Consider the following 72,089-nt stretch of genomic DNA (forward strand, 5'->3'; position numbering starts at 1 on the left):
CCATTGCTTTTAGGCCTCTGATGGGGTACTAGGTGGCCCTTGCAGGGAGTGTGGCAGAGGAAAACTGTTCCCCGGAAGATGAGGAAACAAAGGAGAGGAAAAAGAGAGGACCAAGTCCTAAGGTTCCCTTCAGGGAATGACCTCCAAGACTTTAAGACCTCCCATGAGACCCCACTGATTAGAGATTTTATCATTGCAAAATAGCACCATGGTATGGAGACCAAGACTTTCACACGTGGACTTTTGGGAGACATTTACCCAAATTATAGCACATGGTACGTGTTCCATATGTATTAAATGTTGAATTGTTATGTGAATTGGCTTTTCATTATGTGAATCTACTGTTTTTTAAATTTGGTAGTTAATATAAAGAAGCTCTTCAAAACTAAAAGAAAAATTATTAGGTATATTAACCCTTTTCTATGCTGACTCTATGTAATTGATTTTGTCAGGTTTTGATTTAAAATGTAATTTTTATTTACAGTTATATATCCAGCACCCTGAATGGTGTCTGGAAAATAGGGAACACTTAATACATTTTTTTAATGAGTGTATTATACTTTTCTAAAATTTCCTTAGCTTCTTGAATATTTCTCTGCATGCAAATCTTAGAATCAAATTAACAAATCCTCTAAAACATCCTGGTGGGATTTTAATTGCAAAGCATTGAATTGATTTGGGGGAAGAAATGACATATTCCTGCCATTAGAGCTTCCCACACAGAAACACAATACGTATTTCCGTGGAGGTGGGCCTTCTTTTAAATCATTCCATCACATTTTATACTTTTCTTTATGTAGAACTTGACCATTTCTTGTTAGATTCATTTGAAGGTTTATTGTTGTTTTTGTTCTGTGAATTAGGTTTTATACTTTCAATTACATTTGCTAATTGTCTGTTGTTCTAAAGGGAACTGCTAATGTTTGTATGCTGATATTTTATTCCTTCAACATAGTGACTCTAATATTTGTAGCAGTTGTTTAGTTCTCTTAACTATTTGCACAACTTATCAAAGATGATTTTCTTTTTCCATGTTTATTTATATTTATTTTATTTTATTGGCTCCACTGTAAGAATAATATTGGATAATGATAGTGACAGTAGAATTTCTTGCACTAGAATCTGTCCTTAATGGGAATGTCTCAATTCATGATTAGGTGCACTACTTGCTGTGAGTTTCTGCATAATAACCTAATATTTTAAGGCAATTTTGTTTAAATTCTTCTTTATAAGAGCTTTTCTCAGGACAGGGTATTCAATTTTATCAAAAAATTTCAATACCTATTAAAGAGATCATTTTCTTTCTTTCTTAAGCAGTAATATATTGAATCGCATCAAAAGATTTCATGACATCTAGGCAATCTTATACTCCAAAGATAAATCCTTCTGGGTCATGTTGTAGTCTTTTTACTGTGATGGTAGATTCAGTTCATTAAATGTACTACTTAGGATTTTTATATCGATGTCAAGTGAAACTGGCTGATAGTTTGTTCTTTCATCATAATATTCTTTGCTGGTAACTTATTTACACACATTGACAAAACGCCCCACTACAGGAACTTATACAAATATTCTTTTCTTGGGCCTAAATGGAATCTTCTTGCATTGGTTCAGCTGTTGGATGCACCAGGTATAATGTTTCCTGAATACTCTTGGTCTTTCTTCATGATTATTAAATCATGATGATAAGATCTTGCATCTCCAGTGGTGTGACAATGTTAAAGAAAAATGACTGAAAAGGGCTTTGTTGGAAGTTGTAAAAAAATGAAAGAAAATTATATGAACAAAATATATTCTGAAACCAATCGGCAGAGTGAGAACATGCACACAAACACATGCTAACACAGAGAATGGAAAAAATATAAATAAATAAATAAATAAATAAATAAGAATTCTTAATGAAAACTGAAGGACTTATTGTTGCTGAAGTGTTCAAAACTGTCAACAAGAATGAATGTTCACTCCCTATGCTGTTGAGCTCTTATCTGCATTTCTTTTTGGCCTATGCACTCTTTGAATTAAGGTCCAGGTGTTGTCCTACAATTTGACATTTTTTGTTTTTCTTACTGAATTACCAGCTGGTGTGGCCTGGGACCAAAGCTGGTGGTAGCATCTCTCACTGTCCCATCTCACAGTATGGGGCAGGACAGACTGGGGAGTGCTGACAACTAGAGTTTTGTCTGGACAGACTAGGCCCATGCATTCCTATACCAGGCCTGGTGCAGAGTTTTAGGTGGGAAGTTCCAGCAGCTGGGGTTTAGTTCTGACCATCCTTTGAAATTTTGTTGGGGAGCATGTACTCCAGAGAGATCTAGATCTATAACCTTTGTTGCTGGATAGTTGCTAATCTCGGCTGGACATCTGAGTCTCAGGGACCTCCTAAAAATTGTACTTGTAAAGTAGAAATTTTTTCACTTCCCAAGTCTTTCATATCTACTACTTTTATTAAGATTACCTGAGATTAGATTTATTACATTTTTAACTATAAAAACATTTATTTCTTCTTAACTGTTTCTTTTTTCTTACATCTTCATTCTCTGAACGTTTATATGCTTTCCAATTGTTATTTTTTTCCCAGCTGTTTTGAACTATAATTGACCCCATTAAAAATATATATCTAAGGTACATGGTATTTTATATACATGTATTACGAAATGACTGCCACAATCAAGTTAATTAACACATCATCATTTCACATGAATATAATTGTGCATGTGTGTGTGCATGTATGTGTGTGTGTGAGAGTGTGTATGTGATGAAAACACTTAAGATTAACATTCTTAGAAAATTGAAAGTAAACAATAAAGTATTGTGAACTATATTCACCATGCTGTACATGAGATCCCCAGAAAAATAAGGAGTTCCTGCTATTCTACCCAAACTTTATAAGTAAACGTTTATACACTTTGACCAAAATCTCCCCATTTCTCCCACCTCACGGTGTCTGGTAACCATCATTCTAACCTCTGTTTCTAAGATATCAACTATCGTAGATCCCACATAAGTGATATCCATATAGAATTTGTCCTCTGCATCTGGCTCATTTTTATTTAGCATAGTATTCTCCAGGTTCATCTTCATTGTTGTACATAGAATAATTTCCTTCTTTTTAAATGTCTAAATAATATTCCATTGCATATGTGTGCATGTGTATTTATGTGTATATACATATGTATGTTTATATAAAACATTTTCTTTATTCATTCATCCATTAACACACATCTAAGTTACTTCATATCTTGGCTATAGTCAACAGTGCTGCAGTGAACATGGAATGTAGATACCTCTTCAAGAGGCTGACTTCTTGTTGTCCTTTAGATATCTGCCCTGAAGTTGGATTGCTGGATCATATGGTGTTTTATTTCTAATAGTTTGAGGAAAATCCATATTGTTTTCCATAATGGCTATACCAGTTTAAATTCCATCACTAGTGCAAGTGGTCTCTTCTCCCCACAACCCTGCCAACGCTCATTTTTTAAAATTTTTTACCTTTTTGATAGTAGCCATGGTAATAGTCTTGAGGAAGTATCTCATATTCCTGACTATGGCTGAGAGAGATTATAACCAACTTACAGAGCCACTTCAGGATCTGAAGTTGGACCAATTCTAGCAGGTCTGCCTCTAAGGGCATGGGCAGGCATGTCCCCTGGAAACTGGGTACCTGCTATTCTATACAACAATTCCTTGTTTGTGAGACATAAGTCATGTATAGTTTCAACAATGTTTTTTTTTTTTTTATGGTAGTAGGTATTGAACCCAGGGGCCTGCATGTGTTGAGCAAGTGCCTTATTACTGAGCTATATACCCTCAGCCTGAAGTATTTTATTTGAGATATAGTCTGTTGTCCAGGCTCTTATAGAACATGCAATTACCCAATTACCCTGCCTCAGCCTCCCCAGTAGCTGGGATTACTGGCATGAGCCACCACACTTACCTTCAGAGATATTTATAGCTCAGCAAGACATCTATTTCAACAGGATACATACTAGTAAATCTATAATAATTCTGCTCTTTCAGGCCTTTAGATGACTGTCTTTTTTTGGTGTCATGGTCTGAGCATCAATCATAAAATTAATCTTCAATGTCCGAATCATGCATATTTGAAAAAAATCTTCCCTTCCCTGGGCAACTGATGAGTCTTTTCAATTTGAATAATTTCACCTTTATTTTAAATACTTTTTGTAACTTATACTTTTGGAAAACACCTTTTATAATTTTATTGTTCATTTCTCCTTTTTTCTCCCATCTTTCTGTGGTTTTTAATTAGATAATATTGCAATTCTGTATCTATCCTCCATGTCACTTAACTTTTTATTTTATTTTCTATTAGCAGCTTGTGCTGTTAATGACCCACCCAGATTCCAAGTACCACTTTTACCTTTTTTTGTGCCCCCCCACTCACATTGCTACCTGAATACAGACAATAGTTTATACCTGTAACCTTCTTTGAACAATTTCCTTGGGCACTTGGAGCTACATTGTTGGGGGATGGCGAGCAGTCAATGATGAACCAATATAGGCAAGAATATAAAAATTCAGCTATTTTGCCTCAAGGTAAAGCAAACTCTCTAGTGTAATTTGCTTTTCAAAGTGCTCCATGAAATAGAATGATGCTAGACATTCATATTCCTGCTTGACTTTTTGCTTTTTTTTCCTTTACAGGTTATGTTAAGAATACTCTCTTAATAAATTACTTTCATGTGAATCCTTGTTTCAGGTTCTGTTTTTATATAATCCCATGGTCTCTTTATCTTTTTACTTTCTGGTCCTGGGAAACTTCTTGGCTGCATCTCTTGGGTTATTAGATTTTATCTTTTGCTGAGTTTATTTGGTAATGTAGTATATCTATGATTTGTTCCTATTTTTCTAATTAAACTTTAATGAATAAAAATTTCCCTGAAATATGCATGGCTGAAATGGTATTATATGAGTTTTCCTTAAAGTTACCTGAGGTGGAAGGATAATTGGGAATAGAGATGAAATATGATGTGACATGGGAATTAATTATACCACAGTTTCTTCTTTTGCCTATGTTTAACATCTTTCATAACAAAACCTTGTTTTAAAGGTATCTGTTGGTTGCTTGTATTTTTCATAGATACAGTCCTTAAATTTTATAAAATTGTGAAAGATAATTATACATTGTTTAACTTCTGTGTTTTTAAAAGTATTATTTTTCTTAGTTTGCTCTTTGTTTTTTTTTTTTTTAGAGAGAGAGAGAGAGAGAGAGAGAGAATTTTTTAATATTTATTTTTTAGTTTTCGGTGGACACAACATCTTTATTTTTTATTTTTTATTTTTATGTGGTGCTGAGGATCGAACCCAGTGCCCCGTGCATGCCAGCCAAGTGTGCTACCTCTTGAGCCACATCCCCAGCCCCTGCTCTTTGTTTTATTTTGACCTTTTCCTTATCTCTTTCCTGGTGTTAATTTTCCTCAAATAGGAATATTGAATATCTATCATTTACTCAAGTTTTGGATCACCTTTAAATGTGAAAGTTGTCATTGACTGACCTGTTTTGCTTATAGCAGGTTGCCTTAGATGGCTAAAAAGGAGGCATAATTGATAGTCATACACAGTGATCCAAGAGTTCATGGGCAGTACAGTGATATTCCCCATATCCTCTCTGGCTCTTGTGTCTCTATCCTCTTCTATATTTTGAATGGAAAAGTGTGAATATGGGGTGGTGTTGGAGAGTGGTTTTGGATAGGGGTGGGTATCAACCTATTTAGCTTCTCTAAATGCAAACTCCTCCTTAAGGAAAATTGTAGGAGTCATATCCACAGACTCTTGCTTTTGAAGCTGCTTCTTCATGAACAACCTTTATTCCATAATGGTTTAATTCTGTATATTTTTAGAGCTATAATTTTCTTCAGCTTTAATTTTTCATAAGTCTCATACTGTCTCCTTTCTGTCTTATGTGGCCTTTCCCTGCACTGTTATAAATCAATTATTTGAAAAGAACATTTTTGTATGAGTTGTGTCATGGCATTAGTGACAGGAGGAGAGTCATGTGAGCAGAGTTCATCATTCTGGCTCACCTCCCACCGTGGCTTGTGATTCTACTGTTTGCAATTCATTTATTTGTCATTTAGTTATTGCTTTTGCATCACATCCTGTTTTCCTTTTGTCTCAGCTTTGCTGTTTCCTCCTGACTTTCTGTTCCTGTGCCATGTACCTCTGCATGCTATTGAAGATGCTAGATTCCTTGTTTTAAGTTTGTTCTGGTTGCTATATTAGATAATTTTGACAAGAAAGCTTATCTAGGGCTTAAGCTTAACCTTTTTTTCTCCGAGGTAGAGCAGGGGAGTCAGTTGATGTAGCAGCTCAGAGCACAGTTCCCAATGTCCAGTGTCTGTTGGTTGTTTCTGTCCTGGGGCTTCTTGCACCAGTTCAGGAAGATACCCCTCGGTGCCCATGACTGTTTCTCTAGTACTCACTGTCCCTCTCCTATCCTCAGACTTTAAAAGTCTTATTAGATGGGTCAAATCTCACAGAAACATTATGCCCAAACCAGTACTTTTCCAACCTCTGAGTTTCTATGTGTAAATCAAAGTAGAAAGATTAACCTGGTCAAATACTCAACAGTTGCGGGTTGCTTTCTGCAGCCTTCCTTCCCTGAGGACTGAGGTTTGGCCTACACAGATGAAAATATGCCTTGTCTCTCAAAAAAGCAATGTAGATTAACTAAAGGAAGTAATTCTCAATCTCACAGATCATCTGTACCACAAGGTAGTGCTAAAGGAAGGCTTCTCATATATTCTTTATTCACATTGAGTGATTTCCCCCCTATTTTGCCCATTGTATATCTAAGGTAAATTCCTCTATATGCTGAAAATTGATCCCCTCTTGGGGTTTGATTTGCATGTTGGTATGAGGTGTTTTGTTTTTCTTCCTTATCATCATTTCTCCTCTTGTTGATTTCTCCTCTTCTATTTGCTTCGTTTTCTCTGTAAATTTCATAGTTTCTATTATTGCTTCTATTTCTCTTTGTGCATCTTATTTTCTTGATCTGCTTCTAGTATTCCCTATCTAGCAGAGGGTAATCAGAGCAGCAACCAACCAAAAAGAAACTGTGGGTAATGCACTGGTCAATTTTAGCATATTTTTAGTACAAAGGTTATTCTCATTAACCTCCTGGTAACCCTCCAGCCTAGGTTACTGAGTTTCTGAAAAAATAAGATAAAACCACAGCCCACTATTAACTTTTTCTTTATTCTTTCAACTGGACCTAAAAGGTAAGGTAAAAAACATTTTCATATTTTATGAGACAAAATCCACCTAATATTCAAACAACATAGACTTTCCTAGGTAACAACAGCAATACAAAAATCAAAACAAAACAATAAAAGCCACAGAAAACATAATTTTAAATATAAAAATTGGCTGATGTTAAAGTGGCTTGATATGAAGGAGTAGAATCTATGTCATTGTTTAAGACTAGCAGTTGCAAGTGATAGGAGGAGCGACAAAGGACTTGGAGGCCATTTCTCAATTCACGAAAGCTCCCCTGAGCTAGCTGTGGTAGTGCTCTGATTCTTACTAGGGTGCAGCAGGAGGAAAAGCCCTGCCAGGTAACCTCTGTTCATTGTGGTCTGTGGTCCATGTCTTAAATCTTCCAGCGGTCCTCACCTGATCAAAGTAAAAGGTGTTTGTTGATTTCTGCTGGATTTCAGTTCATTCACTTTACAGGGGCTGTGCAGTGGTTATGGTCTTCTTTCCCTGTTTTAATATGTCTAGTACCCAATAACTTGGCAATTCTCTTGTGTGATGTCCCCAGGGACAGTTTCCAGTTCTGAGATAGGCTTTTTTTTTTCTACTTTATACAAGGGTAGTCATTTCAATGACAATTTGGAAATCTGACTGGAAGGAGTTAGTTGTGTTTAAGCTACTATTTTTCTGCAAGTCTCTTTACTTCAATGGATCACTTGATTTGTAATTTCATTTCTGTGTTTGTAGAGATAAAGAAAAATGTAGTTCATAGATGTGAAAAAGATTTGGAAGTAAAGGTTGTATGGTTAAAAATTATGATTGGGGTTTTGAATAGTCACAGTTATTGTAGCAAAATTCATGAGTTTAGTACTGAAATTTTCAATTGCTCTCTGTGGTTGAGGTACTCATTCCCTATATTAAACTGGCCCATGTCTCCTTTCATGGTACCTGTAGGCCATCACCTGCATTAACATGAAGATGAATACCTTCTTCCCAGTTACTGGCTACCAGAAACCCACTAAAGGGGGTAAAAACCAGAAACTTTGTATTTCCATAAGAAGTGCATGGCCAAGACTTTGCTGCAGATGTTCTGGTGAAGAGTAGAAGAATTATAGTGTTTGAATCAGTGGTGGGAATAACAAACAAGGATTCCTCTTAAAACAATATATCTTGTCCCATGGACATACTCACCTTGTCCCATGGCCATATTCATCTGCTACAGGGTAAGGGGCATTCCTATTACAGACCAAGGAGAACTAGAGAGACAGCACAAATCTGTTCTGGGTCGAATTGTCATTGTCAATCTGACCATTCTCAACTTGGTTATTGTTTAAAAAGAAAAAGAGAGAAGGGTATTACTGGATTTATGGATACTACAATGGCTTATCACTTGGGAACCAAAAGAGCTTGCAGACTCTGCAAACTCTTCAGTTTCTCTAAAGAAGATGCTGCCCATCAATACATTGTCACAAAACCCTTGTACAAGGAAGGTTAGAAACCCAAGACCAAAGCAATGAATATTGAAGGTCTGGTGACTCTGCTTCTCCTGCAACAGAAATGCTGGCATATTACTCTGAATAAACAGTGTATTAAGAATAAGGAAGAGGCTGCAGACTATGCTTAACTTTTGGCCAAGAGAATGAAAGAAGTCAAAGAAAACATCAGGAACAGATTGCCAATTGACACAGACTGTCTCCTCTGAGGGTCTGAGAGATTCTACTTCTAAACTTCAGTCCAGCCAAAAATAAGAATTGTTAAAAGCAACAAATAACATTAGATACCGTCCCTCCCTGCCAAAAAAAAAAAAAAAAAAAAAAAACACCTAGTGGGTATAATAATTTTGTTGAGTGATGTGCTGAGTTAATCAGAACAGAGTTAATCAGAACAGGAGGTAGTGCCATATTCTTGTAGCCAACTAAGCGGCACTCAGAATAGGAACAAATAGTGTGCAGTTTCCTTTTACTGTACAACTGTTTTTTCATCTCTATGTTCTTTAAAAATAAACTGCAACTTCAATAAAACCACCTTATGATGAGTCTACTACATTTCCATAATATTATGATGCACATATTTCTTTACAGCCAGACTTTGAGGATGCAAAGGTAAAAATCAATGCTTCAAAGTTACTATTTGAATTTCCTTTTCTGTTGGGCTCTTCTAATACTGTGGGAATTGCTCAGATTCTATAGGACTCCTGACAGTATTTGGCCACTTATGTTCTGATACTTATTTTTAAAAAATCAAATAACCTTTCATGTTGAAGAAACTCCTTTTCTTATTACCCAACAGGTAGTAGCATGTAGATTATTATTGCCTATTAGGAATTATTTATTTGGGCTTGAGTTATGCACCACCATGCTCCAACCATTGCTTTTTAAAAAAAATGACTTGTACTAGGTATGGAAGCAAGATGAGTAGGTAAAAGGTATCAATGGAGTGAGCACACAGAGGGGCTGAATCAGTACTGTGGAAAGTGTGGGATAACAAACTGCCTCATTATAAAGCATGTGATTACCGTGAAATTCTCAGTTAAATTGGAACTTGTAATTCTTAGTAGATAGGTAATGGGCAAATGAGAACTCTTAAGTTTAATTTAAATATCAAACAAGCATTTGTTTCTACATCCGATATTGATATTCTATTAATGAAAAATTTCATCCATGAGAATGAAATATTTGATTATAATATGGCCATAAGTATATTATGCATAGAGATTTTGACTTTGTCAATTAAATAACATATGTGTAATAAAAGAATGAAAATTGCAACAACCTTGATCTTTTATAAATCTTGATTGAGAAAATCTTAAGGTGCTTTATTTAAGTAATGCATTTCAAATGTCACTGAAGTTTTAATTACATCAATATAAAGACCCTTAATTAAACTCACAAAAAATTATTTGCATTAGCCATAATGCCTAGTACTATTAAGCAGTTGACATGTCAGTCAATAGAACAAGATGGGCGATTATCTAAAGGTGATCATAAATTACTTAGTATTGACAGTATGCTCAATCCTGATTTAAAGAGCATATGATACAGAACCTAAGTTCTGACTTTGAATCAACGTCCAAAATGTTGTTCAGGCATGGCTTCTGTTTACACAGTGGTACTTCTGAAATACACAGGGTATTTTGATCATTCTTCAAGTGATAGGGCCTAATGAGTGGTATGTATCAAGGCCTTTGTGTAAAACCTTGAAACAGTCACTCTCTCTTTAATTCCACCTGTTCTACATCAATTCCCTCACCTCACTGGCCTCACCATAATCACTTTCAGCTTTTACCATTGATGTTCCTCTCTCCAGAAAGCTTCACTGACTCCTTAGACTAAGTTATATCCCCTGTTAAGTGCTAATATAGCAACTAGTATTTCTCCTACAAAAATACTCATTACATAATTTTCATATCATTTGTTTAATTCTCTTCTACTCTGAGCACAATCCCTAAGACTAGACAGTGAAATGAATCCTTAGAAGGCAGGAACCATCCTTATTGTTTTCTGTATTTTCTGCTTTTACAGAGGGTCAGGCCTTTACAGAGGATGTTAACAAGTATTGTTGCAGGATGGGGGTGTAGCTCATGATAGAGCACCTGTCTAGCATGTGTGAGGCTCTGGGTTCAATCTTCAGTATCTCTCTCTCTCTCTCTCTCTCTCTCTCTCTCTCACACACACACACACACACACACACACACACACACACACACACAATGTATTTGTGTGTATATATATATCTATCTGTCTATATATATGCACACACACAAACATACACATATATGTGCATGGGAATAAATGGTTATTCAAATTGCTAGATATGATCACAATGGAAAGAAAACCTTTACTTAAAGTTAAGTTGGAAGTTCATCTTAAAATCAATAGGTTTAAATTTAAAGACAGCATATTAACCAAAACAATTAAAGCCATTTACATGGTTTGTAAGAATGAAAAATATATGTAATTAAAAATTTTTAATTGTCTCAATTTGACGATATTAAAAATTTGAGAGTTGAACTGCTTTCTAAATAGAAGGTTTTATCTTCAGATAGAAAAATTATTGACCTCAAGTCAGCAAAGTATTGCATGCAAATATATAATCCATCCTTATCTATAGGTAGATTTATAAATGAACTTTGCTCATGGTAGTTTTTCTTCCTTTAGCCATTTAAAAATATTTTAGATTATATTTGGGTTACTGTCATACGGTATAAGAGACCTTGTTTCCCAAAACATAAATGAAGAGAACTTTAATTTAACCCCAGATAAGGATATTTTCTTGTTGAGGAAACATACATTCTCTTTGACCACTCACTTTAATAAATGTCAAACATACTGAGCTGGGTTTTTAACTTGATGGGGATACCTTCTGTGCCACTTCAGAAGACAGTATGATAATGTGAACCTGGATCTTGAATGAGATAAATCTGAGTTACATTCCCTATCCTCTACTGAAAACTTAGTAAGTTTCCGATATTTCTGAGACTTGGATTCCTTATGTATATGGTGGGATAATGCTTATGCCATGGAAGTGTTGTTTGGGATTCAGTGAGACATTAAATGAAGGACCAGGAGAACAAATAACAGTATTTTCCTCTCCTCCTCCTATGCTTCAGTGAACCAAGAGGAATATGAAAGGAACTTTCCCACTTCTCCAGGTCACCAGCAAACAAGTTTGTGACAATCCTTGAAAAACTTTAGAAATTTCACTTAGTATATTAGTAATAGATTTATTGTAATAATAAAGTGATGATGACTAAATTAATACTTCAGTGTTTCTGGTACACATTTTCATATTTACTTATTAACTTCTCACAATGACCTACTGAAATGGATTTCACAGTACATGGCAAGTGTGTTAACTCTCAAGTCAAATTATCTTGGTTTACATCCTGGCTCTCTTGCTTACTAACTTCTGAGTTTAGGCATTTTCCTTTTCTGTCTGTGATTCTGATTTTCTATCCATGAAATAAAGATTATAGTATCTGCCTCACAGAATTGTCATGAGAATTGTGTACAGTATAATGCAGGAATCAAATTTTTAGTGTGAGCCATAATTATCTATGTTTACTCAATGAAAAAACTCAAGGCCAGAGAATTCAAGTGACTTTACAAAGTTCACATAGATAATTTAAGTCTCATTCATGGTTCAGACTATGATATCCTGATATCCATTGCAGATTTCTTAAGATCCAGGAACTTCCAGGTGAATTCTATGTAATATCAAATGATCACTAAATGGCTTATGTTGGTTGCCTGTATTTACGTTCTGTCCTCTGGTGAAGCATAAAAGAATCAAGAGAAGGAAAGTGGTCCAAGTCTGGTCCATTGGTTTGCACTAAATAATAGATTATAAAATGTAGTGAATCAATGAACAAGTTAGATATTTGTTGGTCATTAGATTTTAGGGTAATATTTCTAGTGGCATAAATTATTTTTTCCTCAAAAGTGGAAGAAGATAAATTTACTTTTCTTACATGACTTGGATTGTCTGGATGTAACATGAAAGAACATCAGCAACCATTAATGCACTTTGGCACACTGTAATAATTTGACATTTTGACACTGTTTTTCATTGCCAAGGTGGTTATTTTAAGGGACAAAGGATTCTCTGTAGAGGATGAAGTGAAGTAATTTCTTGTTACTTGTTAGCAAAAAGGCTTTCCAAAAATTTATCCTTGTGTCTTCAAAGTTTCCACTGGAAAGAAAGCACAAATTTGATCTTAGTTGATATGGCTTTAAATCTGAAATAGATTATCCTTGCCTATTTATTCAGCATTTTCTTCTTAAATTTAAATACTCATTGGCTTTTGCTGTGATTTGAATATGATTATTCAAATACAGTTCATGTATCAGATATTTAATCCCCAATTACAATAGTATTGGGAGGTGGGATCTAATAGATTAAATTTTGTTGTGAAAACTCTGCTCTTCTGAGTAGATTCATGGTGTTAATACTATTGCAGGAGTAGATTAGCTATTGTGTAATTGGACTTGTTATAAAAGCAAGTTCATCCCTCTCTAGCTCTCTTATTCTTGCCCTTATACCTTCCACCACAGGAAGATGCAGAGTGAGAGCCCCCATCAAACACTGGCACCATGCTTTTGGCCTTTCCAGCCTCCAGAATTGTAAGAAATAAAGTTCTGTTCTTTATAAATTATCCTACCCATGGTATTCTGTTATAGCAGCAGAAAACAGACGCAGATGGCTCTAATCTGAGGTTGTGTGTTTAATACCTTAGGTTTAATTAAAGCAGCACTAAAATTTTTGGTTCTATCATTAAGTCATTCCTGAGGGAATAATTAGAAAAAATGCAGAACTCCGGGGGAAAAAATTTGAGAAAACAAGGAGTTTGCAGAAGGGTTCTTGTAGAGAAAACCTGAGAAATACCCATGTACAAATGCTAAATAGAATGATCAAATGTTCTCTCAGTACCACCAAGGAACACATTTTTGGATTTAGGAAATACAGCTCGAAAGTGTCCTAAGCATTGAAATGAGGAAAATATCAAGTGATTGAACTCTTGGGATGGATGTCAAAGAAAAGAAGGCCTCTCAAGAGGCAGTGATAATAATGATTGATGAGAAAGAAAAGAAAATTTGAGAAACATTAGAATTTTTAAACAGAGGCAGGATTTTGGCTGAATCGGAGGGAGTAAGGTCAGAGTGACTGCAGGTTGTTTGCTTGAGAGACTTGGTGCTGAGAAACTTTACCAAGATGAAGACTATAGAGGAGCAAGGGCTGTTGAGGTGGAGAGAGTGGATTAATTGTGGACATGTTACTTTTAAGGTAATTACATGAAATTCATTTACTTAGTAATTATAATGCACAAGGTGCTAGGGAAAGCTAGCAAGAGTCTTGGAGAGACATGGAATATTAATTTGAATTTAAAGAAATTCATGCTCTACTAAAGGGAAAAAAGATGTGACTGAAACCCAGTAAGTATTTGTACATGATGCTAAGATTCATGCAAGAAATAGAAAATCTAAAGAAAAAATATTTTTTTAATGTGAAAAATGATTACTCTGTCTCTATCTTCTAGTTAAAATTCATTTTATATTTCATTTGTAAACTAATTATCAATGAGAAAAATTTGGTAAAACCATGAAAGCCTTTATATGTGTTGACAACTTTGGTTGACAGTGAACAAATTTTAATTTGTAATTCATATTTATATTATATTGCATACTATTATGTGAATCTGGATAGAAAGAGTACACTCCCTGGAGCATAAATTTCTCTGGGTTTTGTGAACTTAAGGTTTTTCTTTGCATTTATTATTGATTGAATTTTAAAGTATTTACTGAAGACACAATAGTAAATGAGGTATATTTTTGCCATTTAATTTAGATGGATACTACCATCTAAAGTTGCTAATAAAATATTATCTTTTTAATTAGGAATTTAATATATTATTTTACAGATTAAGACATTTCTAAAATATTTCTAAAACAGATAATATTCATTTACAAATGTATGTCATGAATTTTATATACTAATTTTTACCTCCAATATCCCAATAATTCAAATTATTTTCATTAGCTCAAGCACATTTAGCAATACAGCAAACCATATTTCTTGATTGCTACATTAGAAAGAAAAGAAATTTGTATTTTATATCATTAATCCCTTCTAATGGAGATATAATTTCTGTGGGCTTTTCTTTATTAGCAAAGTCAGAATTTCTGTGTAACCCTTTTAAAAATATTTGTATAGCTTAGAATTGAAGGCTTCTTAAATTTGTTTTTGTATGTAATGCTTTCTATATAAATGTATGTGCTACTAATTTTGAAGGAAGAACAAAGGCCCTGTGAATTATATTGTAGATATTAATGACATTGTTAAAATGATGACAGATTGCTTTAATGGTGGATATGCACTTAATTGGAGGAAGTCTAACAAAATGTGCTATTTCATATTACTTAAAAGAGTTAGTCAAGAGCCATCATCCATTTATAGTCATGTCTTAGCCCAAATCATAAAGCATGTATAGTATTAAAACCCATAGAATTGCAAGAAGCATGTATTCATGCACTGTACATTCATCTAGACAACCCATTAATACTGTTTGTTAACCTTTAATTCAGATGTCTGCAATAAGATAATATAATGTAAAACACAAGTCAATGGAGGGTCGTAAAACTGTTTCTGTTACCATTTTTATTAGCTTGCTATTTTCGATGCTGAATGCAGTTGCACCCCGAAGCAAGACTTGTATACAAGTATGTTATCAATATATTATGATACAAATTTAACCTATTAAATTTGTGACAAGTGTTATGTTTATTGCTAGAGCCCATGAAAATATAGACATTGTTGTTGATAAATATCACCACATCGTTCTCTCTCTGTCATGGGCTTGCCCCTGAAATTCAGAGGACCCATGGGGCTCTCAGCTGCACCCTCCAACTTATGCTGCCATAAAACCCAGAGTGGCTTAGCTACCCAGAGGATTTTACATTTAATTTTTATATTACCTGTTGTATTTTTAAAGGGTATGTATATACACATAGACATGTATTTTGCATAGACAAAAAGGAAGACTATTCTATTAAAATGGGGGGAGGGTAGAATTATGAATGCTTAATGTTCTTTTCACTTATCTGCATTTCCAGTTTTTCTATAAATAAACATATATTCTTGCATAGTAAAACAATGTTAAATTAACTTTGTTCTTGTTGAATAGAAAAAGTGATGATGAAACCATGCTAATCTCCTGGTCATGCTCATAAAACAATCTTCTTGCAATAGAAAAATCAGATAGTTTCTTAGAGGAGGAAACTTGACTGAAGTTTGTCGTTTGATCAGCCAGAGAATCTATGTTTATTACTTACTGAACACAGATGGCAATTATTTTTCATGTTCCTTCAGGGGTCGGGGTTATGGCTCAGTGGTAGAGCCCTTGCCTAGCATGTGTGAGGCACTGGGTTCTATCCTCATCACCACTAAAAAAATAAACAAATAAAGTAAAGGTATTGTGTCCATCTATAACTAAAAAAATCTTTTATAAAGTTCAGAGTAAAAAAAAAAATTCAGAGTAATAACTGACATATAAGTATTAGTCATCAAGATACTTACACTGCCCCTCAACACTGGAGATGATTGACACAAGCTCTCAAGCTTTGAATAGAGTCAGAAAATGAAATTCATTTATTGTTTGTCAGACTCCTATCTTCCCTAGCTAAGGGTTGGTTAGTAAGCATTCACCATTTTTTTCTGGAAAAGTTGACCTTGATTAGGAATAAGGTAGAATAGTTAGGAGACTTCAAAACATAACCATTACCATAAACCACCTATTTAGAGAAGAATGCAAATCACTTTTCTTCTTACTGGTAAGAATGATTGACATAGCTTCTAAATTCACTTAAGCGAGGGGCAAAAAAATCTATGAGTCTTTCCAATTTTCTTTCATCTGTGCACACACACACAAACATATTCACATACATACACATTTGGATTTACATTTGTGAGTTCATAAGAACCAAGTTTATTTATGTAAGTCCTATGAAGTGACTAATAATGTTCTTGCTTCAAAAAGAAAAAAAAAGTATGGGACTTATTGATGCTTGTGTTTCTTGCTAGTTTTTCACAAATCCTTTTTGCCTGTATCCTACTTTTCCTTTAGCTACCCACCCAATATATACAGTTCTTCAAGTAATGCACAACTTGCTTTGATGTTAGATGATTTTTAGATACTTGACTATTAACTTTCTAATCTTTAAAAATTGTCACCATGTGTCTATTTCAGTCAACTCATTTAAACATACACAGATTTAAAATAAAAATATATTGTTGTAATTCTAAAACTTATTTTCTTCTTTCCCAAAGTTTGTGACTCTTTAAATACCTAGAATTTAAGTTTTGAGGTATACTTGGAAACCATGAATTTTTGGTACGATCTCTAGAATAAGTCATATAATATTGAAACAGCTAACAAATATAAGGATTTACATTTAAATCCTTTATTCACTCTCCTAGGGTTTCTTATCATTTATAATTACTTCTATAAGATTATTTACATTATTTATGATGGTAAATAGAGTCATTTCTTCCAATTAAATTGAGTGTGCCCTGACATTCCGACTACTTTATTAGGATGGTGGTCAAGTTGCTGTGTCTTTAATTAAGGACCACTATAATTTGGGCTAGTTGAGTTACTGATAAAAGTTAGTAGTTTCATAATGGAATGGGAAGCAAAATTTATTTTCTCTTTTAAAAGTACATTTTCCTGCCTCCAAACTGTTTTCTAATAAGTCTATTTAAATGTTTGAAAATTTGGGGCAGGTTCCAAGTCTTGCCTGCTAAAACTATTTTATTCCAGCCACATTCTTCTTTATTGTGGACATTATCTCCCCCTGAACTACTGTATACATAGCCTGTTAGAAGACTTGAGAAAAGTCAATTTTTAGATAGTTTTCTACCTCAAGGTAACGAATCGTGACAAATTTATGAACTTAAAAAACCCACATTGGTTGTCTCCGTTTGTGTGGATCTGGACCACAGAGCTGCAATCAAGGACTCAGCAGGACCGTGTTTCTTTCTAGAGCCTAAGAAACCACTTCAAGCTCAAATAATTTTTGGCAGAATTCTGTTGTTTGCAATTATAGGACTAAACTCTCCTTTCCTTGGTGGTTGCAAACAAATGCCAGTCTCAGGTCCTAGAGTTGACCTCAGTTCCTTCCCACTTAACCCTTCCGTATATGTCTAACAACTCAGCAGCCCGTTTCCCAAGGCCAGGAAGAGCATCTTTCTAAACTCAGATAAGACTTCAAACTGACACAGTCAGGCGCTCCCAGGATAATCTCTCTTTTGATTCATTGAGAAGTCAGTTGATCTGGCCTTTCATCACATCCGCTTTATCTCTTCACTTATGGCATGGAAGGGAACTGAATAGAGGGCATAACACCCCTGGAGGCCAGAGTCACTGTAAAATTCTACCTATGACAAAATATGTATTCACATTTTAGGAAACTGTAAATTCAGGGAAGAAGTTTAAAACCAGTAGAACTGTTAGATATTTTCTTTCTCATCATATAGATATTTTATTCTGCCACACAACCTGTTTTATTTTGTTTTGTTTTGCTTTTCATGGCTTAAAAGAAGGACTGATTTCAAGAATCCTTTTTAAATGTGAAATATATTTGAAATGGAGTTGGGAGTGTACTTAGTGCTATAGCACTTGCCTAGCATGCCCAAGACCCTGGATTCAATCCCTAGTATCCCCCCCAAAAAAAGAAAAAAAAATCACAATGTTTTCTGAATAAACCAAAGATTGTAGGAATAGAGTACATAGTGTGTGTTAGGACCTTCTAATTCTAAATTCTGTGATGTTTTCCCCTTTTATTTTACTGTATAGAAAAATCATGTGGATTAGATAATGAAAGTTGACATGGCTCATCTGGAAAGTTCACAGAGCACTGATGATCAGTGTACACTCAAATCTCACTCATAATAATTTCCCTTAAAGCCTTGGGGTTTGGCATTAGAAGGATTTAAATCTATAACCAGAAAGAAATACTGTCATTGAATAGATGTGTGTATGTCACAGCACCCTTGGCATCACATTGAAATGGTAATGGATTATACTATTTCTAGAGATGCAGCAGAAGACAGATGGGAAAAGGGTTAAAATACCTGGAAGCTTTATTGCAGTTTAATGTGATTTTCTTCATTACTCTATGGGAACAATAAAAAAGCTTTAAATATTTCTAGAATATTCCCCTGAGTCAATCACTTTGTTAATGCACAGTGAAGTTGGAGGATGTATTCTTTCTAAAGAAAGCTAAGTTTACTAAGACTTGTGAGTTACAGCACCACCCCCACCCTCCTCTCCCTTTTCTAATATTAATCTATAAGAGCTATAGTTAGGTTTCTCAGGCATTGCTCACTTTAGGGGAAAAGCTTCCTTGTGATAATCACTCCTTGTAGGGATTAGTTAGCCTCTCAGAAGATTCTAAAATCCTCCTGGTTAAGAATCATTTAATACTTTCCACAACATATTACATAGAGTATTTGGGGGCAGCATGTCCATGGAGCATGACAAGAGTAATGGTGAAAAAATTCTAGGCCTTTTGTGACAGCTTACTGATTCCAGAAAGTCAACAGGACTTTGGCCAATAGTCCCTAAGGTGTTATAACTAGTTGAAGTAGAGCTGGGAACTTATAAACTACTAAAAATTCTGCTTCACTGCACTTCACTATTAAACATTACTGAAAATGTGTGGCATATACCCTCTTTCTATGATTCTCTCTTTTTTTTAATTCTCTCCTTAGTTATCTAATTTCTAAGTCATTCTCTTTCTTCTAGTAAAAAAAATATTTTTAAAATATGGATTAGAACTTTGTATAGATGGTATTTCGTAAGTCAAGTTAAGAGTAATTTGCTGAAAAGCTAATTCACCAATATTCAGGGCTGCATGATCCATAGAATTTGCCACTCATGTTTATTCCAAATGGGCACTTTCAGATAGCTATATCCTAGAGAGATATAGGCTTATTAAATCAGTCCATGAAAATTCAGCTACTGTTAAGTTCTTTAAAGATGAGGTAAAAGAATATAACTTAATATTCACAACACAATATATAGCAATCTCAGGAACAGAAGTAGAAGCTAATTTGGGGGCAAATGCACTTTTAATAATATTGTGACCAAAAGATGATGTCACAATTCACCTAATTCTATATCATGATCCAAAGAAATATGTATCAATAGTAATGCTAGGTACTCTGTATACTTGTCTCACTTATTAATAACTCATGAAAAATATATCATCTCCCTCAATAAATGTTAAATAAATATTGGGTGTATTTTCATATCTGACAGGCAGAGCTAGAATTCAAACCCAGCTCCATCCAATTTCAAAGAATATGCAAATCAGTTATGACATGTGGATAAGTATAAAGTTGTGTTATATATAAAATCAGACTGATGGTTAATGTAATCTGACCACCAAAATAACCATAGATGTTAGGCTGTGCCTTCCTTAGTTATATACTGCTTTGTTGAGGTTGGCTGGTGTGAAACACACATATTTGAAGATGAAAGTTATCAACATTCTGTCATTTTCTCTCTCTCCTCCATATGGAAGAATGCACTTTTAGTGATGTTTCTCCATATGGAGAGAGAGAGAGAGAAATAGAGGAATATCTTAAAAGTTTTTTCTCTAAATCAAAAAGAGAAGTAAGCCCCAACAGGGTAGGATATGGTACTCTTGCTCATGACTGTTTTCTCAAAGTTTAGTACATTTCCTGACATAAAATAGTTTTTAAAAAATTTGTGAAATGAATGAATGAATGTTAACAAATGCCCAGTCTTTGCCATTCTGTGAGAGTGTTCTTCAAACATTTTACTCTTGTGTTTCTTACAAAATGAAGGGTACCATCCTTTTTTTAGGTAACTCAAGTCTGAGTCCAGGAGTTACTCTATTCTATGCCACAATGTAACTTCTGACCTCCTTTTGCTAGAGTACTCCTACATCCTTCCTCTCTATGCCACTGGTTTACACTGTGGTTCAAATCCATACCCTCCTATAAACTACTGGGTTACTTTCCAAAGTGGTGTCTGTGCCTAAAGTTTTGAAATCCTCCAGTACATCTCACATGATGCTGTTACCTTCAGAAATACAATTCTAATTATTATTTATAAATTTGGAATCATTCAGTAATTTCACTTTGTCCAATCATGATGACAAATATCTTGAATGAGGCTGTTAGGGTTTCCATATTAGTTTTCTCCCAAAAGCTCATGTGTGAGACAATGCAAGAAGGTTTAGAGGTGAAATAATTGGGTTATGAGAACCTTAACCCATTCAGTGCATTAGTCCCCTGATAGGGATTAACTGAGTATTGACCCAGGCTGGAAGGGTGTGGCTGGAGGAGGTGGGTCATTGGGGTGTGCCTTTGGGGTACATTTGTTATCTGAACTTGGTCTCTCTCTGCTTCCTGGTAACATGCTCCCAGCTTCTTTCCTCCACCACCCATTTCTGACATGATGTTCTGCCTCACCTCAGGCCCCAAGGAATGGAATAGGCCAAGAATGGACTAAGGCCTCTAAAATCAGGAGCCCCAAATAAACTTTTCCTCCTTTAAAATTGTTCTTTTCATGTCATTTGGTCATAGGGCAAAAAAGTCACCTGAAACAGAGGCAAACAACAACAACAAAACATCCTACAATGAGTTCCCTGATTATTAGTATTAATTTTGGATTCTATTTCTGCCAGCATTTTTTAGAATGTTTCGTTATCATTTTTTCTTATCATTACTGAATCCTTAATCTCTTCTCCTGGAGTGAAACCATTCTGCAAACATTTGAATATAAAAATAATTTTGATGTTAAAAGATAATTTTAAACTGGGGCTGGGGCTGTAGCTCAGTGGTAGAGCACTTTCCTAACACAGGTGAAGCATTGGGTTGGATCCTCAGCACCACATAAAAAATAAATAAATAAAATTATAAAACATATACATTTAAAACAATGATTAAACTCTTCCTTGATGAACTAGGACACTAATTTCAACTTTTTTTTCATAAATAATTGTCTACCTCCTGCTTATTTCTTATCCTAGCTTAGCCTGGCTTCCACCACTATGACTCCACTGAAACTTTTCTGGCTAAGTTGACTTCCCCGTCACTAATTCCAGTGTTCAGAATTAATCTTCCTTGGCCTTATACAAATATGACAGCTGTTCACCACTTTCGTTTTCCCTGAAAGATTCCCTTCCTTTAACTTTGTTGCATCACACTCTCCTTGTTTTCTTTCTATCTCTCTGGTTATATTTCATTTTCTACCACAGCCTCTTTCTTCTCTACGAGGCTATTAAATGATAGTTTCTCAGAGTGCAGTCATAAACTCTCCGTTTACTTGATATCTCCATTTGAAATTAACATCAGATATTTATTGAATGCTTAGCATGTATTAGGTACAATGCTGAGAAATAAAATTAAAAATTTAAAAAGCAGACCCTGGACATCTAGGAAGTGATCTGATACAGTAAGGCCATGCTGTTCTCCTGCTGGGCATAAATAATCTCTCCAACATTACACAAGGTCACTGTGAGACCATGAAACAAAATAAGACCACTTTATAACTTTGTTTCAGCACAGACAAAACAAGATTACTGTACAGAATACCAAACACTCCCATATCCTGGCTCATATCTGGGCCTGCTACTTTATGGATTACACATTTAGACTTGCTATATATAGTCTGCATTAATCATGGGTAAGATTTATTGAGATGTCCAATCACAGAATCACCCCCACTTCCCGAGAGTGCCCCTTCTAGAGCAAAACCTCTGCTTGCTTGGCTCCTTCCCCAAACCTTCAACCAAAGCCCATATCCTGTAATAGATCCCTCTTAATATTTGCCCCTAAGCTACCCAGCAATCCCCATGTTGTGCTTTCTCTTTCACTGACATAAGTAATAAACTCAACCTGTTCAATTACAAGTGTTTTTCCTGCTTTTTGGTCTTTGGTTGGAGAGCGTGGACAATTTAAGCTTTTTAAGTATATTACTTTTTAAATTCTTGCAACAACTTTATAAATTATAATCATCACTATTATCTTTCCCAGTGTATATGAAAACAAACCAAGGCTTAAAGATGTTAAAAATTTCACCCAAGACTAGTCAGTGTTAGAGAATTTGAACTTGGATCATTTGAGTCTAGAGCTAGCACTCTCAAGAAATACACTAAGGGCTGGGGTTGTAGCTCAGTGGCAGAGTACTTGCCTAGCATATGTGGGGAACTGGGTTTGATCCTCAGCACCTCATAAGAAAAATAAATAAAGGTATAAGATATTTTAAAAAGAAATACACTAAGTGTCCTCAATAAATTTTATTCAAATAGACTGAATAAATAAATTCCTATTTGCAACTCACCATCCCCTAACTTGAGACATATGGACTTCCATTCTCTTTTATGCTTTGATATAGTTTATTTAACCCAATATAGCCAAAATATTATCATTTAAACATGTAATTAGAATAAAATTATTACTGAGATGTTTTATATTCTTTATTTTAAACAATATCCTTGAGATCTGGTGTGTAAGTTACATGTACAGCATCTTTATTTGATCTAACTGCACATCAGGGCTTAACAGACACATGTAGTTAGCACAGCCTAGAACATGGAAATATTTCTGGCTTTAAGAAATTTAGTCATGGCTTTTTAATTTTAGCAAAATGGCTACCCTCCCAAGATATACTATATCAATGACAATAAATGCTCTCTTACTTACAATATACCAGGTAGTATGGTTAAATTTCTTCTTTTGATTTTTTTATTATGTGTAAAATTTTTACCTTCTGATAACAGCTTAGCAATGCTGTGATAGATTCAGTTATCATAATATAATCGGGGTATGTTTGCAATATATTGACTTGGCTTAAAGGACTATATCTTGCTGTCAAATTTCAATATCATAGTCTTATTTTAACTACAAATTTATCAAGAAAAGCTTTTGCTTATCAGAACCTTCACATTTTCCAAGAGTAGAATAATGTAATTCCAAAATACACTGACAGAGATATGCAGCAGAAAATATCAGAGACATTTCATTATTTTCTTCTTTAGCATGCAATAGCTCAGCATCACCTTATCTTAAAAACAGTAATAGACAAATTGCATCCAGGAGCTCCTGGATGAACTTCTTGATAATCAAAAAAAATTGTATGCTTAGCTATTTAATATTTAAAAGACCATTGAGATCTCTTGAAAACTTATGATACTTTTATTCCAATTAGGACAGTGATGGAAATAATAAAGTCCTCTTTAAAGAAAATTCATCTCATAGTGATAAGGCTATAAAATGAAAATGTAACTCTATTATTCTCATGAATATACATTTAGTATAGACAAATTTCCAATTTATTGGCAGTGATAACTATATCTCAGATGAATTTAAATAAAAGAAACTGATTCATAGGAAGAGATGATATCTTCTTAGTAGATGAAAACAAAATGTTATCCCATTTCTGATGGGTTTTTGTTAGCTCATAACTGTTTTGTAAAAATCTTATTAGTCTCCACCTCTAAATTTCCAAGAATAATGACAGAAATAAACAGGAGGGCCACAGGCCTTCCTGTCCATGTTATTGTTGCACCTAGAATGTTTATTTGCTGGCAATATTAATAATTCACTCTTGTAGAAGATCTTATCTTTTCATTTTTTCTCTTTCTCATCATTCAGTCATTTTTATTAACTCCAACTCTTCAGGAGTATAGGAGAGAAAATGGAACTGGTGAAAGCCACAAGAAATTTGGAGAGAATTTTAACTTGTCCCAAATACAACTTGGTCAACACAGAGTGGACAATAGAAAATGGATTCATGCTTATAATTTTTGATATACTCTTTCTAAGAGACATTCTACTATGAAATCCCGATTTTATTTTTCTTTTAATTGTCCTGCTTTGCCTTTGAGCCGGATCCAAATGGACAATGGCACAGATATCTAAGACCCTAAGAGGAAACTCTGGAGAAAGGAACTGGAAAAAGGAACTCCTTCCATAAGTGAGAATGGGGGAATTCTCTGTTATTGCTCCCCTCTGTTTTGCTTTGGCTTTGTACCTTACTTATTTGGAATTCTGCCAGAGGACAGGAGGCTTAAACTCTGAAAGAATCTATCCTTTCTGGCCAGAGGAACTGGAAAAAGGACTTTCTGAGACCTAGAGGGTATGGCTGGCAGAGAACCATGGCGGGAGAGAGCTGGAGAAGGTCATTCCTAATTTTCCAGTTAACAATAAATATTTTAAATACCATAGTCATTGCTAAACTTGAAATTTATACAAGTTTAGTATTTTATTAATGCTTTCTCTAGGTATGACAATACGATTGGTAGATTTCTAAAAATATAATGTTAACACTTTTACCTTCTTAACGACAATGTAAGTAAGGACTTTAGAATTTTGGGAATACTTTATCAATATTTTCCTGCTATTGATTTATGTCATTATAGTCTTAACTATGGTTTTTATATGTGTATGTACATGTACATATATTTGTATTTATTATTATATACTTATGTATTATGTACATATATTAAAATATACACATTATTATATACTTATATGCTATTCTAAACCATCAATATTAGCTTAGATTTACCCACATGTTTAAACTTTTTTTCCCTTGGATCTTCCAACTTTCATCTGGGATAATTATCCATTTACCTAAAAAAAATACCATATAGTATTTCTTTTTTTTCCTTTTATATCATATCATTAGATTTCAAAAACACCTCTACTGAATTGAACTTAGTTTCTTTTTATCCTATAATATTGCTTGTATCTGTAGCTTGAAGTCCTTCATTAGAAAGTTTTTAGCTATTAGTGGTTCATTAAAAAGTTTTTAGCTATTATCTCTTCAAGTATTATTTCTTCCCCCTTTTACTCCTCCTCCTCCTCCTCTTCCTCCTCCTCCTCCTCCTCCTCTTCCTCCTTCATTTTTACCATTCTTTAAATGGTGCATTATAGTTGTACATACTAGTGGGATTCATTGCCACATATTTGTACATGAACATGATATAACAATGTAATTTGGCCAATATCATTCTCCAATACCCATTTCTTTCTGTATCCTCTTCTTTTTTAGATTTCAATGTGTTAGCCTTTTCCATGGTATAATCTATGTCATTTATAACATTTCTGTTCTTTGTCTCTTCATGTTTAATTCTGTGAAGTTTCTTCTGATCTGTGCTCCTGTTTCCTGTTTCTTCAGCTATGACTTTTCCAATGTTAACTCATCTGTTGATTTCTTATTTTGGTTATTGTCAATTTTTCAATTCCAGAATTTCCATTCATTCTTTTTATATAGTTTGAGGTATATAATGAAATTTCCAATCTTTCATGTTCTTGAACTTCATTAGTCTACCTATTAAAAATTTTATGTACTCCAATTCTGTTTTTTGTTCGCATGGATTTCTATTTTATATTATTTTTTCTGACTTTGCTCATGTTGAAATATCTCTTTATGGGTGTTTTGTTGTTGCTTTGGTTTAATGCTCTGGGTCTTATATAATTATTTGTAGAAGTAATATAAAACCTAGGATGATGTATCCTTCCTATCAAGATGAGTTCTGTTTACTTCTTTGAGGCACTTGGTGATACTGAAACCAGACTTTCTCTACTTCTATTGGGGGGTAGGGTCTGTGTAAGCTACAGACTTCTGAAGTGAAGAAGTGTTTGCACCCAATCAAGGCAAGGGATGCCTACCAGCATCAGCTCTGAGAGTCCCTGTTAGCAAAGTCAGATTCTTCTTCACTACCATTGAGCAGTTTGTTACATTTCTTAATGGCAGGTTATGCCCTTTATTGTTATAGCTGACCCCAGAAGCTCACTGCCAATTTCTTCTTCCTGTGTTCTTGTCTGAAGAATGAAATTTGTGGACATCATAAGACAAGAGTGAAAGGAGTAGAATTTACTCAAATGTGAAGAAAGCAGAGAGAACACCCAGCATGGTGAGAAGGGAACAGATAGCAGGTTGCCACTTTAATGTGCTAGTTTAGGGTTCATATAGCTCTTGGGTCAATGTTATTTGTCCATATTTATGCTCATCAGGGTTTGGAAAAGTATAAGCAATATTGATTAGCCCTTAAGTCTGAACTTCAGGTCTTCCCCCACTTCCCTTTTCCTGTGGCTCATTGATGATGGCTGGGCCACTGTGGCATGACAGGTTGGAGCACCCTGGCTCTCTGCATCTCAGACCCACACCAGTATGGTGGGCTCCACACAGCCACGAACCAGGTGACTATCCATACTCCAGTCTAACTGGGCAACTGATCCAGGACAAGAACTTGGTTTCAGTACTACCAGCATAGAATTACCATAGGCCAACTTTAGCAATAAAGTTGATTCAGAGCTGAGCTGCAGTGCTGTGGTACTTTTTCTATTCATGGCTTATCCTCTCTGTTTCTTTTCTAGATCACTAGAACCATATCCTTGGTGGGACTTGAATATCTTTCTCTTCTAGCCCATAGAAGCCATCAAAAGTAGGGGTAAGTCTTTCATTTAGAGACATTTACTAATGGGAATGTGAAAATCCACTCAATACTCCTAGAGTAGTTCCAAATGTTGCCAAGTGAGCTCACTTTGTTGAGGTTCTATCTTCCCTAAACCTAGCCTCTTTATTATCTTATTATCCTTTGATACTTTCAAGCAGGTTTAGTTTTTCATACTTTTCTTGGAAGACTAGACTGAATACTTTGTCCTCCAATTTTATGCATTGATGAATTCTTCACTTTGCCATTGAGCTGGAAAGTTGGTGATAGTTTTTTTTAAAATATTTTTTTAGTTGTTAATAAACCTTTATTTTATTTATTAATATGGGGTGCTAAGACTCAAATACAGTGCCTCACATATGCCAGGCAAGTGTGCTACTTCTGAGCCACAGCCACAGCCCAGTTAGTGATAGTTTGATGCTGTGAGAATCATTAGGGCCACTTCCTTCCAAGTTTTACAATGATGGTCATACTTCTCTCTAGCATGTGGGATATTTAACACTCATTCTCTTGGCCTTTGAGTTTCTCCTGCAACTCTGAGGTAAGAGGAAGCATCCCATGTAACATCTGTTGTTGTTTATTTCTCACAATTAAAATTAAATACTACTTTGTAGGGCTTTTTATTTCTAAGAAATTTGAGTTTATGAAATTTTCTCATTATATCTAATGTGTAAGTTTTATGTAAAAAGAAATTGTGATTATCTTGTTCTTGAACTATTTTGTCCCATCCTAATGATAAAACCTAAATAAGGTAAGAAATCAAAATAATGTTTACTTGATAAATGAGACATTGGGAGGAAATAGTTCTTTATTTTCTTAAGTTAATTCCTCTTGTTGCTAGCAGTCTACTTATTGACAAAGTAAAATTCATATTTTAAAGTATTGAATTCTGGCTGGGTGCCATGCACACGCCTGTAATCCCAGGGGCTTGGGAGGCGGAGGCAGGAGGATTGCAAGTTCAAAGCCACTTCAGCAATTTAGCTAGCAATTCAAGGAGACCCTGTCTCTAATAAAATACAAAATAGGGCTAGTGGTATAGCTCAGTGGTCGAGTGCCCCTGAGTTCAATCCCTGGTACTCAAAAATAAATAAATAAATAAACAATTTTTTTTTAAAAGTACTGAATTCTTTTTTAAAAGGAGAGCAAATTGATTTCTGACTTCTAAGCTATTCAGTTTATTGAGTTTAGCTGTTTGTGGCCTAGCTCTACCATTTGGATTATAGTTATTTGTGCTTCTTCTTAACAAGTGCTTAAAGTTGATAATGTGGTATGGTAAGACTGTCTTTTTAAGTAATTTGCATTTCATTGTGAAGAAGGTTTTGAAAGAGGCTAGATGAGTGTTCAAAGAAATAAACCAGATCTAGAGATTTCAGAGCATTGGGGGGGGAGAATTAAATTTGTTTATTTAACTATTTGAATTCCTATTGTATGCTGGTGTATAATTGTAAGCTTTATTGATAATGTTTTAATGGCACTTATATACCTCTTGGGGTTAGAGATGAAATAAACATGAAAAGGAGATAGCACAAAATGCTTGAAATGTTATTTTGATAGCCTTTTGCTTTTTAAATGAATTTCAAGTATAATTCTTATTATTTTACTGAAACTGAATTATAGGTCAAATTTCTGTATGTTTTAATTGTTTCCTATCAGAAGCCATAATTAATCACATTTTTCACAAATTTTACAAGTTTTAAAAAATGACCCAGAAATTTTCAGACCTTTTAAACAAACACTTTCATTTAAAAATAGTTGTACATATTTGTGAAGTATAATATAATAATTTGTTATAGGTATATAATGTGTAATGATCAGATCATGGCAATAAGCATTCCCATCTCCTCAAACATTAGTCATTTCTTTGTGTTCTTTTCTGATTTTGAAGTATGTCATAGATTGTTGTAGACCATAGGTACCCTACTGCGCTATAGAAAACTAGAACAACCTCCTCCTACCTAACTCTTTTGGTGCCACTTATCTAACTTCTTTTCATCCCCCTCCACACTGTCCTTCTTGTCTCTATTGACCACTATTTCACTCATGGTCCTATGAGATTAATTTTGAAGTTTCCACAAGAGTGAAGATAGGTGGTCTTTGTGAGTCTGGCTTCATTTAACTTAACATAATGACCTCCACTTCCAATTGTATTGCAGCAAATACAGAATTTCATTCACTCTGTGGCTGAATAATACTCTATTGTATATAAATGACACACTTTGCTTATCCATTCATATAGTGGGTGGGTACTTTCATTAATTCCATCTCTTGACTATTTTGAATAATGCTGCAATAAACATGATTATGCAAGTTTGTCCTTTATAAAATTATCTCATTTCTTTTGGCTAGTAGACTCTGTAGTAAGGTTGCTGGATCATAAGAATTTCTATACTGTTTTCCTTTGTAGCTCTACTCATTTGCATTTCCATAGAAGTATATAAGAGTTCTCCTTTCTTCTGTACCCTAATCCGTAGTTTTTGATACCAGTTATTCTAACTGAGGAGAGGTGATAGATATCTCATTTTCAGGGGAGGGGAACAACAATCAGCATCTCAATAAGGGGTCATTCTTTCTGCCCAAGAATCCAATCTACCATAAAACTTACAATCTCAGATAATTGATAAGTAACAAAACACAGATATTCAGAAATATGTTTACATAATGAAAAGCACCTGATAGATCTAGTCCACATGGGTTCTGGAACTAGACAAAGAGAAAATGGATTTATGGTTCATTTAAGTGCATACATTAAAGGCAGGGATAGGGTTTCAAGGGCGGAGTCTTGCTTCGTGATGTCTTGCAGTCAGCAGGTTGATTGCCATCTTGGGCTGGTTACATCCATCTCAGGTGCTGTGTGGGCTATGGCAGAATGGAAAAGAGATTCACATTGTCCCTGGGCAATTGACTAGAGGAAATGTCCACTGGTTATTCCCAGACACCAGATGTCTCTATCCATAAGGTTTCCATGTGCAGTGACCCACATGCAACCCATGAACAGCTTGTGACATCTCATTGTGGTTTCAATTTGCATTTTCTGATGGCTAGTGATATTGAACATTGTGTGTGTGTCTGTGTGTGTGTGTGTGTGTGTGTGTGTGTGTGTGTGTGTGTGTGTTTGGTTTATATTTCTCCATTTGAGAAGGACCTACCCAGCTCTCTAGTCCATGTTTTAATTGAAAGATTTGTTGTTATTGAGTTTTTGGAGTTCCTTATATTTTCTAGATATTAATTACTAGATGAATAGTTTACAAATATTTTTCCCATTGTTTAGGTTGTCTTTTAACACTGTCAATTGTTTTCTTTGCTGTGCAGAAGCTTATTTGATATAATCCTATTTGTCTACTTTCTGTTGCCTGGGCTTTTGGGGTTCTATCCAAATAATCTTTGCTGATGCCAGTGTCTTTAAGTGTTTCCCTTAAGTTTTCTCGTGGTAATTTGAGTTTCAGATTTTACATTTAAGTCTTTGATCCATTTGGGGTTTATTTTTGTATATGGTGACAGGTTTGCATCTAGTTTCTTTCTTCTGCATCTGTATTTCAGTTTTATCAGCATCATTTATTGAAGAGACTAGACTCTTCCTTCAATTTGTGTTCTTTGAGCCTCTGTCAAAATCAGTGGGCTGTATGAATGTAGATTCATTTATGTATTCTCTATTTTGTTCCATTCATCTCTGTATCAGTTTTTATGCCAGTACTATACTGTTTCAATGACTATAGTTTTGTGGTATGTTTTCAAAGTCAGATATTGTAATTCTTCCAGCTGTCTTGGTTTCATTTTTGCACAAGATCACTTGGGCTATTCCAGATCTTTTATGGTTTCATGATTTGGGGTTGTTTTTCCTATTTCTATGAAGGAATTTCATTGGTAGTCTGATAAGTATTGCATTCAATACATAGTTTACTTTGGGTAGAATAGTCATATCAGCAATTTTAATTCTTCCAATTCATAAATATGAGGTATCTTTCCATTTTGTGTGTGTGTCCTTTGTAACTTCTTTCATAATTGTTTTATAATTTTAATTATAGAGATTTTTTTTTTACTTCCTTGGTTAAGTTTACTTTTAATTAGATTTGTAGCTATTGTGAATTGGATTACTTTCTTAATTTCTCTTTAATGAAGTCTGTTATTGGTGTGTAAAAATTTTACTGTTCCCCAGCACTTAAAACAATAAGCTAATATTTTTGAGCATTAACTTTGTATCTTATTACTTTAATGAATTTATCATTTTGATGGAGTATTTAGGTTCTCCTATGTGTAGAATCTTGTCGTCTATAAACATAGAAAATTTAACTTCCTCCTTTTTGATTTGGATGCCTTTTATTTTTTTCCTTTGTTTAGTTTCTTTTACTGAGTCTTCCAGTTCTATATTGAATAACAGTGGGACAAGTAAATATCCTTTTATTGTTCCAGATTTTGGAGGAAGAACACTTTAAGCTTTTCCCCATTCTGTATGATAATGAGCTGTGGGTTTGTCATATGTAGCATTTGATATTCTGAGGTTTGCTCCTTCTGCCCTAATTTGTTAAGAAATTTTATTATTAAGGGATGTTGAATCTTAGTGAATGCTTTTCCTTCATCTATTAAGATGATCATATAGTTTTTGTTTTTCATTCTGTTGATGTGATATATTACATTTATTGATTTTTCATTTATTGATTTGCAAATGTTAAACCATCCTTATATCCCTGGGATTAATGCAACTTGATCATGGTGTGTGATCTTTTAGGATTTGGTTTGCTAATACTTTGTGGAGATTTTTTGTATCTAAATTCATAAACAATATTTAAAAAAAAGAAATTGATAAGCTCAGTCACATGACTTACTATGAAAGGCTTTACTCTTTGGGTAACATCTGAATGAATAACAGGAATTTAAAAATTAGAATTATATTTAAAAATTATCAGGAGTAATATTTTTCAGTCCTTGTTTTCTAAATAGATTAATTCCCTCAAATAAAATTTTAAAATGTGATAATTGTTGATCCCTATGTAGTCAAATGAACAATCAGAATCTAAACTTTCAGATAAGTGTTTTATAAGTTTATTTTTAAAATAAAATTTGCCTATATGTAAAAGAAATTTTGAAATTATGTTCTTTTAAAATATCTCAAAAATGTAAGCAGAGTATTTGAGCCATTAAATTAATAAATACTTGTTTTGTGTAACAATTCACAAAGGAGGTAGAAATCATTCTTTTATTCATATATATTACATAGTTTTGTAATCTGATTATATGTCTATTCTGACTTATTTTTACCATTTTATATTGAAAAGGAATAGGTGAAATAATAATAAAGTAATTATAAGTCCAAAATATGATTTTGAGTATATATTATAGTAATATTTGAACAAGTACTGAATTATTATTTTTTTGCCCACCTCCCCACCCCCTCAAGTACTGAATTATAACATAAGGATTAGGGGTGGAATACTTGAATACAAGGTGTTCAGGTATACAATGTGGGGTAATTCACTAAATATTTATCAAAACACAAAACAATGTAGAATTTACAGCTCTCAAAATAAAAAAGGAATATCATAATCATTGGACATGCTGGATTAGTTTCACTGAACTCTAAGATTGAATAGATGCTTGGTAAAAGATAGTATTCCTGGGAACTAAAGCAAAGATATGATTATAAAATATTATAAATTTTAGAGTTAATTGCAAATTGCAGATTTTCTTCTCTTTTGTTGATATTTTGATATACTTTCTTTATCTTTCTTTTCCTGTACTATTTTCCTAATTTAAAACACTGTATTGTTATTATTACAAGTACAACACAGTGTTTTAAATTAGGAAAATAGTACAGATATATACAGAATTGTAAATATTTTTATAAATATTTATAATATTTATAAAATATATATACAGAAGTATAAATATTTTCTTCTATATATCTGTTTTACTATCCTCTTAAAATTGATATTTTTAAAAGTGTTTTTTGTGTGATTATATAATCTTCATAGTAACTTTTTAAAATAAATCCATATTATTCCTGAAAATGTATCTAAGGAACCAAATGGATCATACATATATTATTTCATGCCACACTGAATGTTTAGGTTTATTTTACTCCCATAAAATATTGCTGAGGTGAAAATTTTTATACCTACAATTTTCTGAATATAGAATTCTCTTAATCGTGTCAGGATTCCTGAAGTTAGAATTATTTTGATCAAATTATTAAAATACATAGCAGCCACATATATGATTCATTTGATAAATGAGAATATTATGTCATTAGTTTTAAATTTGCATTTGTGTGATTATTAATGAGAGCTCACATTTGCATCATGTTTATTCACTAATTATAGTTTCTCTTGTGAATTATCTGATGATGTCCTTTGACTATTTTCTTATGGACTCTAAAGGATTATTTTATGAATGCATTTGGGTGATTTATGTAATGGAAAGCAATCTTTGTATTTTTTTAATTTATATATGACAGTGGAATGCATTACATCTCTTATTACACATATAGAGTACAATTTTCATATCTCTGGTTGTATATACCAATTTGTGTCTTTTGCATATTTGCAATGACTATTTGCTTGAGGCTATAATATGCATGACACTCCATTTCTCTTTTTCTACCAAAGAAAATATAAATAATACATTTTATAGTATTAAATCTAACACTGTTTTTCCTTTGCAATTTATTTTCTTGTTTCTAAACTTAAGATTTCCTTCCCTTTATATGTGTTTTATAAATATTTTCTTCTAGGTTTACTTTTCATATAGTTTGATAATATATGTATGTTTGTAACTCTACATATAAATGTATTTTGGCATTCAGAGTAAGATAAATTTCAATTTGAGTCTTTTCTTGAAATTTTTTAATGATTTTACCTAATATTTACTAAAAAAATTTTAATTCTATTTCTTTGTTCCTTTTATAAAATTTTTAAGCTACAGGGTTTTAATCTGGATTAATTTTATTTACTTGATCTGTATATTTATGAATATATCAGATATACCTATATTTTTTCACACTGTTTTAATTATTGTAGTTTAATTATGTGTTTTAATTTCTGGTAGGGACAGTCAAATATCTTTGTCAATTGTCATTATTGTCCTTGATACTCTCAGTTCTTTTTTTCTTGCATAAAATTGGGCCAATTTTTAAGTTTCAAAAGCTCCATTACTATTTTAATTGATAACACAAAACACTTGTAAATTAACATGGGAAAACTTTGATCTTTATAAAAAATTGGGTATGGTTTGGACATGAGGAGTTCCCCCAAATTCCTGTGTTAATGCAGGACTATTCAGAGGTGAGAATACCCAGAGGTGAGAATACCCAGAGGTGCTCAGATACCCAACTATTCAGAGATTATTGTAGCCATAGTCCAAATGCTATATAGTCCAAAGTCCTACTGCTTGAACTGATGGCAGACTTTGGTATCATCCATGTGTTTGTGGTTTTGCAGTAATACAGGATGCTGGAGTCAGGGATTCATGGATGCTTCCAGTGAGATTTCAAAGAAATATCTGAGGGGTTAGGCAAGGTGTAGTAGCATTGAAATCTCTGCTGGCTGCCCTAAGAGAATGATGCATGAAGCTATGTAGGTGAAGGTGAAGTTGGAATGGAGACTCCAGGAATTAAGAGAAGTCAGTAACATGAAATGTCTGCCAAGGAAAGCTACTGACTGTGGCGAAAGCCAGGCTGAGAAAGAGGCCATGAGTATTGAAACTATTAAGGCTGAAGAAGTGGGGCTTTCCAAGTCCTTGAAGATCACATCTTGCTACCATATGCCACAGATGCCAGATGTGGAACTTCCGGACCTCTTTTCCCAGGTAGGTTTTGGTCTTCTTTTAATCCTATCCCTTTTTTCTATGCCCTTATTTCTCCCTTTTTGAATGGGAATATTTACTCTGTGCCATTATACCCTGGATACATGTAACTTGCTTTTGATCATTGCAGTGACTCACAGCCAGGAATCTGAATTTCAGATGAGATTTTGAACTTAAACTTTTGGGAAATGCTGGAATTGTTAAGACTATGATGGAATTCTTCAAGAGGGACCAAGTGCATGTTGTATTAAATTTGGACATGAGCTTTGGGAGATAGGAGCAGAATGTTTTGTTTTGGATATGAGATGTCTTCCAAAAGCTCCTGTGTTAATCAAGGAATATATAGAAGTGAACTTATTTGATTATGAGAGCTATAATCTAATTAGTCCATCCAAGTCAGGAACACTTTGCATTGAGAGAAGGCCTGAAATCATTATATGTCAGCAAGGTTGGTAGCTGAAAAGAAAGCTGGATGTCAATGGAGGCAAAGCCAGGACAAAACAGACTGCCAGGCCTAGCTGGGACATTCTGTCTCCAACTTTGATGAAAGTAGGTGGTAACTATAGGAAGGTGGGGCATGTCTGGAAGAGTTAGGTCACTGGGGGCATGCCTTGGAAGGAGGTCACCTTCCTTGGGCCCCTTCCCTCTAATATCTGGCTACTTGAGTAGAGCAGTGCTTCATTGCCATGCCCATCTACCATGATGTTCTACCTCATCTTGAGCCCAAATTTGATGGAGTTGACTGACCATGGACTGAATATGAAACTGGGAGCCAAAATGAACTTTTCCTTCTCTAATTTGTTCTTGTCAGGTGTTTTATCACAGTGATGAAAAGCTGACTAACAGATTTGACATTTACCTTTATCATTACATAGTATATCTCTCTATATATGATCAAATCTTTCCCTATATTTTAAAATATGTAGAATGTGGAAAACATTATGTAAGTCATAAACATACATATTATTAAAATTATGCCAGAATTATAAAATCATTGTGAAGTCAGATAGACCTAATTTAAACCTTCTACATTACTTACTAGGTAATGGATTTTTCTGACACTTAACTAGAATACTGATTTTTTGTTGTTGTTTTTAATTGATTCCAACTATACAATAAGATTATATCAACAGTTATTTTTCTCCTCATTATAAAAATTTATAACCTTATTTCTACGTGTACTGGCTAGTGCTACTGACACAATAATAATTAAAGATAACGATGAAAAACATTTGCATATTTGATCACAATTTTCAAGAATGTATCTATAATCTCACTATAAGTCAAAATAGATATTTTAACTTCTTTAGACTGTATCCTTTTATGCCTATATATAGTAATTTTGAAGGAACATGTGATCTTTAACCAAAATGCTTTTTGTTTTGTTTTTTGTATTTGCTTCATAAGCATACTGTTTTATGTAGCATGATCATAAGACATGAAATCAGAGTCCTGGTTTTCTATCTGAAGCTCAATTTCTGGATCAGTTAAGTCTGATCAGAGAAGCATGAGTATATAGAATAAGAGATTTATTATAGGGTTGGGAGCTAGTCAAGAACACTTTGCTTTGGAGGGAGGGCCTACAGTCATTATATGTCGGCAAGGTTGGTAGCTGAAAAGAAAGCTGGATGTCAATGGAGGCAAAGCCAGGACAAAACAGACTGCCAGGCCTAGCTGGGACATTCTGTTTCCAACTTTGATGATGTGTGCAAAGTGCAGAGGAAGTCAGCGTCCTTTATCATGAGATACAAATGCAGCAGTTCAAGTCTCCAAGAAACCAAAGCAGGAGCTACATTGGGAGCTAGAGGTGAGCTGGTAGAGCCTTCTGAGCCTAGCACTGATGCTCTTCTTTTGTGTTCCAAATACCATGCAAACTCCTCCTGTGGCCAGGTCTAACCTGGAACCAGATGGAGAAGGGAATTCTGGTAAATGTATCTGCAGCTTAGCAAAATTAGAATAGGACAGTTTGTTACAGTTTACTATACAATTGGAATAGTATTCATCTATGGTTATGCCATAAATATTAAAGGTAAATTATGTAAAGTCTATAGATACAAGCTCAGTGATGACTATTATTATTACTATTGTAATTTGTCTTTGGATTTATTATGATTCGATATATGTAGTCCTTTATTTCACAGGTAACCTGGTATGGAGTTATCACAGCATGCAGATGGTAAATATACAATGTTTGCCTGGTGTTTTAGGCATGCATATCAATCAGAACAATAAGAAGGCATTCACTATGGGCCATCATAGTAATTATGAAATTTCTCTTATATATTAATAGATAATATTTAAAATTATAATTCCTTGGTTAATCAAAACTATTATAACTAATATAAATTAAATGAAGTCAGCAGTGAAATTCTTCACAATTTCTTTAGGTGCATCTTGAAAATATGTTAGTTCACACAAATTTACTTTAAAGAAGTAATTCAAGTCTCATCAGTGTATTTATAGTTTTTTCTTTTATCCTGTAAGTTACGCTTTCTCTTCTTTTAGTCTCTAAGTCCTATATATATCTCCAAGTGATATATGTTACATTCCATGATAATGGATTAATGTTTGATCACTGAGTTTAAGTTGTAAATCCTTAATAACTTTACAGTATCAGGTGTACTAATAAGGGATGGGTGCAAGTAAAGTTTAATTCTTTGATTTTTGTGGTGTAGGAAGAAATTTAAAGTCTCAAAAGACTGGCACTTGGAATAATTAATGATATTTGTTGATAGAACTTCTCAAAGTCACTGTGATTTTCATAACCACTAAAAAGCATTATTTTCATTGGGGGACTTAAGAACTTCTGTCCATGTAGCATGACCATTTTTTCCAGAGATAGAACCAGGTTTTGAGGGCTCTGAAGCATATATGATTTGGGTGAAAACTTTTCAAGCCAAAAGAATACAAAATTATGAAAGTAAAATGATTAGGAAATACAGTGTCACCCAGGATGGGACTCTTTAATTGATGGACCCTGACACTTAAGCTTTATTAACCTCACATAAAATTGGCTTCTGCTCTCAGGAAATATTGGATGACTTTTTCATTAATGTTAAATGCTTTTAAACAAAATTAAGATGGCTTTGATGAAAACTTTAACCTTTTGGATGTAATTTTGTATTATAAGATAATCCACTTTTTAATTCTAAGCACTCACCAAATAGACATATATTAGCTTCAGAATTTATTTCTATTTTGAATCTTGATAATCTTTGAATGACAACAGAAGATACCAAAAGTTACTATTCTAAAATTTGTCAGTGGTATTTATTTCATGCCTACTGTGTGAATAGCAGTAAAATAATGGTATAAAACATCACTGGGGTCTTTCTTCTCAACAATTTTCAAGAACAACATAACTCCTGACTTGTGAGGGCACTTTGGAAAGGGTAAATGAAGTGGTAGCACAAGGTTTACTTTAACAACTGAAAAAATGTGTCATATGTATTAATGTCAACAACTGGAATTTTACCTCATTAGGCAATTTCTGGATCTAAGGCTCTGATTATTATTCTAAGCAGAAAAAATATGCTAATTATTCACTCTGAATGTAGAAGGAAAAAAGGTGTAAAATCTCCCGTTAGCCGTGTGACCATGTACTAATTGCATGTCATGTGTCAAAATAATGCAGCTCACTGTGCCTAAAGCAATTAGACACACAGAGCTCCATTAATGAAGCACTGTCTGTCACTAAAAGTGTTTTCTGTGCTATAGTTGAAGATTAAAATATTAACTTCTCAAATATTTATGATAGTTACTGACAGCATTTCAAAATGTTGCCTTTAACAAAAGCTTTCTATTAAGAATTAGTTTTTAATTTGGATTTTATATTCAAAGAATATATTAACATATGGGAGGAAGATAGGATTTCTTAGGTATCTGAAGAGAGTTTATTATAAAAGGTAGATTACTAGTAGAAAACTTGCCCTTTAATTTTTTTTTTCTCAGAAAGGGGCTTTGTGATGATTTTACCAAACATTTTTTTTTCTTCATTGAAGTATCCAATATTTGACAATGCTGTGTGATTGTAGATTCTACTTTTATTTTTCTCTATTTTATTCCAGTTCATCAGTTCTGAACTAATTATAACAAGCCAGGCCCTACTTGGCAAATATATTATAACTTATGTTTTATTTATCATTTTAAGAAGGATGCAGAAGAGAGGATGACACGAACCTTAAAGATCATCAGTTCTAACTGAGCCAGTAACAATAACATCACTTTTTCTATGCTAAATCCTTTTATTGAGTGATTGCTATGTACCAGGCACTAGGCTTAACATACAGTATTTTATTAGGTTCTGGTGTTGAGCTCTTGTTTGTGTGGTCTCTTATTTTAAGCTGTGTGATCCTGAACTACTTACCATGATTGATAACTGACTTTGTTGTGGTTTATGCCTCAATTTTTAGTTTAACAGTGTTTGGTCAAAACAACAACCTTTTTTTTTTCCTTTTAATTTTTGCAGTGTTTTAGCACTATTCTTCTCAGTATATTCAACTTCTCTACCGATTCTTTTATGAATGAAAAAAAATTGTGTTACCTCTTGTTCAGGATTCCTTGATTCCAGTTTATCTACTTCTAGTTATTTTCTGAAATCTCCTTAGATTCATTCCCAAATGATATGATTCCCCTAATAGATTTAAAAATGATTGCTATTAACTTTAGCAATACTACATTAAGATGGCATATCCACTGAGTTTTAGAAGTCTGTTTTGCCATTTTTCAGGCATCTTTGGGATCAGTAGAATTTTGTTTTGTTTTGTTTTCTAATTATAATTTAGAAAATTTAAAGTCAAACACCCTATCCTGAATTAGTGCTCCAATATTTTTTTAGTCTAGCCTAATAAATGCTATAATTCAACCCAAACAGATTTGTAAATTTTTACTCAGGTTATAGTAAACACTACTTTTTTGTTTTCATATCTAAAGCTTAAGTTACTTAAAATTGTTGTGCCAGGTTGTGTTTCTTTTCTCTTCATTGCCCCTATTTACATAGGAGAAGGACAGCCTTGCTATCTAGAAAGATCCATTAGTATTGTCAACTGGGAGTAACACATTTTGTAGCCACTTTAGTAATTTTTCTGATGGGTAGGAAAACTCAACAGTTATTAGCTGAGTGCTTATTCATTAACACCTTGAACATGGTGATGTCCAGGTTTTCCACTGTGGGATAGTAGATGGTGAATATTAACAAGTGTTTATCTAGCTGGGGGCTGACAGGGAGTTTCCAAAGAAACAGGAAAATATTTTAGTATTTATGATAAAGATAATTTGGTCTATATCTGCCTGCACCAAAATTTGAAAGACAATTATTTCAAAGTTTTAACATAAGGGTATTGAATGTTCAGGGGCAAGAATTCAATTGGTTTTCATATTCTGTGAAATATTTAATACAGAATAAATTCTTTAAACAGCTAAAAAAAATAATTTGCTCAGCTAGCCTTTCAAATCAAACCCTGTGGCCACAAAAACCAAAGCTCTAATTTTCATGGAAATGGTAAGATGAATATATCAGAAGAATTTGATTCCTTAAGAAGATTTTTGTCATTCTCTATTAAATTTAATTATCGATAGGTAATGTTTTTCTACATCCATTTTGTAGTTTTTTTCCTAGCTTTATTGTAGTCCTTTAATGCCTTTTTCCCTTTTGTAGTTAAGATATTTACTCCAGTAGTGTGTATTAAGCCCTTGCCCATTATTCTCCTTGTGCCCAGATTGTTAGTGATTTTAAAATACTTTTTGGTTTATGATAAAAATCATTAACTCCTTTTTATTTCTCTTTTTGGTAACTATATAAGTGTTAATTAATTTTATAAGCTCTATTTCATTAAGTCAACTTAGTTGAAAATAATAAAATGCATGTTTTGTGAATGCAGGATTATATTTCTGTGTTCTTTAATACTGGTGCTCAGTATTGTTTAATTCCTAGTAAATGCAGTACTTTATAGCATTAACAGTATTTAATAAGCCTTTGCTAAATGAGAAGATGAATGTTTTATATTCTTTTCTGTCTTTATTAATTTTATGTTTATTATATTATTATAGTTTTGGCATATACAAAATGTTTTTGCTATACAAATGTTATTAATAAAGAATAAGGACACAGTGAACATTCATTAAACCCAACACTCAGATCAAGATTTAGGACATTATCAACAATTTGCATTTACCCATATGTTCCTTTCTTGTCTTATATTCTTTAGAGACAACATTATTTTAAATTTTGTTATTCCATTGCTCTTTTAAAAATATAAGGTTCTGCATAAACACTGGGTGCTTGAGGATATTTTGTTAATTTTGTGGTTTGGGTTCCTTAATAGTGGACTTGGAACTGTGTTGTTATATTCTTAGACTTGCAATTTTAAATTCTATATTATGCTTTCAAGATTTGTCCCTCTTGTTGTACATAACTTTCTTTCTTATACTGCTATACAACAATCAACTGTACGACTGTTGTATCTTGATGGAGATTTTTTTCTGTTTTTTCACTCTTATGAATAATGCTTCTATTAATATTTATGCACATCTCCTACTAAACATAAAACTATCTCAAGCTTATGCCTAGAAATGGGATTTCTGGATTGTGGAATATTTGATGGATCACTTTTGAGGAAACATTTTAAATTATTTTCCAGGATAATTTGAATGTTGGAATTAGTAGCTTGCCTTCCAAGCATCAGTATATGAGAATTCCCATTGTTCCATATCCTTTTCAACAATGTTATAATCACACTTCTCAATTTACATTAGCTTTGACATTTTTGATGATTTTCTTTTCTGTTTTTGTTGTTTATTGTTTTAGAAGACAGGGATTGTTGGAGACTAACTCTACCTTTTGTGAGCCAGAAATGTCTCAAAAAGTGCAGTTTTCAAATTCCATTATTCTGCAGTGAAAGAATACTATGATGCTTTAAGTCAGTCATGTCATCAAAATGAAATGTGTCTGATTCACTTGCAATTTGAAAAATTATCCAAAGGTTGCTAGATATAAGTTTAATACACAAAAGTCATTGCAGTTTTGTATGTAAACAACAGACAATTATAAGAATGTATTCCTTTAAAAAACATTCTTTATATTACTTACAAAAACTATAAGGTATGTGAAAATGAATCTAAAAAGACGTGTTAAAACTTTTAGGAAGAGGGGCTGGGGTTGTGGCTCAGTGGTAGAGTGCTTGCCTGGCATGCATGAGGCACTGGGTTCAATTCCTGGCACCACATAAAAAAATATAAAATATAAAAACAAATAAAATAAAGGTATTGTGTCCATCTACAACCTTATATATTTAATATAATACCTTTATATATATGTACATATAAACTTTTAGGAAGAAAAATATAGCATTTAATTGATTATCAAGTATAAAATAAAGAGATATATGTTCATTAATATTTATAAAATTGTCGGTTATACCTAAACTGTTGTATTAATTCAAAGTAATCCCTTTTCAAATCCAAATAAGTTTATTCACAGATATCTAAATAACAACCTCATTCTAAAATTTATGTAGAAAAAATAAAAGGCTAAGAATTGCTGTGACTTTTGTAAAGAAGAAACTTCAAGCAGGAAGACTTATCCTATTAAATAGCAAGACTTATAAGGAAATCTATTAACAGTGTAGTAGTCTTGGTTATGAGACATAAATAAAGTAACAGAACAAAACAGTCAAGAAATCTACTGAAACATAGGCATTTGTAATCATGGCTTTCATTGAGATCAGTGAAGAACCAAAAAATACATTCATTAAATATTACAAGAACTAATTGTTTTGCATATTTAAAAATGCTTTCTATCACATACCATATACAAGACTCAATCACAGAAAAATCAAATGCTTAAATGTTAATGAGAAATATTTCAAATTTTAGTAATCACATATATTCAACTCAAGGTAGGGAATAATAAGCAAAAGAGATTAAAAAGTAAAAACTATAAATAAAAATTAATAAATTAATATTAAAATTAAGGGCCTTAAGTATATACACAAGAGAAACTTGTATGTAAAGACAAATTTAAGAATATTGAGACTAACACTAATTATAATTTTTTAAAAAACTGAAAAGTATTAAAAATAGAATTGTATATTAAAAAATAGAACACTGTATAGCAATTTAAATAATTATGTATCATTAATAACCCTAAAATTACAATGCTGGTGAAAAAAGTAATGTAGAGAAGGATACTTTAACCTTCAACATTTGCCCAAAACTGTTAGCACTGAGAGATACAAACATGTAGTGAATGTATAAAAACATGCATGGAAATGTTAACCAAGTTTAACATATTGATTACTCTCAGAGGCAGAGGGAGAGAGAAGAATGGGAATTTAGTGATCACAGATGGGTCACATGAGGTTAACCAAATATATCATATTTCATTTATTGAGCTTGTTATATCATTGTTCATTATAATATTGGCTGTGCCTTCTGGAGATCTGATACATTCCACAAAATACACAATTTTTACTTTATTAATCTCCCACTAATTGGAATATGTATTATTTGGCCTGGTTTTCTTCCATTTCTAGTTGATATTATTCGATTGCAGCTCTATATAGATCAGAACATAAAAATGGGCTAAGAAATTATGTTCATCTTTATTTACAATCTTTTAAAAGAGTTTAGCTGCTCAACAACTATGTATTGACTCTGTGGGAGCTACTGTGCCAGCGTAGAGAAAGGGAAAAATAAGAAAGATAGCATCCCTGCTCCCAAGATTCTTGCAGTTCAATGAAGATCAGCATAATTATAGTGTAAAATGCAAAGTGAAATAAAAAAAAAAACAGCTAATGAACTGAGTCATGAAGACTGAAGAGCAGTCAGGCATTCAAGATAACTGAGTAACTTTTAACCAAAGTATTAACTGTTTCAAAATTTCGGATTTTCTAGACTACCTGAATGCTGCCTCCATTTATGTTAAGGAAGTTGATCCTTGCCTCAGTTCCAAACAGCTATTGTTATAATTCTACTTATTTTTCCAGTGTAAAAAGAATTCTCAGGGCTTGTTTTCTGGTCACTTTTGCCACCAATTGCTCTTTCATTTTGTTGTTTGTTTTAAATTATGGAGTTTAGGCTCATTCTTAGTTTCCTATAGAATTTACTAACCCAGGAATAATACTTTTAACTGGTTCACAGATAAGTATATAATACAAATAAGTAAACAATATTATTTTGTGTTAAATCTTATCTGTTTTATAGCTCTGAATTCTTAGAATAATCTGTTGTTTTTATTTTCATGAAGTAGTTGTTTATTATTTAAGCTGCGGGTTGGGTTTAGAGATTGAGTAACTGGCTTTCTTTAGTGTTGGATTCCACAGGATGAAATGTGGCACAGTGTGATTTTTTTTTCTCTAAAATAAATTCAGTCTGCTAGGAGCCTACAGAGAGGCAGATGTAGCTCCATGAGACAAGTGGGGAAAGCCCCATGTAGGTGGTTGTTGCATTGCTTCCAGTTTTTAGCAACTGGAAGGATTAGAAGAGGGCAGAAAGAGAAGAGAAAAATCTTACATAGATGGAACAAGTCACATACAGAAGTGGCACAGTGATTGGTGACTATTTAAAGATTAAAAGTTGGATTATAGATAAGGAGTTCTTGGGTATGTATTGGATTTCAACCTAATTAGTTTAGGAACAACAACTCTACTGCACGCCTACTGTGAGTAAATGCTGTGCTCAAGATATTATCTATCAAAAAATCCTGATATAATTTCAATTCAAGGGATGAAATAAATGTACACAAAAAATAAACCTAAAATTGACAATAGTTCATGCTGGAAACTAAAAAGTAACATTCAGTCTCTAGATAGTCACGGGGTGAATTGAATCTATGAACTGAAAACCACAGGACCTTTTTAACAGAAGCGTTATTTCAACAAGAACTCCAAGTTACCATGCTCCCTGGTAATAACCACTATGTAAAATATGTTTAGAATGCCTTATTAGCATTCTCAGTACGTGTTTCTAGGAAAATGAAAGAATTCAGTAGAAAATGACATGAGAAAGAGTTACAGCGATATAGGCATATTGAAGACAATCTTCTTCATTAGTGAGAGCTCAGTCTTCTGATTATCCTCTACCTCACTCAAAGGATCTGGAATTGTACAGAAGTTTTTGTTCTCAGGTTTTCCTGTTGGGGCACACACAAGCTATTTTACTGCCTCTGACAAGGTCTCAGCTTGTGCTGAAACATTCTGCACTTAGACTGATAATCTTAGAAAAAAGCACAATTGAACTTTAACATTATATTAACCCCTTCTGCCTTTTTTCCCATCTCTCTGATATTGGTATTTTAATTCATTCACTATTATTACAAAAAGTAATTTCTACTCTGGGCTTTGGACAGCTTTTCCTAAAATAGTTTTCTTGCTCACATCTCCTGTCTCCTTTCTTTCCTTGCACAAGCACTCCCCAACCCTCAACACACACACACAAACAGTGCCAGATTCCAAAGTGTCACAAGTACATTTAAATAGGGTTGCCTACATCATTTGCTGGGCCCAGTGAAAAATGAAAAATTGGGACTCCTGTTAAAAAAAAGAAAAAAAAGAAAAGAAAGAAATTTTTAAAAAAGGTTTTTCTTTTCCCCCATGATCACGTGATATCAACCTATTTCACATGTCTCCTCAACTATGGGATGCAGAGTCGCAGAGGCACACAGGACCCTGCCCTGGAACTCACAATACATGAAGTGTAGAAGCACAGCTTTGCTCTTTCTATATTTATGCCCAGGATCCCACCAGGGGTCATGGGAAGGGCAGTTTTGGGGCTGGCATTGGGAGCAGGCTGAGAACTGATCCCCAGAGCTGGCAAAAGGTGGGACTGAGTTGGAACTGAGTTTCCAAGTCCTTGGTGCAACTGCCATTGTTCTTTTTTTCATAAAATACAAAATCAAAGATTAAATTATTAATAAAGTTTAAGTAATTAAACAATTTAACAATTGAAAGCAATGACTGCAAAGGAATAAACCAGAGGTGGTGGGGGCAGCTTCTGAGTGAAATCACACTGCCAGAAGTTAAGTAAATTTCTCCAGGTTTCTCTGGAACTCTATTGGTATTGCATTATTTTAATGAAATTTTATGTTGACTTTGGAAGTAATAACTACCCCTCATCCGGCACTGAGATATCATTGAGCAATTTTATGAACTTTTTTTCTAAAAGAAATGTGCAACTTAGGCTTAATACAAATGCTGTATCTAATTAGGTTGAGCCATATGAAATTGCTGATGTTCAACCATTTCTGACCTACAAAAACAGCAGTTTCATCTTTTATTACCTGGCCCATGTTCTTTTCTCCTCTAACAAGTATACACAAATATTATGTCTCATTTCTTGTTTTCTTTAATCCAATCTCAGTGGCTTGATAATTTCACAATATTGTCACCTTTTAATAAAACTATTCTAGCTTTTTTCCTGATCATACATAAGCTTTTATGATGTTTAAGGTAATACCTTTTAATACCATGAGAACATGATGGTATTATTGATGTGTACTGATTAACTAGAAATTATATCAAAGTAGAAACAAACATACTTGCTTTTATCATAGTAAGATGGAAAGTAGAAGATGTTGACTTTGTGTCTCCCAAGATTTTGTTTCACCATAATCCCATTGAGTATTGCTTTTATATTGAGTCTTTTAAGGAACAAAGCAAGTCTATGTGGGAAATGTTATCTATTTATCTTACTTCTTTTTAGTTCTCCTTTTTTTTTTTTTTTTTTTTTTTTTGGTGTGTGTGGGGATAATGCCTAGGATTGGGCTCAGGGGGACTCGACCACTGAGCCACATCCCCATCCCTATTTTGTATTTATTTAGAGACAGGGTCTCACTGAGTTGCTTTGTGCCTCATGTTTGCTGAAACTGGCTTTGAACTCACGATCCTCCTGTCTCAGTCTCCCTAGCTCCTGGGATTACAGGTATGCACCACTGTGCCCAACTTAGTTCTCCTTTTTGACTTAGTTTATAACAGATTCAAAAGTACATTGGTTTACATATTTTGTAATCAACCATATTCCCTCCGCAGCCTGATAAAATGCAGAAGGTATAAAGGCATATAAAGTATTAATTGTTCTTTCAATTAATTTTTTTTCTCTTCAGTACCAGTATTTAGTCTGGGCTCAGTGACTGACAAGAGAGAGAGCCCAAAGGACATTTGGGTACTAAAGAACAGGAAAATATCAAACCATAAGACCTACACATTTCCAAACCTTCTAAATCAAACTGATGTTCTTTGATTTTAATTTCTGGAATGTTTGAATTATAAAAATTTCTTTGTCTTCTGGTAGATTACTATTAGTTATAGAATTATCTCTTTGGAAAAAGCAAATGTTGTTTATGAAATCAGTAACTCAAGAGTTTAATAAAAGTGATAGAAGTATTTTGATTCAGTATTTCTGAAAGTTATTAATCATAATCATGACAAAAAGCAAAAATTCAGTTAGAAAACTTGGTGACACTAACATTCAAATAAAACTTTCAAGCGGTGCTTTCTTTCTGAAAGAAAATTGTGGGATTGAAGAAAACCAAGATATTTAAATTTCAATTTTTTTGAAAGGTGCCTTGCCAAATATTATCTTTCAGAAAAATATTATGAAACTATTTAAACCTAAGTAAATTAATGCTACATGACCTATGAGCATCAGTGGTCAACTTTTACTCCAAAAATGGAGGAAATTTGACCCGGAGTGCCTCTGGCTTGTATTATGGCATCAATTGTCGAACTTCCTTTTTTCCTTTTAACCACAGAATTGTTATTCCTGTATGTTGACTTCAGACTCGGCCTTAGTTTGGGAGCTATTAACATCTATCAGGATCAATTGTACATACTCGAACTAAGAAAAATTTACTTGACAACTCTAATGGCTGTGAAAAAGCCATTACAGAGTCATGGAGAAAAGAAAGAAAAAAGGCCAAGGCATGCGAGGAACCAGAGGAGGAATTTTTCTCATTTTCTCTTTTGGACTCCTACCGTTCTTTGTATTTTTAGCCACAACTCTACTTTTTACCCTGCCCATTTTTACAAAGTTAAATGCATATGAAAAATGCATTGAAAACATGCACACACAATGCGGATGGTGGCCTGGGAGCTGGGGACATGGGGAACACGCAGTGATGCACTCTGATGCAGCTGAGGGGCTGGCAAATGCAGGGACACAACTTCACTTTAAAAAGAGCAGCCAAGAGCATTAGGGAAATCTCCTAATGGGTGCCATTTGTCAGGCCACCAGAGCAGCACCGCCTTGTGTTCAGCCCTGCCCAGGAGCCTTGCAAACAGGCAATAAGGGCTTGATGCCTTTGGTGAGTGGAATCATTTCTCAGAGTCTTTTCCATTATTTTCCAAACTAACACCACCCAACATGTCCCTAACAAATCCTATGCCGTATTTACAGTAAATACACCTAGAAAAAGTAACCACAAAAGCTCTATAAGCCCAGCCAAACTACCTGCAAATTGTGGAGGATGCAGGCAGATTTAATTAATGTTCCTTTGAATCAAACAAAAAAGGAATGTAATTTTTTGTTGTCCTTTGAAGCATAGTTGCCATTTTCCCCAAAATACATTGAGAATGTACTTGTTATTTTTTCCTTAGGTTCCTGCTTCCTGTTATATATTTATATTTCATGAAGCAACAAAATGATGACATGGATGTTGTTTTGAAGATGACTATGGAGAGATGGTGGAGAAAGGGGTCATCTCACCCCGTGCAATTGTTTTCCAAATCAAATGACTTGTTTATGAAAATAATTCTATAACCTCAGCATCTATTTAGAATGCAGTTGAGATCTTTCAAGAGAAAAGAAATGCATCAAAAAAGGGGGAAAAAGAGGGAAGAAAGAGAAAAAAAAGAAAGGAAACAGAGATTTTACTTTTAGCTCATCTTCAGATTTGCAAGGGACAATAAGCGAGATTCATTAGGCCATTTGTTTCTGTCATCTGCCATGATTCAAAATGAAATACTAAATGTTTCATGGACTCAGAAAAAGAGTAAAATTTGTCTTTGTGTTGGCTGTGCAAAGACGGTGTGGCTTACAGCCCCATACAAGGGGTCTGACGGATGAAGGGGGAAGGGTGGTGCCGTCTGAATGATGATGGGCTAATATCATCACCCTCTTGTCAGCTGTAATAGGCTTTTCCTCACAGAAATAATTCATAAAACCGCTACATTATATTCTATCCCTGACAGGCCCTATCTATCCTCCAACCCAGCAGGCTCACAACTAATAAGAAAATATGTGGTTCAGGAACCTTGAAAAATTAAACAGGTAGTTTATGAACAATTTGTTTCATGGGGATGTTTATTATGTTTATTAAATATTGAGCCTTTAATGTTTTCCCAGTGCAGATGATATCATAAAAATGCTGACTTAAGCCTCGGATGTATTCTTAGAAAATGACATTTTACAGCACCAGTAGTACATAGTAAATAACTAAATTATAGCAGCTTCTGTGTGAGTATAGAGACAGTATGTAGAAAATGTAATTTATAATGTATCTTCGTGTACATGTGTCTGTGGGATGCATCCTTGGGTATCACTCAAGCTTCTCTTGTAGGCTGAGGTTTGAAAGTAAGTTGGGGAATACCATTATTTCAGCGCTTGTCTTGGGGAAGGTCAGCCTGAGATTTGTTTTATTGCTTGTACTAAAGGAGAAACCTTGAGTTCAGTGTTTCAGGCATCAGGAGTACACACACTCTGGGCACTAATAATAAACTTAATCAGGAGTGTTACTTTGTAAGTACAATTTTTATATAAATCCTTTACTTGGGTTTTCTCTGGAGACCAATGTATGTGAGAATATTGAGGGTAAAATGGCTCCTGGTAATGCGATGTTCTTTATTTGAAAAGTATCAAATTAGATACAGAAACTGTTCTGCAGAGAGCAGGCAGAGAGTGCATGAAGCATGTTCTTCCAGTGCCCATACCTTGCGCATTACTGGCTCTGCTGTCATAATATATTTAATCAGTGTGACAGTAAATGATCTTCTGCTGTAGACAAGCAAGTGGAAGATTATCTGCATCTTACAGGGTTAATGGCCCTTCCATAATAAACAATACCCACAGTATGAAAATAAGGCAATAATTCACATACATATTTCAGAAAGCACATGCCCAAGGTGATTTACAAAGGAAGTTGGATCAAACCTGTGGTTAAATGCTATAGCATTCCAGGGCACAGCTTTACTGATCTCAGAAGGACATCTTAATTTACTGTATGTACCCACAGAGAAACATGCACACAGGCATCTTATAATGAATATACCCTCATAGGGTTTCGCCAAGGGTATAGTAGGTACATATAATATGAAAATTCAGAAGAAATATAAAATACCAGCATGAAGAGGTTAATACAGAGTCTGTTGGAAGAGTGGTTATCAGTGAATCAGCTTCAAACTAGGAGAGTTCTTAGAGGCTATTCACGGACCTTTGTCATCCAATACTTTTATAAATGTCCAAAATGATGGAATAGAGACAAACTGACCCCAACCTTGAGGATGACCCTAGAGGCTAGCGTCCAAATTAAGGGCGACTTTTGTAAATCAAGAGGCATGGTCAAGGATAAGGAGAAAGGGGTTCAGAAAGGGGAGGTACCCTTGAGCAAGAAAGCTGAGCTTGCACATATGAGATGGGGGTGCCTAATGCTTTGTAGGTGCGAAAATAATCTTTGTTGCTTTCCCCATGGAAAATAAGCCAGTCGAGAGAGCAAACACACTGAATTTCTAAAATTCAAGAAAGATGCTGCAACTATTACAACAGTCTAGCTTAGGGAATGTAAAACAATCTTTGTATCCTGTGCTGCTCCGCTCCTAAGTTGTTTTCAGCCTAATTGCTACGAATGAAGAGCAGTGTAGAGAATTCGGACAGAAAAGGTTAAGGGACTGTGTTATGTAGCTTGCAGAAGAGGAAAGTAAGATGGAATTAAGTGCCCTTACTTAAAGCACACCTTACCTAGACAATGGGGGAAAAAAACCTGTTTTCTTCTCCCTCCAGTAAACCTGCCCAACAGGATGACTTGAGATTTAAATGTATTATGTTTCTTATAATGGGATCATTCAATATCAGATTAGTAGTAGGTATATTCTTTTGCTGAAATTTTAAAAATGTATTCTCCATCTGATAGGAAGTGTCTGCTAAAGAGAGGAGGGTTGGGTATTTAACCTCTGGTGGTTCCTTCCAGTTTTAAGGATCAACATATCCATGGTAGTCTCCATCCTTGTGCACAGTTTCAGACATTTCCCTTTAGAGTATATTTTAACAATGATTATGTTGAGTTGAGGATTCTTTCAAAGTTTCATCTTAAATAATAAAAATTATGGTTCTGTCCATCCCCAAATACCTTCTCACAAGATAGATATTTTCTAACAAATATGAAAATTATGTCCTGGCATAGGCTTTCCGAGGTGAGGTTGTGCTCCTGGAGTTGGTATCAACTGAACACAAATGGTTAGTTAGCTCTTGTGGGGGCGCTGAGTGGGGGCAAGCCTTCCTTTCTTGCCTGTGGTTTTCTATATGGTAAACTTATTTTTAAGCCTCAGGGACCTGAGAGTTCTCTATGTAAGAGAGAAAATGGACAGCAGTTTGTGGAGAGAAAAAATTTACTCTGGGTCATTAAAGAACCATGAACATCCTAAACAGTATCAGGCTATGTTTGGTCTCACATGTTGTGCCACCAATTTCAGACATTCCCCTTTTTAGAGGGAGGCAGTTGGTGGCAATTAATTACCCCTGGATAGCACATACAGCTGCAGCCTATGTATGGAAACAGAAGAGAAATTAGATTTAATTGGCCTTAGCACAATCAAGAATGTGGCATTTATTTAATTATGACTTGTTGGTAATGGAACCTTGATTAGTGTTTTATTGCATTTTTAATATTAATAATAAATTAATAACACAGCATATAAAAATGAAATAAGCTTCGTGGTTGTTACCGTAAGGTATTGTGTGTTATTTTTTAGAAACACATAAAGTGTGTTCTTTTGACAATCAAAAATTTCTCAACTACATCAAAAACGAAGGGATTGTACCCTTGAATGTCAGTCATATTGATTATTTCAAAGTTTCCCTTTATCAAGCCAGGGCGTGACGCATCCTTGGCAGAGCCTATATTATTTGGTGAAATGATTCATTAAAACTCAATTTATTTTCTATTTTGGTCTACTTTTCGGCTTTGAAATTAAAATGTTTGAAATTAAGTGGCCTAGCATCTTTTACTTTGTAATGACTAGGATTTTTTTTTAAAGGAAAAAATATCTGCAGTTCAAGCTACAATTAAAGAAAATAAAATATTCTAACTATATGGGGCTTTAAAATTGTCATAACTCTCAAATACTGCTTTAACCTTTATGGAAATATCTTCCTAGGAAATATTTTAATCACATTAATAAAATAATTGCACTTATTTACATAGTTTTTTTTGGTTCATATATCTTAAATACAATTCTTAAAAACCAGTCTTTATGTCTTTTCTTTTTAATCTTATGGTTTTGTAGGATGAACATTTGCTCCCAATTTAAGGCAACATACTGTATTACAAATCTGCATTTGAACAGTGTCTCATTGATGGGAATGTCCCCCAAATGCCACACAGACTAAACAAAATGAACGCTTCTGACTGCCATGTTGTATTAAAAAATCTGTCTTATACTTCACACATACCGGGCAATCTTTCTGCACAGTTTCACACAAAAGCAGCGGGATTAGAAGTGCTTTTCTGTTGCATCCAGCATTTGTAAATAGAGGAAAAGCAACACCCCATGGTCCTACAGATGTTTATAAACTACGGCAGTTGTGTGTTCTAGAGAGTAGGACAGGATCATCTTGCCATACTCACAGTAGTCACAGGGACTTGCTGTGCTGTCTGAAAACCCTGTTTATTCATAACTCCTCCATCTCTGCAAATGGGATGCTGAAATTTTACACCCCCTGAGTTAAGTGGAGAGGAAGGATTGAACAGTGATTCTGAGTTCAAAGGGTAAGCGAGAAGCAAAGAAGGCCCGCTATAAATTCTCAACGTGGAGGCTTGCAGAGAAGATTATTTTATATAGGATGGTTTTCCGTTTCTTGAATTTTTTTGTATTGTGATTTTTTTTCATCATATGAAGTACAGAAGATGCTTGATTCATCTTTATCTTAATTTCATCAAACATTTCTTAAATATCTGCTGGGTGTATATATATCCCTGTTTAAATTAAATATATCAACATGAAGGATAGTTTGCCCTTAAAAACACATAAAAGAGTCAGAGAATCCAAGCAACTGCATGACTTTTATTGTGAGGCATCCCAGAAGCAGTGCTCAGGGAAAACCCCCTTCAGTTTTGGAGTCAGGAGTCCTTGTTTTGATCCTTATTTGTCAGGAAACGACTGTGAACTTGGACTTTTCAAGTTCACAATTTCTTCATTTGCAAACTGAAGGCATTAAAATATTTAAAGGATTTGTGAGAACTCTTCATATCGAATATTCCATTATTTTTAGCTATAGGATTAAGGGGAAGTGCAGGAAGCTTAAAGAGAAAGAAAAATTCTAAAATTCACAAATATTTTCTAAGGATATAACAAATGTCTATTCAAAACAAAAGAACAGGATCACCTCACTGAAAAATATCCCTATGAAAACCAACTCAAAGACTTAAGAGGAAAGTAGGAAGTAGGGTGGAAGCAATTGTTTCCTTTCCTTTTCTCAGGAGCAGAGAGACATTTTCATAAAAACAGGGAAAGCCAGCCATTGCCTGGTGCTCTGAGGTCCCCTGTAGAGTAAGCTGCACCTGGCATTGGTATGCTGTGAGCATCCTGCCTCTGTAGGGGCTTTAGTCCTTCACCCAGGGATGGGTTAGTGCTGAGGAAAGACCTTAGTTGCCTCTCGGATCAGCCTTTAAAAGTTAAATGGCAGAGAGACGTGCAGAGCGAATGAAATCATACCTCATATTATTGCAGGGTTTGGCACTTGATGCCATACATCAGAAATAACAGTTAAACATTAACACGTATGTGTGCATTTATGTGTGTCTATAGACATAACCCCAGCCTTCCTGCTAAATTCCCTGCCAAATTGGGTTCACCGTTCCTGTTTGATTAGTTGTGAAGCTGTTTTCAAGATCTGCCAGTTGGAAGTAGCTATGTTGTGTAAAGTTAAATGAACTTGGGCTAGGAAACGGCCCATTATATGAAAAAAAAATTTATATAAACATTTAGGAACTGAATGACTTGTTGTTACTTAAAGCCGATGACAAGTATCATTATCCAAAGAGTTGTTGGTTTGGTGCAGAAGCTGTGTGTGCTCCTAATGTACTTTCTTTACTTTCTGCAGGAAAACCCCTCAGATACAGTATGTAATAGCAGCATGTACCTGTCTGTCAACAAGAAGTCCAGGATGTGAAATCACCACCACAGCAGCTGGCAGAGACAGGCAGCAATCAACCCAGGCTTGACACAACCACCCAGCCGTTGGCGACTGAGGAGCCGGTGGCAAAGCAGCAGTTAAGAACAGGGATTTTATTTCCTACTCTCCCAACCTCATCCTCTCATCACCCTTTTGTACAGAATGTATAACTAAAATAAAGCCTTCCAGTGAGAACAAAGCATCAGGGATTCTGGTAGCAATTATATTCAAAATAAAAATACTAAACACACACACACACACACACACACACACACACACACACACACACAATCAAGAAAATAAAGCCAGGTGAGCATGAGTACGTATCTGCTGGGTACGATTAGAAAGGAGATGTATCCCAAACTTCATTATCAATCTATGATTTGACATGTCCCTTATAACGGAACTCATTACATTTACAAATAAGTCTTCGCAGGTGTTGAGAATAGAATGGCTGGCTGGAGCGTGTATTTAATTCACAAGGAAGCAAGGGCATACAGGTTCATTATGTGTGTGGTTGCTTAAACAAGGCTCTGTTTTGTGCTGGAAAAAAAATGTAACGATAGGTTTTTAAGACAAGGCTTCTATATGTCAGGGGGACTCTACATGGTGTAATAAGGCTCTGCCTATTGTTGGATTTTATTGATATATCCTGGAGATAAATCTAGTCTCCTTTTGATACCATGCTGGGCAAGTAGAGAGTGAAAAGGATTTAGGAGACTGAGAAAGGGAAGGCAATCCAGTTTTTTTGGTTGAGATGAAACTTGTATTCATTAAAGTTAGTTTCTGGTGTGACTTGCGGGCTGCCGACTGACTTTGAAGATTTGTATTTGAGAGAAATGTGGAAAGGAGAAATGAATGATTTTTATACACACTTGCCCATAGCGTAGGAATGTAACATATATGCTCCTACGGCTGGTGGCCTCTGCTTTCTATAAATAACGAGGCGAGGCATCTTAAGGCTGATTTTCGGTATCCTGTTGAATGACTGCATTCATAGCTGTTTCTTATATATTTTGTTTGTTTATTGGTTAATAACTGTGATATAAGTTTTGAAGTCTAAAAGTAAAACAGACGTGATTGGATTTGGGGAGAGTTTGACTACTTCTGGGACAGAAAAGAAGTTGCTGCTGATCAGGCCTGCAGCAGAGGCTCAGATGACCTGCCTGCCCGGCCCAGATGTTTATCTTAGTGAGAGTTTTTCCCAGTCCCTTTGCTTTATAATTTCCTCCTTTTCTGGTGAGCTATTTTAGTTTTTCTCCAGCTGCCCGAAAAAACAGCAACACATTCCTCACAATAGAGGGGGAAAATAAAAACAACTTTAAAAAATGTTTTCATGTCAATGTTTTATAATTTTAAAAGATTGAAGAAAGTTGTCTGTACATCATATATTGCAGATACCTGGTAAACACAGGGGCATACAGACACCAAGAGGGAGAGGCAAATCAAACTTTTGCCTCAGGAAGAAATAAGCAGAAGAATATTTTATTATTTCCATGTGTTATTTTGAATATATTATTCTGAACAGCACTTAGCACCTTCATGGTACTAAATTAATTTAAAATGATAATCTTTTCTCATTCCTTTCTAAGTGATCTCTTCTGCGGGTGTTGTCGAGTACAGGTGGAGGTTTTGATCCTCCATGTGAAATATTCCAAGTCCTTAGGGTTTTTACATACTCAACTTGTTGCTGGGTAACCCAGCATGGAGGCAGAATGAGATTACATTCCCCTAAAAGAATGTTTTCATTGGTTTATAAATATTGTGCTTTTATAAAATGGCCCTATCTCTTTCAAAGCAATTTGCGTTTGGCACTTCTGATCTTACTTAATCCTCCAGCTTCTCCAGGTGGTAGTGCCTGCAGGAGGTGGCCCTTCACTAGTTTACAGAGGAGGAGGGTGGAAGGGCTTTGGCCAAGTGGCGAGAGAGCTATTGTCACCAGGACCTGAACACCATCTCCTCCACCTCATGGCAGAAGGGCAGGTCTACTTGAAACAGAAAGCAATTAGCCCTCTTGAACCGGTTTCATGTTTTATTGTTTGGTTCTAGGGACTAGTATCCTGACTTGAGAGGGGGCAGTTTTTTCTTTCCTAATAGAGGAACTGGCTCTTGTAGAGGCACCTTGTTGTAAAATGATGTCAGGTTTTTTTTGTTGTTATTGTTGTTGTTTGTTTGTTTTCAACTAAGGATGCTGAGGTTCACAGAAGGAATTTATGACTCTTTAATAGAGGCAGACTCATGAGGTGGTGTCTCTGTCCCTCCTTTTCTTTACAATCCAGGTCATGCTGAATCAGTTTCCTTTCCTTCCATGGCTTTATGCATGCTCCTCTTTTTCTCTATCAAAACTGACTTTCACGAAGTAAGTGGCATTCTCTGATATTCCGAAAATTCAAGTTAAATATTTCTCTGTTTCTTTCTCCCTCTCCCTCTCCCTCTCTCTTTCTCTCTCTCTCTCTCTCTCTCTCTCTCTCTCTCTCTCTCTCTCTCTCTCTCTTCTCTTTCTCTCTCTCTCTCTCTCCATATATACACGTACCCTTTACTTGAGAAAGATTTTTATTGTCTTTCCCATGAGAATAACCATTTCCTTAAAATTACTGGCATGGAAAGTGAAGTTGAAAAGACTTCAGTAATAAAGAGATGTTTAAAAGAGAAGAAAAAATTTAGGAGTAAATGAAAAAAACTTCTAGCTGCAGGCATTGTGGGAAAGTTATGGACATGAAGAAAGAAAAATAGAGAAAGAAGGAAGGAGAAAGAGAAAGAGCTGAGAAAGAGGAAAAAGAAAGACAAAAGGAAAAAAGAAGGGAGTGAACAAGGAGAAGGGAGAAAGGAAGAAAGGAGGAGAGAAACAAGAAGGGAAGGAGAAAGATCAGAAAAGGGAAGAAAGGAAGAGAAAGCCCTTAAATAATGGAGTAGACAGGAAGAAGAAAATACACACATGTGTACATTTTTAGAGACAAAGTCCTCAAAAGCAAGGAGTTCCACCTGAGATTTTGAAGTTAGGTTTAAATTATGAATATGGTAATATTTAATATGATAAATTTGTTAAGGGTAGATTTTTTCTTTTGAGTTTGGTGAAGATGTGGATACAGATTATAGGTGAGCATTTTAGTCACTTTTTAAAATAAAAAATTAATCATTTGAAGCTAATCAGATCCTGAGCATTGCTTTTATATCTTGGTTGTTCAAATAGGAAATTTTGTTTTCTTAAATGTTGTTTTTGAGGAGAGCACCAGGGATTGAACTCGGGGGTACTCGAACACTGAACCATATGCCCAGCCCTATTTTGTATTTTATTTAGAGACAGGGTCTCACTGGGTTGCTTTAGCACTTCGCTTTTGCTGAGGCTGCCTTTGAACTCATGATCCTCCTTCCTCAGGAATTTTTGAACAAGAGAAGTTTGAAAATTTAGTCATAAGTGCTATAATAATGACAAAATCAATCATAAAGATAAGTTCCCTGTGAATTATTATTTATGCACTTAAAAATATTTCTCTTGATCAATTCCTTTTAAATTTGAGTGGTGGGCTGATGATGTAGCCCAGTGGTAAAGTGCTATGTGCAAGGCCCTAGGTTTAATCCCACTATTAAAATAGTAATTTGGGTAACAGCTCATTAATTAGTCATGAATTTTTTTATTGAGACAGTAACAATCACAATTAAAAGTAAGTAAATAAGAATACATCAGATTTTTTAGAATTGAAACATAAAAGTGAGTACAGCTTATATAGGATAGTAAATATTGATTTCCTTTGTAAAAAAAAAAACAAGCACTATTTTTCTTCATTATAGAAAAATTTGCAATTTTTATTCCTGATGCTTAATTCATCCTTTAGTCACACCCTAATTCCTGACATTCACTGAGTTGTCCAAACACTCTTGAGATTCACCCCAAATAGATGCTGGTTTTGCCCACTAACTGACAATTTTCAAAAGGTGAAACTTTTGTGGTTTGTGTCTTAGAGTACATCTAAGTGCCCCTGGGGCTAAAAATTACCCAATTAAAACAACCACAGCAACATGTCAAAATAATGTGTTCCTGGAAGAGTTGGGAGATCAAATCCTGCCCAGCTGATCTGGGCCTTAAACCTCAGCAAAACATCCAATCCTTTAAGAAAACTCCATCTCTTCCTCAGAATTATTTAACCATTCGCTATCAAAACTAGCCCTCATTTATAGCTGCTTGAGGCCCAGTGCTTTAAGGATCTAATTGTTAATATAAGAATTTAATCAGAGCCAGGTGTGATTGTGCACACCTATAATCCTAGTGGTCTGGGAGGCTGAAGCAGGGATTGCAAATTCAAAGTCAGTCTCAGCAATTTAGCAAGACCCTATCTCAAAATAAAAAATTAAAAAAAAAAAAAAAAACTAAAAGGCCATGTTAGGAACATGGATCAGAGGTTCAATCTCCAGTACAAAAAAAAAAATTAATTGGAGCTATTTATGTACATGGTTAATAGGGGTAGGAAAAGAAGGATCATTTTTAATCACAACATTGCACATAATACTGATTCCTGGGGCTTTTGTTGCAGGGGTGTGTGTGTGTGCCTGTGAATGTACCCCGGAAGTAAAATGCTTCTCATGCTGCACAAAAAATAAAAAATGTTAGAGAAACATTGATCTGGGTGGTATTGAAAAAAAATTCACAAAGAGTTGGATGTATCCTGTTCTCTGAGATATTTTAATGCCGTCCATATTCCTGATGGTAGGTTGGTTTATTTCACAATGTACTCATTTTTTTCGTATTTCCAGAGTTAATTTTTCATTCAAAGGCATTATTTAATTAATGCATGTAAATAAAAGAAATTTGGTGCAACATCATATGTCATTAAGGAAATGCAGATTTAAATAACAATGAGACATCACTGCATACCTATTATTAGCATGGCTGAAATCCAAAGCACTGACAATACCAAATGCTGGTGAGGATATAGAGGAACTAGAAAGCTCATTCATTGTTGGTGGGAATGAAAAATGGGATAGCCACTGTGGAAAACAGCTTGGAAATTCAATTTTGTTTTTGTTTTAACAATACTAAACATAATCTTACCAGGTAATGTAGTAATCATGCTCCTTTGGTATTTACCCAAATGAGTTGAAAAGTAATGTCCACAAAATACCCTGCACACAGGTGTTGATCAATTTTATTCACAATTGCCAGACCATGGAAGCAAACAAGATATCCTTCAGTGGGTACATGGGTAAACTGTGAGACATACAGACAAAAGAACTAAACTGAAATTCAGTACTAAAAAGAAATAAGCTATCAAGATATTAAAAAATGATATAAGGTGACTGACTCATAGTTGGGTAGAGAGAGGGAGCATGGGAGGAATTGATGAACGCCAGATAGGGCAGAAGGGTGGGAGGGGAAAGGAGAGGGCAGGGGGTTAGCAATGATGGAGGAATGTGATGGACATTATTATCCAAAGTACATGTATAAAGACATGAATTGGCGTGTGCTTACTCCCCTCGCCAGCAAGGAGGACACGACACAGGATTCTTCTTTCAGCAGTTTATTCAGGCCTTTAATTATGTGTCTCTGGAAGCTTCTCTTTACTACTACTACTACTACTACTACTGCTACTTCTACTTCTACTTCTACTTCTACTTCTACTTCTACTTCTACCTCTACCACTACTGCTTCACTACCACTACTACTTCACCCGAGCGCCCCAGCCTTGATAAAACACATCAAGCCCCAATGCACAACTGCCACGTGGACCTTTCTCATAGGGTGTTTTACAGCTACGTGCCAACTCTCCCAAAACAAGGAGTTGTTTATCACAGGCCACGGCGCTTATCAGCGCCATCTTGTAATGGCGGCCACAGTTCACAGAAACGGCTCACCACAGGCGTGAACATACTTTATATACAAACAGAGATATGAAAAATTGTTCTATATGTGTAATAAGAATTGTGATGCATTCTGCTGTCATGTATTTAAAAAATAAAACCAATACTAAAAAAAAAATCTAGATGAACTTTTCATGCAGGTCACAAATTAAAATGGCCAATCTGAATAAAGCTACATTCTATATAATTCCAATTACCTGATATTCTGGAAAAGACAAATCCAAGAAAACAATAAAAGGATTAATGGTTTTCAGGGATTGTGAGGAGAGATGGAAGGATTATTAAATAGAGCACATAGGGGTTTTAGGTCCATGAAACTGTACTGAATGGCACCACAACAGTAGATGGCTACCACTATACCTTCATCCAAACCCATAGAATGAATGACATCAAGAGTGAGCCCTAATATAAGCTAACTATGGATTTACATGTCAATGTAATTATATGTCAATGTAAGCTTACCCATGTTTGCAGATGTGTCACTCTGGGGTGAGTTATGGTAGCAGTGGAGGATTCTATATATGGAGTTAAGGTCCTATGAGAACTCTCTGCATCTCTACTTGTTTTGCTGAAAATTTGAAGCAACTCTAAAAATAAAGTGAATTAATTTTTTAAAAGAGGGGATGCACACTTAAAATGTCAATCTATTTTTCCAAATTGACCTCTAGAAATTTATGCCCATTTATTCTCCCATTAACATCAGCTGCAAGTGTTGGTTTCCCCACACCCACACCAACTGTGATTACTAATTTTGTCTTATATATTTACCATTTCAATATGTGAAAAACAGGATCTCATTACTTTTTCAATTTGCATAGCTTTAATTATGATTAAAGCTAAGCACCTTTTGCTATGTTTGTAAGGTGTTTAGATGTCTTTTTATATTTACTACCTGTTCAGGGTTTTTGACAATTGTGTGATTTTTAAAATTGATGATCATTTTAAATTATTTTAAATATTATAAAAGGTACTTTGAGTACTATAGAAAGAATATTAATGCAAATCTAGAGAAGCAATTAGCACCATGTGATAAAAAATTAGTGAGATAATACCAAATCAATTGTCAATCAGACCTGCCTGTTCCTTGGGCATCCCAGAGACGACCAGCAGTATTCTGGCTCCTGGGGATGTGGACCACAAAGCAGCATATTCAGGACCATATTCTCAAATCAGAGGATCTGGAAATCTTTCTCATTTGCTTATTTACTTCCTAAAGTAATAGAATGGAACAGAACAAATGGGAAGAGGAGGTAAGGGAGAAGTGGATAGTAAACACACACTTTTTAGCTAAAGAGTCAGGAGCTGGTGATGACATAAGTGGGGGTGGGGGCAGGAATGGGAATAGTTGCCGTTCTGCTGGAAAGTGGCATGGGCTCTCTGGTGGAAATCACTAAGTTAAATGCAACACTGTTCTGTGATCTGTAGATTCGTCTTCCAGATAATCAGTAAATTCAGACAAATCTATTTTCAGTCTGTGTAGTCTAGAATAAGCACGAGAGTTCTTATTTTCTCTTGGTTGTTTCAGGCACTGCTGCCTCAGTCAGCTACCCCCTTCCACCATCCACAGGCTACCTTTTGGTAGTTTGATCTAGAGAGAAAGTACTGTAGCAAATGCATCTCCACCTTTAGTCCTGCCCTTAGTCCCTCAGCCTGCAGTTAAAACATTGTTGGGAGCCAGGAAGAAGCCCAAGAACCCACTTTATCTGTGGATTTGCATAAAATCAGATGTTAAGAAGGCAGCCAAAGAAGAAACCCAAGCCTTATCTACAGAATAAGACATGTTCTTGTGTAGTCCCAACTCACTCTGACAAATTAGGGTATTTTAGTAGTGCTCTTTTCAAGTCATTTGGGTTATTTGTGCCTATTGACACTGATCTAACATTACTGCAGCAATTTGGGATAGGACAGAGGGTATATGTAGCTCAGACCGATACAAATCCTTTCATGCCTGTGTTTATGAAGGATACAGACTCATTTGTTCGAATTATGAACTCTTTGTCAGGAGTGGCAATCACAGAAAACCTCCATCTCCCTCCCCCACAGTTGTTTTAGTTGCACCGAAATAATTTTTCCTGTCTTGAGAGGAAATGTCATTGGAATTCAGTCTCCTGGGGCACCAGTTTCATATATACATCTTAAAGAAATAGACAATCCCAAATGGAGGTGAACCCCCAAATTATGTTTTCATCGTTATCCCTGGAATAATTTTAAAATGTGTCCCCCAGTACCCCCTTGTAGCTCCGGTCTCTGTAATCCCTCCATCGCTGCATTTGCATGCCTTTATTATGTAGTCTACCTTCATGAGGGCAATGTGTCAGGAAGCATCCCATCTGTAAGTGACTAGAGTTAAAATCATCCTCAACAAATCGGCAACGCGATCGGCTCAGAGCTGTGCTAATAATGCCATCCTGTCAGCTTCCACGCTTTTGATAAACACTCCTTCCCAGCGAAGGATGTGGGGAAGTTATGTAATCATTTGGAAATATGTCAACATAGCCGTGGGATTGGGGCAATTAAGCCTGCTCTTCCTTACGTAAATGCAGAATGGGGTCAGAAAAGTGGGTACTTATACCCAATTTAGTGATGGCATCTGGAGCCAATTCATTTGTTTAATGTCTCCTCGTTTGTATACAGTTGGAATTTCTTCAGGGAGGGGTGAAGAAGGTGGGGAGAGGGAAGAGGGGAGATGGAGAATAGCTCCACTGAAGAGAAAAACTAAATAAAAGAATTTCTATGTGTGTGTGTGTGTGGATGCGTCCGCGTGTGTGTGCGTGCGTGTGTTTGTGTGTATACGTGTGCATGTGTGTACATGCGCACAAGCATGTGTATTCGGGGTTAGGATGATGTGACTCATTTTTGTTCTCCCTCCCATCCCTGACTTCACAATAACCCCCTCCTCCCTTTACAATCTCCCTGTACAGGCATCCTGCCATGCTGCTGGGACTTCCTCCTAGGTACTGGACACCTCCTGCAGGAACGGGTACCCTCACTCACACGTGCGACAATCCCTGGATGCATCGCTTGGCTCCAGTTCTGACATTTGTCCATGATGAACAGTGACAAGTATTCTGTCTCTTTTAGTGCCACATTTCATATTGTACAGGAGCTGAGACTCTAGTCTGCCTGCTCAATTCCGTGTGCATTTCAGAGTATCACTCCCCTTCCTTATTCTCTTGTTAGGATGCTAGGTTTTGCTTGTTTATTTTGGTTTAAATTTTTAAATTACCCCTTTTCTTTCTGTCCATTCTTTAGCCACACATTTGAGGTACATCATTTCTTTGAAAGCAAGGAAACTTAAGTTAGCATTTTCGATTCTTATCAGGTCAACAACTCAAAGCCAGATAAATTTGAGTTTATAAGAAATGACAGCACACTTGGGCTGATGCTCCACTTTGCCAAAGACCATAGAGCTGTGAGTTCAGCCTCATCAGACCCATTGCTGAAGTCTGAGTGCACACATCCTGAGGTTTGTAGAATGGGAGGTCTAGTTTAGCTTCCTGTGGCGGTTTCTTGGCCTTACTCTTGGGGGCCCAACTCTGGCTAGGATTGTGCTTCCCCTTGCTAGGATTGTGCTTTTTCCTTGCCCCATGCAGCTGGTGAAAATTGGAAGGGATGTTGGGTTTCCAGGAAGGCATGTAGTGTTTAGCCCTGCATCCTTGTGGTTTCGGCCTTTATTGTTTCTGGTGCCAAATGCCAGCCCTTGAAGCAAATTTGCCAGAGAAGCCTTGGATTCCAAATCTTCTGTGAAATTCCTGATGTTTGAAGATGGAGAGTGATAGCAACAGGGAAGAGGTGTGATGAAATAGAATCCAGCCTACATCAGGCAGGGAAGTTGCAGAGAAAGAGAAGGAGGAGGGCAAAGAGCCCTAGAGTATGGATGTTTCCTTTCCTCTCTCCCCTCTGTTCTCTTGTCCTCTGCATACTCCTTTTTTCTTTCAAACCCTTGTTTCTGATCTCCTGTGGAATGGGCTCTTGACCTGCCTCTCTATTGTTAATGACCATGCTAATGCCTGCCAGGTGTTTCCCTTTTTAAGCTGAAGTATGACAGGATGGGAAAGAGAGAAAACAGTGGGGTCAAAGATCTAAGGCTTTGACTAAAAAGCAAGGTCTGATGAAAAAGGAATCTTTAAGACAAGAGGAAAATAGTGTGTGTGTGGGGGGTGTCCACTTAGATCAGTGCCCACACTCCACGGACTCACTATAGCTGCCACACTGGCTGAATACCTATCACTGTGATGTCAAAGAAGCATGATCTCCATCCAGATGCCCTGAGCCTACTAAGGTTTGATGAAACTGTATTCAGAATGTCAGGTACTGTCTAAAAACACCAGCCACAATTCCTTGAATGTGATAGAGGGGTAAATTAAGAGCCATTATTTGCAACCTCTGTCAATGTAATTGTGGAGTTTAATCTGTAAGCAAGACACTCTCTGAATGGGAAGGGCAGCAATATTCATCAGAAAATGACAAATGCAAAAGGAAAGTTTAAAGACACTTTTTTCAAGAAGCAACTGAGTCCAAATTTAGTAGTTATGGGGATCATGGAAAAAGAGGGTATTAGGTCATGGGTGGAAAATTTCAAAGCAGAACATAATGACAAATTTGTTTAATGGCCTTAGTAGGCTGATCCAGGACTGCTAACCAACTGGAGATTATTGATGGAAACTGCTATGTTGTGTCCCTCAAGACAATTTCAATTTCTGAGGTAAAAGATGTTATAGTAAATGTGATCTATTAAGATATACTTTATAAAATTCATACTCTATGTATATTTTTGCATGCTAGTATGTGCGTTTTAATGCATTACAGAAAAATATACAAAAACAAAACTGACCCTCCATATTTCTCTGAAGTAGGCATGATTAGGAGAGCTGTTATTTCTGGATGGATAATGCCTAGCAAAAAAAAAAAGAAGAAAAAAATCCCCTAAAACCCCACTTCTGTGAGATTAACAGTAATAAGAGATTGTCTTATTACTCAAAAAGAGTTGACAATTAAAAAAAAATCAATCTGTTTAGGGAATCACTTACTTATGGAACTGTTGAAATTACTAGAAACATCTGGCTGCCACACATTCATTCCTTGTAACTATTTCCTCTGTTAGAGTTAGTTCCTGAATTAGTTCCCGAATCTCCACCATGAACTCCTTGCCTTGGTATTTTTCTGGGACCTTATTTTTTTATGGACTTGAGATGAGCTTGTGCTCAAAATAAAAGTGTTTCCTACCCATGAATTGTTCTCATTGTCTTATAATTGTAATTGGTACATTGATTTCTATAACCCTTATTTTGAGCTATGTAATGGGGTCATCCTAATTAAAATATTTCAGATTAACATGCATATTTACATAATATTTATTTACATAACTAATATTTCTATTTCCCCTGTGCAAAAACAATATTATTTCATGAGTTCTTTAGCTTGCCATGATACAGAAGTCAGACACTGAGTTCTTGAATATCGATCTTTATTATTAGAGGGTATCGAAATTGATGGAGACACAGAGAAAATAGAATCTAAGTTCTCTATTTTTTGTGTGTGCTATTTGGAGGAAAGAATTAGCAAATCTCAGACATTTAAAAATAGGTCTGACCAGCCTGTATTATAGAGTAGAACTTCAATTTGGCTCAACCTCCTGTGCCTATCATATCTAGAGCTTGCTGTTGTACATCAAGAGTTAACATTCAGAAAACTGACTTCAAAACACTGCGGTATCTTAAAATAAATAGCACAGATTTCTATTATAGTAGAAAGTCTCTTATCCTAACTTGACTCAAGCTCCTCTAGACTGGCTGATTCTCTCCACTTAACTCCCTGCCTGACGCCATGTGCCTCTCAGCTCCTGCAGCCAGCATGTCCACACTCCCCATAGGTGGATCTTTATGTTAGCCAGGAGCCACTTGTGTTTGCTCCCAAATCTGATTATGTCAGTCATGCTTGTTCTTATAATTACATAATTTAATTAAATATTATGTAAACTGATGAACTAAGAATAGGAGAGCTGTTGTTTCTAAGGTGATTGCTTTGAAAATTCAACAAAGCAAGTCACCAAAACGTTACTATCTGAATACACAAGGACAAAGCAACTATAAAGGGTTGAGAGAAAAAATTCATTTCTCAACCTGGATTCTTCTTTGATATTAATTCATAACTATCATTAAATTCTTAATTCAATTAAAGCTGGCAATCACATTTTAATTTGTGAGATTCCAGTAGAACTGACATTTTTCTTTAAACACAGAATCACTTCGATTGTATAAGATAAAGGAGCCTCTTCTATATCTGGTATGCTGTCCACAAAGAAATAGAGAGTATGTGCAATCATTCATTCATTTATGCATTCAACAAGCACATATTGACCACATTCTACGACCTATACTAGGAATGGTATTCAAGGTCACGACACTTAAGGAACTGTACTAGCAAAGAGAGAAAGACATATAAGCAAACAGTAGCAACATAAGTGGAGTTTAGAGCATAAATAAGAATTGGCCAGATGAGGGCAGTGCACTTGCCTGGCATGTGTGCGGCCGGGGTAAGATCCTCAGCACCACATACAAACAAAGATGTTGTGTCCGCCGAAAACTAAAAAAAAAAAAAAAAAAGAATTGACTAGATGAATAGGCAGGGGAAACACTGTTTGTGAAAACTGTAAGTAGGAACTAGCATGCTGTTTCAAGAATACTTGGAGTAGCAAACTGTGAGGTTAACAAGGTTGGCAGTGGACACATGGTGATGAGCACGCGTGCTGAACCTTCAAGTTATACTTTATCCTGAAAGCTGTAAAGAGCTGATGATGGTTTTAAACTCCAAAGACAAGAGTGAATCTGGGTCTAGGAATTATTGCTCTGACATCATCTTGAAGTTTAGATCCGAAGCACTGAAGATTTACGCCATTAATCTGTTGAAGGGCACCTAGATTGGCTTCATAGCTTGGCTATTGGGGATTGTGGTGCTTTAAATATTGATGTGGCTGTGGCACTGTATCATGCTGATTTTAAATCCTTTGGATATACACCAAGGAGTGGAATTGCCGGGTCAAATGTTGGTTTCTTTCCTAGTTTTTCTGAGGAATTGCCGTACTGCTTTCCAGAGTGTTTTGCACCAATTTGCAGTCCCACCGGCAATGCACCTTTCCCCCCATATCCTCGCCAACATTTAATATTACTTGTATTCTTGATAATTAGAACAAGATATATTCCATGCTTGTATAATTAGGACAAAAGAGATTCTGCCATCATGTATGACTAAAAAGAACCAATAGAAAATAAAAAAGATTTAAGCCAAACATCCAGTGAGAAAGTTATGGTTCAGTTACAAAATGATGAGTATTTGAACATTTGAACTAAGGTACACTTTAAGTCAACTTATATGTGGAGAAAACAAGAATGAGAAAGAGATTAAGAGAGAAAGAAAGAAACATTAGGTTTATTTCTGAAAATCTCATCACACTAGGGTTTAATTCAATCAATTGCAGTCCCATCAACATGGATATAATTTTCCTTTTTAATTAGAATACATGATGGAAATTTAAGTTTCAAGAACATAAGGCTTGGATTTTAAAATAATATGGTAAGGGAAAATAAATAAAATTATTTCAATATTCTAACATTAAATGACATTACATATAAATTATAGCAATAATGCTTCCAATTTAACAGAAAGGTTAATGCTCTGGAATATACTTCTTCACTTTGACCATACACTAGTTAGTATAAAATATGTTGTCTTTTTAAATGAAAAAATTGTCAAACTTTGTTTTCCTTGATAATATACAAAGTGACTTTTAGAGGATGGTTTAATTGGGGGTCATGTCTTTGTACTTCTGCATCATCCCAGCATGATAGTGCTTAAATTTATAATAAATTCCAGTCCACTGAATGCCCCAACTTGAATTTGTTAGAGAATAGCTAGCAAAGTAGCACAATACAAGATAAATATAAATAAATTGCTTTTATACTAATAATGAATCTGCAGAAAAGGAAATTGGGAAAACAATCACATTCACAGTAACTTCAAAAAAAAAAAAGAAAGAAAGAAAGAAAAAACTTGAGAATAAATCTAGTCAAGGAGGTGAAAGATGCTACAATAACTATATAACTATAAAACATTGAGAAAAGAAACTGAAGAAGATCTTAGAAGGTGGAAATACTGCCTATATTCTTGGATTAGCAGAATTAATATTGTCAGGAAGGGCATATTTCCAAAATTGTTATACAGATTCAATGCAATCCCATTAATCTACAAATGACAGACTTCACAGAACTAGAAAAAAAAAAGTCCTAAAATTCAGTTGGAAAAATAGAAGATGCAGAATAACCAAAGCAATCCTGAATAAGAGTGATGCTGGAAAGATCACAATACAGGACCTCAAATTATACTACAGAACTATAGTAACAAAACAGCATGATATTGTCATAAAGACAGACATGAAGACCAATGAAATGGAATAGAAGACAAATCCACATAGATAGCTATTTAATACTCAACAAAGGTGTCAAGAGCATATTTTGGAGAAAAGATAACCTTTTTAAAATAAATGGTGGTGGGAAAACTGATTGTTCATATGCAGAAGAATTAAACTAGAATTAAACTTACCCTGCACAAAAGTCAACTCAAAGTGGATCAGAGATCTAGGAATCATATCAGAATCGTATCTGTTAGAAAACATAGGCCCAACACTCTGACATATTGGCACAGGCACCAACTTCCTTAACATGACCCATGAAGCTTAAGAAATAAAACCAAGAATCAGTATATGGGATGGTTTCTGCATAGCAAAGGAAACAATTAAGAGCATTAAGAAAGAGTCTACAGAATGTGTGATAACCTTTCCAGCTTCTCCTCCAACAGGAGGTGAAGATTCATAATAAAAAACTCAAAAAGCTTAACATAAAAATAAAACAAAACCCAATTAATAAATGGGTACAAGAACTAAACAGATACTTCTTACAAATGGCCAACAAATATATGAAAATATATGTTCAACTTCCCTAGCAATCAGGAAAATGCAAATCAAAACTAAATTGAGATTTTATCTCATTCCAGTCAGAATGGCAATCATCAAGAACACAAATGTTAATAAATGCTGGCAATAATATGGGAGAAGAGGTACGCTCATACATTATTGGTAGGATTGCAAAGTAGTACAACCATTTTAGAAAACAGTATGGAGACTCCCCAGAAGACTAGGAATAGAACTACCATATGACCCACCTATTCCACTCCTTGGTATTTATCCAAAAGAACTAAAATCAGATACTGTATTGATACAGCCACATAAACATTTATAGCAGCACAAGTCACAATAGCCAAATTATGGAATCAGCCCATTACCCATCAACAGATGAACAGATAAAGAAAATGTGGTGTGTATACACAATAGAGTATTACTCAGCCATAAGGAAGAAAAATATTATGGCATTTGCTGATAAACGGATAGAAGTGGAGAGCATCATGCTAAGTGAAATAAGTCAGACTCAGAAAGTTACAAGTTGAATGTTTCCTCTCATATGTTAGAAGCTAGACCAAAATAAGGTGGAGAAAGTATATGAGATGGAATTCGATGGAAATAGAACAGAAATCATTGGAGCAGAGGAATGGGATTAAGGGAGGGAGGAAGGATAGGAAAAGAAAGAAACAGTGGAATAAAATTGACCAAATTATTCTATGTATACATATGATCATGCATTTGATTTTTATGTATATCCATTAAGCCCTAGTTTTTTTTAAAAAAAAATCTATGAGAGCTGGGGATATAGTTAAGTGGATGAGCATGCACTTAGCATAAGCAAGGTCTTGGTTTAAATCCCCAGCACTAAATAAATAAATAAACAAAATAAAATTAAATTTAAATTACAAATAAATAAAAAGGAGAGCAGTAGAGGAGAGGAAGGGAAATAGGTGAAGGAAGGGTAGTTGGGATTGAAGTGGAACAAATTATATCCAATGCATATAATTATGTCAAAATGAACCACAATATCATGAGTAACATAAAATATTTTTAAAATGAGAATATTAAAAACTAGAGATGGCGAAGAAATGTGTAAAAGTTGGTTTAGACTTGGTCTGTCATCCCCATGTATAGATATGTTAAAATAAAGGAAATGCCCAAATAAAACAAAAACAAATATAATTCTATGATTTTTCTAATATATATTTATATTTACTTAATTACTGAAACTGCTTAACATCCTCTTCTGTGATGAAGAAAACCCTGTTAGGTTGAAAACCTCATTATCACAAGTATTTAAAAACGAGGCAGCAGGACTTATTATTATATGTTGAGTGATTTCTGGGTCATTGTGTCAACATAAATTTTCAAAGGAAAATACAAAATTACATTTTGGATTTAAAGATTGGTATTCAAATTTACTTGGAATAATGGTATGAGCTGGGACAATGCCTTCTTAGGGAACAGATACAAAAGCTCAACTCTTGATATGAAGTAAGTCTGAAACCAACATCTTTACCCCTCTCTCGTTCTCATTTTGTTAGCTAAATGTGTATTGTACATTTGAAGGCTTTGGCACATCAGCTAACAATGCACTTTTCATTATTCAAAGCTTTTAAAAAAAGATCTCCTTAATCATTTTTTCAGTTCTAAAGATGAGATTGTCATAAATGTCCAGCTACATAAGAGCAGAATTAAATCATTTATAATCAAAGTAGCTGAGAAACTAGGAAAAAAATAACAACCTCAGATTTCCTGTATTCTCCTTTTTATTCACAACACTGTGCTGCAGGTGATTTTGAGGTGGCAGCACTCCATTTATTGTACAATTATGTCATGATATTTTCTTATTGCCACAAAGCTGCCATACTGCATGCTCCACATATGCCAGAAGAGTTTACCTTGTATGAATATTTGCATTAAATAAATGAAAATTCACTTCTTTCCACAGATATCATGCAGAGACACAAAAGTGTTCCCTGCTATTAGAAATGGGCTCGTACAGACTATAAACATTGTAAATGAATTTTTGGTTGATTTGTTCCATTTATATAAAATAGATTGAACATGCAGCTTTATGAAAATGTGTTTATTTAACCAGAAACCACAAATATTTTTAAGAATGCACTTTCCCTTTTAACTTTTAATTTCAGGATTTCGTTTTATGAATGTTCATAGTGATTTTATTGAACTGTAAGCTAAAACAAATGTACCAGTGGGATTTCGTAGCATTTTTTTTCCCCAAACAAAATGTTTATTTGGAGTAGAACACAAGTTTAGAGCTATGATTGATAGGTGATTGAAATAAAATGTCTGCAAAACCAGAGAGTAATATTCAGGGCGACTTCACTCTGAATATTTAACAGTTCAAGTCGATATGAACGTTAATGGACGATGGAAAGCTCCCTCAGTAATTATATATTTTCTTTGTGATTAAAAATTCTCACAAGACTGTACCTTTCTTCATTTGCAACCTCAGCAAAAGAAAGCTGGATCCTTTATATAATAATGTTAGTACTATTTTGAAATGCCAGAAAACAAAATCAAAATAATTTCCACTTTAACGTTGGTGATTATACTCTGTTCTTCAAAAAAAGCACATACTTATATATATGTACATCTATGTAATAATATAATAATTAGTATTTTGAAATAGAAATTAAATAACAGCTGAAGAAAAAATTGCACCCAGAGAAATGAAGTCGGAGTACAAATCTATTTTGGTTATCCTGTCGGTAATTCATGCTGGATAATCATGAGCCCAGCAGTTAATGACCTCTACTCTGATACATTAAGTCCAACCAAAGATAATGGTGTCCTGGGTAAATTAACAAACCCAGTGGTAAACTTGCTTCCAGTTCAGCAGGAGACAGTGTGCAAATTAGCATTAGTTCTTAATAAGATCAGTG

The 72,089-nt window shown here is 34.8% G+C and overlaps 1 long non-coding RNA gene across 1 annotated transcript; it reads left to right on the forward strand.

Moving 5' to 3' along the window:
- Positions 1-27,119: 27,119 nt before the first annotated feature.
- Positions 27,120-54,576, forward strand: LOC144377524 (uncharacterized). The gene is made up of 2 exons (XR_013438526.1): positions 27,120-27,200; positions 54,303-54,576. It is a non-coding gene; the product is annotated as an uncharacterized LOC144377524 (long non-coding RNA).
- The last annotated feature ends 17,513 nt before the right edge of the window (positions 54,577-72,089 follow it).

Source organism: Ictidomys tridecemlineatus, chromosome 5 (assembly GCF_052094955.1).
Source record: "Ictidomys tridecemlineatus isolate mIctTri1 chromosome 5, mIctTri1.hap1, whole genome shotgun sequence".
Taxonomy (NCBI): domain Eukaryota; kingdom Metazoa; phylum Chordata; class Mammalia; order Rodentia; family Sciuridae; genus Ictidomys; species Ictidomys tridecemlineatus.